The sequence below is a fragment of the Micropterus salmoides genome, unplaced genomic scaffold (genome assembly GCF_014851395.1).
Source record: "Micropterus salmoides isolate LMB-PRFRI ecotype aquatic unplaced genomic scaffold, ASM1485139v1 Ms_hic_scaffold_7, whole genome shotgun sequence".
NCBI lineage: Eukaryota > Metazoa > Chordata > Actinopteri > Centrarchiformes > Centrarchidae > Micropterus > Micropterus salmoides.
The window spans coordinates 1337417-1409505 of NW_024044459.1; the positions used below are offsets into that span (position 1 = coordinate 1337417).

The window sequence follows — 72089 nt, forward strand, 5'->3', positions numbered from 1 at the left end:
GAAACAGCTGTAGAACCAGAAATATGTTTAGACTGTTTTGCTTCCCTCAATCTTTACCAACTAACTTCAATAATTTCTTCATCTAAACCATCAACCTGCCTCTTGGACCCCATCCCGACTAGGCTGCTTAAAGAAGTTTTACCCCTAGTTACCATTTCTATGCTAGATATGATCAATCTATCTCTATCAACAGGCTATGTACCACAGTACTTTAAAGTAGCCGTAATTAAACCTCTTCTGAAAAAGCCCAAACTTGATCCAGATGTTTTAGCCAACTATAGACCTATATCTAACCTTCCATTTCTCTCTAAGGTCCTGGAGAAAGCAGTTGCTAAACAGCTGTGTGACTTTCTACAGAGCAATAGTTTATTTGAGGATTTTCAGTCAGGATTTTGAGCTCATCATAGCACAGAGACAGCACTGGGGAAAATTACTAACGACCTCCTTATTGCATCAGACAAAGGACTTGTCTCTGTACTGGTTTTATTAGATCTTAGTGCTGCATTTGATACCATTGACCATCAGATCCTATTGCAGAGACTGGAACATTTCATTGGCATTAAAGGAACCGCTCTAAGCTGGTTTAAGTCCTATTTATCAGATCGATTTCAGTTTTTACATGTTAACGATGAGTCCTCCATGAACGCCAAGGTTAGTCATGGAGTTCCTCAAGGATCTGTCCTCAGACCAATCCTGTTCTCTTTATATATGGCAATATTATCAGGAAATATTCATAAACTTTCATTGCTTTGTTGCTACATTGGCACGTTAAGTGCTAAGTAGAATAGGCTCAAATCAATATGCTATATTTAAGGAATTAGCCTGCTAGTTTCCCGTTACAATGTTGACTAAATAATTAAATATAAATCAATGATAAAAACCCTCCCCCTATGTCTACATGATTAAACTTTTTGAATGCGTTTCCTGTCAAATCGCACACTTTTATTTTGTAGTTTTTGCGTGTGTTTCCTGTCCTGACCGGCCTGACGGTGGAGGTGGCCTGACAGAGGAGGTCTGCAGGTGGACCCTCTTGGACACTTTGCTAACCTAGATTGACATTAAAGAAAGTCGTGAGCGCTCACGTTCCGCATGCCAGTAGGCTTAGTTGTCAAAGGAACACTCTCAGAATTTTGCGGTTTGTTGGAAAACGGCGCACATTGGTCCGACTATCTACGACTCCAGCCGACCCAACTACACATCTCAAACTCTAAAGACTCCATCCGACTGACACTGACGAACGACGAACACCGAATGACAGCACACTCTGATCCAACAGTTGGTGTTGGTTGGAGTCAGTCGTCGGGGCAGTGTGCAAGCAGCATAAGGTTAATTTTGGATTTATTAACACACTGGTAGTTCCAGCCATGACAAGATGTATTACGTGACGTTAATAATGTTTTGATTCATAGTAGTCTCAACAAAATCTAGTGTTGCAAATTAATGTTTCCACATTTATTTCTTTAAAAACGTTGAATATTTTAAACCTTGTGTAGTCAATAATGTCAATAACAGATCAATAGTTTAACTATACAAGTGTTGTTGTATAGTTTAAGGTAACTTACCTTGAGTGTAAGCTGGCAACGACCATAGACTAGTAACGGCCATAGGCTACCAACCTCCACCATTCAGCCCCCGGGGGTTTAGCCAAGAAGCTACCTCTGCTAAACCAGAGTAGCATATAGTATTAGCTCCTTAGCATTGCTAACTTGGTCATGTGGAACTCCGCGGCCTTGGTTTCAGCCACACCTCACTTCAGCTCCACCCACAACCCGCCTCTTTGCCCATTTTTGATTATCTGGGAGTGACGCGCGGTGACGTGCTGCCAAGATGGCGCTAACCGGCTCCAAAACGGCCCTTCAGAAACCAATGGTGACGTCACTGACACTATGATCATTTTTAAATACATTCTACGGGTATGACCCTTTAACATGTGAATCAATGGTATCTTTTCTGGTCTGGCTTTGTTAGGACTCAGTGTGAGGTCATTACGTTTCCATATGGGCTTTCGTACATTTTATACTTTTTTATAGTGTGCTGCTAACTTGTACATTATTATCACTTTCTTCTTGACATAAAACTAATTAATTAATTTGTTCTCTAATGTACTTATCAGGATTGTCAAGTACAGTCTATACTTTTGTCATCCAGATTGTCATACTGTCCATTATGGACAATCAGGATGACAAAAGTATAGACAGACTGTAAGCATGTACAAATATTATGTATCCAAGAGAACATCGAGCACTTTCAGGTGTTACCAAGCAGACCTGAGCCACCTGATTTCCTCTCTACCATAGAGACCTCATTCATGAACTTAATTGATCGTTTGATTATCATTGCAAACTGTCAGTGTCACTTTACGTGAACCGACCAATCTCAGCCTGGATGGGGCATGACATTAAAAAAGTCTGAAGTGCAAACTTTGGAATTGTTGAACTCGTTGTGCATGAATGGTTAGGATTATTGACGAGTTAACACTTAACATTAACAAATGAAAGACTGTCCACCATGTAGAGCATTTTTCTTGCACAAGGATTAAATCTAAACAACCCACAAAAATTAAACTGCTATATAGTACACACCTATCATCTGTAATTATAATGAACATTATTCATAATCAAACCTCAGCCATAGTGGTGTAATATCAGAAAACTGTTTTATTTGTGAAACAATGTAATTGTTGGATCTCAACTAATAAGTTGTTGTTGTTGTTGTTGTTGTTGTTACAAATACTCTCTAAACTACCTGTAGGCAGACTATCCAGAGAAAATGTCCATCCATCCATCCATCGTCAACCGCTTATCCTGTGTACAGGAGGGGGGCCCCAGGGGGGCTGGAGCCTATACCAGCTGACATTGGTCGAAAGGCGGGGTACACCCTGGACAGGTCGCCAGTCCATTGCAGGGCCCCAGAGAAAATGTAACCTATAAATATAATATTAATATTATACTAACATTATACTTTTTTTTAAATGTGATAATATTATACTAATAAATACACAGATTTATACTAGTTGACTCTAGTACCTTGCTCGTAGATCAAAGCAGGTCGAAGTAATCTTGATTTGAAAATGCATCAAATTAAGCAAAGTTATTAGTAAGTTCTTCACTCATTTTCACATAGCTGAGTCATAGCTGAATAAGTCACAAAGTTTGCTTGGAGCCTCCAGGGGAAACACATATCCAAATAAATATCAGGACTCACCTTTTTCAGATGGAGCTAGTGGCTTATCTGTATAAAAAAGTATGGTGGAATAATCTGGTTTGAAACTACAGCAACAGTCATATCCATCCATCGTCAACTGCTTGTCCTGCGTACAGGGTTGCGGGGCAACAGTCATAGTTGTTGCATAATATAAACTATATTGCTCAAAAGAATGAAGGGAAGACTTAAATCATACATCAGATCTTTATGCACGAAATAGTTCAAATTTCAAGATCCGAACTGTACATTGTATAATTTGTTGAGAACAAAATGACATAACAACGGTTAATGGAAACCAAAATCACCAATTGACTGAGGGCTGGATTCAAAATCACACAGAAAAACTTGTGTGATTTTCATCACAGCAACTCATAATGTGACTCAACATTGTATTCGGGCCCTCATGACTGTATGTGCTCCCGAGAATGTCTGTGCATGCTCCTGATGAGAAGGCATATGTTGTCATGGGGGATCTCCTCTCAGACATGGATCAGGGCATCAGTGAGCTCCTGGACAGTCTGTGGCTCTATTTGGTGACGGAAGCAGTGATACATAACGTCTCTGATGTCCTAAATTGGATTTAGGTCTGGGTACTGTGAGGGCCAGTCAGTGGTATCAATGCCTTTGTCATCCAGGAACTGCCTACACAATCTGGCCACTTGAGGCCAGACATTGTCCTGCCCAGAGCCCATTGCATCACACAGCCAGGTTCATCCTTGTCATAATTAAGTTTGCAGATGGCTCTGTGATTGTTAGCCTCCTGCAGGACCATGAGATGGGTGATGGACCAGTCCTGGACAATTTGATCAAATGGTGTAATGACTCATACTTGCAACTCAATGTCTTGTTCGCCGAAACCCTCCAGTCACAGCACAGACATTTATCAATGGCAGAGCCGTAGAGACAGTAAGCCAATATAGGTACTTGGGCACCCTTCTGGATGATAAATTGATTTTGATGCCAACACTGTCTCCATCTGTAAAAAGTTCAAGTTTATTTATATAGCACATTTAAAAACAACACTAGTTGACCAAAGTGCTTTCCACATTAGACAACAAATATACATGACAACAGTAGAAAAAGTAAAAAATAAAATAAATGTCACTACTCAACTCTGTTTGAAGGCCAATGAATAAAGATAGGTCTTTAGCAAGGATTTGAAAGTGTCAGGAGTTTGGGCATTTCTTATTTGAACAGGTAAAGTATTCCAAAGATTAGGAGCAGCTACTGAGAAGGCTCGGTCACCTTTAGCTTTTAAAACTTTAAAAAAGGCCAACCAGAGATTGTTTTTCTTGAGGAAGTTGATGGGTTTTGACAGATCACTTTTGAAAATGTTTTATTCATCTTTTATTGAGTCAATTTTAACTTTTGCAATGATGGTTTGGAAATCTCAGCATGGTTAACAAATACAGGCTGAGAAGGATTGTTAAAATTTGCCAAAAGACCATTGGCACTAACTTGAATGATCTTAACCATGTTTATAAAGAGAGCGCCAATCGAAAAGCGAAGGCCAACTTGGTGGACCCTCGACACCCTCTTCTTGCAGAGTTTCAACTTCTACCATCACGGAGGAGGTACACTTTCCCTAGGAGGGCCAAATCAAATAGATTTTTGACATCATTTGTTTTGTCAGCTGTTGGGTTTTTAAACAAACTGTTGGCCTAGTTGCTGTTGCACATATATTGTAAGAGTTATGGATACATAGTGCTATATATTTCATGGTAGCTTTACTGTATGTTGATAACACCTATTGTATGTTATATGTTCTTATGTCTTCTCTTATTTGGTTAATGTGTATTGACTATGTTGCAAAACAAATTGCCCCTCGGGGACAATAAAGGCTATAAAATCAAATCAAATCAAATCTCTAGGTAAGTCTGCTGTGCAGTTTGCTAATTTTGTGTTAGCTGTGGTAAGTTTGCAATACTTTAGGCTAATTCCAGTTGTAGTGTGAATGACCAGTTATTGTTAAATGCATAAAATCTCTGGTCTTGAACTTAATGATGATTGTTACGTAACGTGGGCTAACATTAACTTACACAGATGACAAGAATGAACCTGCCTGAATCACAAGTATTGAGTTAAATTAAGATTGTCTACTTTATATTTCAGCTGCTGGTTGAAACCAGGTACAGTCCTTCTCCTTCTTGTCTTCTACAGATGATGCTGGATACTGCAGTGGATATTCTGTCAACTCATGGGAGGCAATGTCGCTACCACCTCCTGCTGGTGTAGCTAGTAAACTGCTCGCACGCTTACAGATCTCTGTGGTACACTTTGGATAAAATTCCACAAATGCGTAAAAAGGAAGTTACAAATGTAACGTGACGTGCAAATTGACAGGAAATGATCCACAAATGTGCCAAAACTGTTTTGTGTGTAAAAATAGATTTATTTATTACAAAGTGTTATTTACACAAATGCGTTAATAACACTTTGTATGCGAAATTAAAATAGTGTACAGAGTAAATTGTACATATTTGCAAATGACATTGTATTTTTGTGGATATGATTTTACACAACACATATGTAAAAATACATGTTTTGGGTAGTGAGATATTTGTGTGTATTTTTTTTTACGGATCTCCGCAGTACACATTGGACGAAATTCCAGTAAAAAAGGAAGTTACAAATGTAACATGACTCACAAATTCACACAAAGCAATGCCAGTAGTGACAAGGACACAAGATACAAGGTACAAGGTTGTTTATTTGTCATTATACAGCACAAGGCTGCATAACAAAACGAAATTTGTTGTCTATCTCATATAATTAAGGGTATATTAAAATATGTCACATATAATAAAAAATAAAAGGAACACTAAAATAAAATATCCTAGAATAATCTCATTAAATACTCGTTTCTTTACATAGTTGAATGTGCTGACAACAAAATCACACAAAAATTATCAATGGAAATCAAATTTATCAACCCATGGAGGTCTGGATTTGGAGTCACACTCAAAATCAAAGTGGAAAACCAAACTACAGGCCGATCCAACTTTGATGTAATGTCCTTAAAACAAGTCACAATGAGGCTCAGTAGTGTGTGTGGTGGTGCATGAGGTGGCGGATGGTCTCCTGAGGGATCTCCTCCTAGACCTGGACTAAAGCATCCGCCAACTCCTGGACAGTCTGTGGTGCAACGTGGCGTTAGTGGATGGAGCGAGACATGATGTCCCAGATGTGCTCCATTGGATTCAGGTCTTGGGAACGGGCGGGCCGGTCCATAGCATCAATGCCTTCCTCTTGCAGGAACTGCTGACACACTCCAGCCACATGAGGTCTAGCATCATCTTGCATTAGGAGGAACCCAGGGCCAACAGCACCAGCTTATGGTCTCACAAGGGGTCTGAGGATCTCATCTCGGTACCTAATGGCAGTCAGGCTAGCTCTGGCGAGCACACGGAGGGCTGTGCGGCCCCCCAAAGAAATGCCACCCCACACCATTACCGACCCACCGCCAAACCAGTCATGCTGGAGGATGTTGCAGGCAGCAGAACGTTCTCCACGGCGTCTCCAGACTCTGTCACGTCTGTCACATGTGCTCAGTGTGAACCTGCTTTCATCTGTGAAGAGCACAGGGCGCCAGTGGCGAATTTGCCAGTCTTGGTGTTCTCTGGCAAATGCCAAACGTCCTGCACGGTGTTGGGCTGAAAGCACAACCCCCACCTGTGGACGTCGGGCCCTCATACCACCCTAATGGAGTCTGTTTCTGAACGTTTGAGCAGACACATGCACATTTGTGGCCTGCTGGAGGTCATTTTGCAGGGCTCTGGCAGTGCTCCTCCTGCTCCTCCTTGCACAAAGGCGGAGGTACTGGTCCTGCTGCTGGGTTGTTGCCCTCCTACGGCCTCCTCCACGTCTCCTGATGTACTGGCCTGTCTCCTGGTAGCGCCTCCATGCTCTGGACACTACGCTGACAGACACAGCAAACCTTCTTGCCACAGCTCGCATTGATGTGCCATCCTGGATGAGCTGCACTACCTGAACCACTTGTGTGGGTTGTAGACAGTTTTGAGCAGTGTATATAGCCTACTCTTAGTATGAAGGCTAATATAATATAAATATTATGTCAAATGATGGCAGACCTGAATAGCTCTGACTGTCCTGAAAAAAACAACATATAGCATGTATGGCTTCACACAAATCTACTGTGCAGATACTGTAGGATGATACTGGCAAAAATGGTTTTTTTTCTCCCAATAAATTAATAAAGCAACTCATTTCAAATGGTTATCATGTTTTAAATTACTTATATGCACCCTGCAAATAAACTGGTACCAAAGAGATTACGGCTTAGCCCACGGACCATATGATTCGCTAGCCCTATGTAGGAGTCCATCTGAGTTTCTCTCAGATAGGTGCTGGCGAGGCCGGGAGCATCAGAACTGGACCACAGACCAATAGAAGAAGGTGGCCTGCTCTGATGAATCACATTTTCTTTTACATCACGTGGATGGTTGTGCTGTGCGTCGCTTACCATGACAACAGGATGCACTATGGAAAGAAGGCAAGCCGGTGGAGGTTACAACCAATGTACAATGGACTGCAACCTTAGCATTGTTGCGGTAAGGAACACGAGTTCAAAATAGCTACCGCTACTAATATTGTTAAATTTAAATCATGTACAGAATGTTACACACGTGGGAAATGTTAGCATATTTGTCGTTTTAAAGGTATGATACGCAGAGATGGGGACTCTGAGTGTGAGTCGCACACACACTGACTTCAGACTCAACTTGAGACTCGTCCTCAAAAGACTTGAGACTTGACTCGAACTGCGGGACTCGTGAACAATGTTTATTTTTAGGAAACGTCTGATGAGCTTGCTGTTATTCCCCTCATTGCGTTACCAATAACCTGCCTACGTAACACGTAGTATCAGCTGCACGCGGCCACATCTAGCCCAGTTAAAAATGCATAAATACAGTAAATTGTTTTGTGTGTTACATAAATAAATAAATTAGATGTGTTTAAGAGAGTAAAAGGTTAAAAATATATTTCTCTTAGTGTGGTAAAAAGTCAAGTTCATGGGTAAAAATGTTTTAAAATATTAACTGTTAAAATGCATTTCATATGTATTTTATTTCATATATGTTGTTAAAGGGCTGTTTAATTTGATTGTGGTGTTTTGCTAGAGAAGTGTATCTAGTTACACGGGCTGTGGCTTGTGAATTGGCTAACATACGTGGGAGGAGGAGGAGGAGAAGGGACGTAAAAAAGAGAGGTGGGAGAATGAAAAGGGAGTGATCCGAGTGTTAACGAGCTAATGAGGTAGTTTTGGGTGAACTTTTGCCGTTTTGGAGAGGAGTTGCGTTAGGTGTGCCTTGGATTGTCGGCCAGATAATCGAGCGGGCCGCAAGAAGACGTTTTCGTGAGTTAGAAGACGTCTGTCCGACGTTTGCTGTGCTGTAACCAGTGAGACTGCTCGTTAACAGTGGGAGTGTCACTAGCCGTGTGGACAGACTGTGAGCCGCGCTAGCTAACCCAGCTATACAAAAGCTTCGTCTGGACTGTTTCCGACCTGGAGACGAGGCTTAACTACCAAGCTCCGTGAGTGTGCCCACGTGCGTCGTCCTGCTCAATTCATTGGCCAGCCGACTGGTTGCTTCTTCTGAAAGACACCATTATTCTCAACGAATAGGAACTGTCCTATTTAAGTTGCTTCTTGCTCCAGTGTGTGTGAAGTTTTGGTTTCAACGAACAAAAGCATCGAATCAGGCCTGCAACGATTTTCATTTGGGTTTATTATTTTGCGGCTTAGCATAGAGTGCTTAATAGTGGGTGTAAAGTGTTATGACCACTGATGTTTAATTAAGTTGGTCTGATAATAACAACGTTAGGAAAAGTGCAGTTTACTGTGTTGGAAAGAGAATTGTCATATTAAGCTGACACCTGTTGGAACTAAACAACATGTTTAGTTCATCATTGGCCATCTAACGTTAGCTTGCTTCTTGCTTTAGTTACGACCTATGGGAGGTTTACTCCGACTGTCGTTCGTTATGAAAAGATGAATGAGCGTTTGTTTGTTTGCCAAACTTGTGGTAGTCGATTAACGTAATTATTTACGTCCTGCCAGCTGCCATCACTTTAATTATTACCGTTGGCTGGAAAGAGGTTACAGGTTTATTGTTGATCATGTAACGTTACAGTTTTATTTAGTTAACTTTACACTGGGTTTGACAATCAACAGCGTTTGTTGACTTACAGTAGTTCAAGCTGTCGTTAACTGCATTGCACAGGTTGTGCTCTGTGAGTTAAAAACAGGTTACAGCTTTATTGCCGACCATGGAATTTCAGTTTAATTTAGTTAACTTTACACTGGGTTTGAGAGTCAACAGGGTTTGTTGAGTTACAGTAGTTTATAAGCTTTAATTAACTGTAGACGCATTGTACATTAGGCTGCATGGTTGTGCTCTGTAAGTTAAAAACAGACAGATTTATTGTTGATTATGCAACGTCACAGTTTTATTTAGTTAACTTTACACTGGTTTGAGAGTCTGGGGGATGTGTTGACTTACAGTAGTTTATAAGCTTTCATTAATTGTAGACGCATTGTACATTAAGCTACATGGTTGTGCTCTGTAAGTTAAAAACAGGTTACAGGTTTGTTGTTGATTATACAACGTCACAGTTTTATTTAGTTAACGTTACACTGGGTTTAAGAGTCTGGGGAGTGAGTTGACTTCCAGTAGTTAATAAGCTGTCATTAATTGCATTGCACATTACATGGTTGGGTTCTGTAAGTGAAAAACAGGTTACAGTTACAGAAGTCGTTATAGCCATGCAGTTTTATAAGCAGCCTGGATTGAACGCAGCAGGTGATACAACATTTGTAATAACCACAAGAGACTTGAGACTTGACTTGGACTCTTAAATTTACATTTACTCATTTGGCAGATGCTTTTATCCAAAGCAACTAACATTTGAGAAACAACATACTAGCAACAAATCAATGGCAAAATCACTGTGTCTACAGAACGTTTTTATTATTATTATTTTATCATTTCTGCATGTGTTCCCTGTTTTTATTTTGTATTTTTTGCATGTGTTTCCTATCCTGACAGCTGAGCCGACCTAAGAGTGGAGCCTGCCCAGGAAGCGACTACACAGTGGAGGACTGTAGGCAGGTTTTGGTTTTGGCGGCAAAAGAGAGACCTACACAATATTAAGTAGGTGGTCTTAATGGCAGAGGCTACTATGCAAGGTGCCAACTGCTAGCAGAAACCTTATTCATTCACATATGCTCACAGAACAGCAATTTGTTGTTCAGTATCTTGCTTAAGGACACTTTGACAAGCCAGCTGTCTGGAGGATCAAACCACCAACCTTCTGATTAGTGGAGAACACAGCTCACAAATCTGCCATTACAATCTGTGCTGCATACAACACTCTATCCTGTCCTTAGACCCTAGAATCTACAGGACATGTGGACAGATAATAAACCTGTAAAACAGGAGAAATGATGAAGCAGATTAAACTATGTTAAACCAAAAATGTGACCATACATTTTGTGTGGGTCGTAAATCCAATTAGGAAAAACTTCCCAAGAACCTCTTAAAAAACACAAAACCTCAGGAAGAGCAACAGAGGAGGGACAAAGAGACATGCTAGAGATGTCATGTGTATGGATTAGACATATGAGCAAATATATGTTGAGTGTTATGAATCCAGAAGAATGTCAAGCAGCTTCCAGGTGCCACTAAACAGCCACACAACCTACTCTCCACAATGGAGAGTTGGAAAGAGGACAGACAGAAACACAGAAACGTCAAATTAGCACATCATTCACAAAGAGGGAGAAGAGACAAGGACACCATTCATACAAGGGGAGAAAAAGAGACAAGAGGTGAGGCTGGGTCTCCTGGAGGACAACATCCAGATCCCAAACGTGCTAAGTTTGTCCTGGACGGTGCTATGGGAAAAGGTGCTATAAGTCAGGGGGTCTCAATAAATCGTGTTGCCTCCTAAATGTTGTAACATATGTAATGTATATGTGAACCTTGAGGTCAGTGCAGTAAAGCTTTTACAAGATTTAGTAGGGGTGTTACTCTGTAAGGTGTAGCCTATGTATTTCTTATTTAACAGAGTTAAAATGAAAATCACAAAACAATAACTGTGGAGGGACATAAAAGACCATTTGTGTAATAAAACATTAAGGTTGCAGGTTGTACTACTAATCATGTCCTTGATTAATCCAACACAAAAAATAATACATTTAAACAAGTGGATATTGATGACAATTTAACATTCAAACACTGTAATTTGAATTGACCCTGAGATAATTCACATTACATTTTTGTACTGCTTTTTATTGCTTACAACATTAGAAGGAAGCAGACTGAAACAATAACTTGTTGGTTTCTGGCCAGTGAACAGCTGATTTATTTTAATCTTATCTTCAGTGAAGAAATCAGAAAACATTGCGAAACTGGATTTCCATAGAAAAATATACTGCAGGAGGAACATTTCAGCAAAACTGCATTGTGTGAGAGAAATTATGCATTAGATAAGGTTTAGTGGTTTATTGCCTCCTCCTGAACGACAAAGAGATCAGAGGTCTGCTGTATGCAAATGACTTAGTGTTGCTCTCACCTACCAAAGAAGGTTTGCAACAGAGATTCTGTCAGACCTGGGCCCTGACAGTAAACACAGCAAAGACTAAGATAATGATCTTTCAGAAACAATACAGAAATCAGGTTACACAATTTCTATTTAGACACCACTAAATTACAACAAACAAAAAACTACACTTACCTTGGCCTCAACATTACATACACAGGGAATGTGGCTGTGAAAGATCTGAGGGACAAAGCAATAAAAAAGAAAAAGAAAAAGAAACATTAAAATATATATTTCAATCAAAATCTGGGTTAAAATTTTCCAATTTGTACTAGAACCAATAATACTATATGGCAAGCAGAAAGAAAAATATATAGATTACTGGAAAGAAACAACCAAAACACAAAGTAAATTACAATGTTATCTGACCCTAAAAAGAGAATTCACACTGGCAAATTACCTGAGTACAATAGAATGTCCTAAACTAAGAGAAATGTTGACAACATACAGACTGAGTGAACACAGCCTGGCCATAGAAAAAGGGTCGCCACAGACAGAGCTGGCTACCACAAGAGGGAAGACTCTGCTCCCAGTGTGACAGAGGACAGGTAGAGACAGAGCTGCACTTTCTAACCTCATGACCCAAATATAAAACACTAAAACAAAAACACTTTGCAAACATTTACCAAATATACCCCAAATTCGAATTCATATCAGACACACAGAAACTCCCCTATTTACTGGGAGAAATGCCCAAATGTGAAATAATTGCTGCAAAATATGTCTCCTCATGCCATGAAGTGAGGACAACCAGTGGAACCTCAGACTGATAAATAATTGTACAGATTTTCAAATTATTATTTTGATCGTTTGATATTTTATTAGTTGTTTTGTTTTTACATTTGATACTGATTTCTTTTTTTTAATCAATTAATTCTTTTAAAAAAAATGTATCTATTAATATACACACACACATTACTGTTTCATTTATTTATTTTATTTTAATTTTATAATATATTTTAATTTTTTAAAAACACACTGTTTTATTTATTTATTTATTTTTAATATATTTTTATTTTTTTAACACACACACACACACACACACACATATACAGTGGGTACGGAAAGTATTCAGACCCCTTTAAATTTTTCACTCTTTGTTTCATTGCAGCCATTTTCCAAAAATCAAAAAAGTTCATTTTATTTCTCAGTAATGTACACTCAGCACCCCATCTTGACAGAAAAAAAACAGAAATGTAGAAATTTTTGCAAATTTATTAAAAAAGAAAAACTGAAATATCACATGGTCATAAGTATTCAGACCCTTTGCTCAGTATTTAGTAGAAGCACCCTTTTGATCTAATACAGCCATGAGTCGTTTTGGGAAAGATGCAAAAAGTTTTTCACATCTGGATTTGGGTATCCTCTGCCATTCCTCCTTGCAGATCCTCTCCAGTTCTGTCAGGTTGGATGGTAAACGTTGGTGGACAGCCATTTTCAGGTCTCTCCAGAGATGCTCAATTGGGTTTAAGTCAGGGCTCTGGCTGGGCCATTCAAGAACAGCCACGGAGTTGTTGTGAAGCCACTCCTTCGTTATTTTAGCGGTGTGCTTAGGGTCATTGTCTTGATGGAAGGTAAACCTTCGGCCCAGTCTGAGGTCCAGAGCACTCTGGAAAAGGTTTTCGTCCAGGATATCCCTGTTCTTGGCCGCATTCATCTTTCCCTCGATTGCAACCAGTCGTCCTGTCCCTGCAGCTGAAAAAACCCCCACAGCATGATGCTGCCACCACCATGCTTCACTGTTGAGACTGTATTGGACAGGTGATGAGCAGTGCCTGGTTTTCTCCACACATACCGCTTAGAATTAAGGCCAAAAAGTTCTATCTTGGTCTCATCAGACCAGAGGATCTTATTTATCACCATCTTGGAGTCCTTCAGGTTTTTTTTAGCAAACTCCATGTGGGCTTTCATGTGTCTTGCACTGAGGAGAGGCTTCCGTCGGGCCACTCTGCCATAAAGCCCCGACTGGTGGATTGCTGCAGTGATGTTTCACTTACTACAACTTTCTCCCATCTCCCGACTGCATCTCTGGAGCTCAGCCACAGTGACCTTTGGGTTCTTCTTTACCTCTCTCACCAAGGCTCTTCTCCCCCGATAGCTCAGTTTCAGCTCTAGGAAGGGTTCTGGTCGTCCCAAACGTCTTCCATTTGAGGATTATGGAGGCCACTGTGCTCTTAGGAACCTTAAGTGCGGCAGTAACCTTAGCCAGATCTGTGCCTTGCCACAATTCTGTCTCTGAGCTCTTCAGGCAGTTCCTTTGACCTCATGATTCTCATTTGCTCTGACATGCACTGTGAGCTGTAAGGTCTTATATAGACAGGTGTGTGGTTTTCCTAATCAAGTCCAATCAGTATAATCAAACACAGCTGGACTCAAATGAAGGTGTAGAACCATCTCAAGGATGATCAGAAGAAATAGACAGCACCTGAGTTAAATATGAGTGTCACGGCAAAGGGTCTGAATACTTATGACCATGTGATATTTCAGTTTTTCTTTTTTAATAAATTTGCAAAAATTTCTACATTTCTGTTTTTTTTCTGTCAAGATGGGGTGCTGAGTGTACATTACTGAGAAATAAAATGAACTTTTTTGATTTTTGGAAAATGGCTGCAATGAAACAAAGAGTGAAAAATTTAAAGGGGTCTGAATACTTTCCATACCCATTGTATATATATTTTTTTAACACAAACACACATACGCTTTGATTACTTGTTTAATGAAATGTATTGGGTTGATTTTTCTTATGTAGTTTGTATGATGCTTTGGCAATATTGTTGTTAGACATTCATGCCAATAAAGCTAATTTGAATTTGAATTTAGTGCTACAATAGCCAAATTTCCCCCCCCTTCTGGATGGTCTGTTACGTGCTTTTGACATGTTTTTCCAGTTGAATGAGAACACATACAGAGGCAGGTGAATTGTCACCACTTCATGTAAATTAACACACTCAACACTTGAATAATTACAAATACTGCTACAATGATGGGTTACATTATATTAGAGAGTAAGCTCCATTTCTCAGATTTAAAAGAGATATGGCTATCAGCACTTTGATGTGTGATCAGGCAACTGCCCAACCTATTGCATGTACTCGTGAGGCCCTGTCTTCTTCTTCTGTGTATTTCAGATGATATCGTGATATGCATATTCCAAAATAACTATATTTCATCAAATTATCACAAACTCACTGACACATAGCAAACCTGGGTTGCAGGAGAACTGTTTGGCTTCTGGGGCTTTGGGCAAAGTATAGCTTCCATGTGTAGTCTGCTGCGTGCACTGTACTTCATGGGTAGTAAAGACAAGTAGTGGCGGCAACCAGGGACTCACTAGGCACAGTGAATTTTGCCCCAGGACAACAGATAACAGGGCTCCAAAGATGCCATTTGATCTACAGGATGCTCTAAATTCAGGATCATTGGTGAAACAGGGAAGTCTGAAACTAGCATCATACAACATATACCATATAACATAAAACAAACACAACAGTAGCGACAAACAAGAACAGCAGTCACAGAATGCCCAAAAGTGCAAACAGCTAAATAATAAATATTCATGCACTAAAAATATTTTAAATATAATTTTAATTTGATGATAACAAAATTATTACATTATTATTATCACATTTTATACATAAAGATTTATTTTATAGATTACATCCCAAGACAAAATATTATAAAATAATATAAAACATGGCCCTTCACTACATCCTACAGCACCTGGACTCCCCAGGAACCTATGCCAGGATGCTGTTTGTGGATTTCAGCTCTTTTACACCTTCATCCTGGCCCTGCTGCGGGACAAGCTCTCCCAGCTGAACGTGCCTGACTCCACCTGCAGGTGGATCACTGAATTCCTGACGGACAGGAAGCAGCATGTGAAGCTGGGAAAACATCTCTCTGATTACAGTCCAGAACCATCAGCATCGGTTCCCCCCAAGGCTGCATTCTTCCCCCCTTCTCTTCTCCCTGTACACCAACAGCTGCACCTCCAGTCACCAGTCTGTCAAGCTCCTGAAGTTTGCGGACGACACCACCCTTATTGGGCTCATCTCAGGTGGGGATGAGTTGCACATATTTGTTGTTGATTGTTGATTTTTGTTGTTGTATATTTTTATGTTGTCAGTTTATATATTTATATGTACACAATATTCTCTTCCGTTGCGTTACTTCTGCACGGCACAGACCCAGAATAATGCACATGTAAATATCTGCAACGTTCTTCCATTCCATATTTATATATACATTTATTTATGTTGACTGTATGTTTGTCTACGTGTAGCACCTTATCACCACGGCAAATTCCGCGTATGTGTGAAACACTACTTGGCAATAAAGCTCCTTCTGATTCTGATTCTGATATTACAGCTTTCCAATGAGCCCTGCAGGCTCTTTGCCGATGGCCTCTCCCGGCTTCCGTTTTTTTTTTTTTACCCGGAAAAAGATCTTGCTCGTGTGACGTTCTAAGGTGCCATAGAAATGGCGGAGTCGGAGGAGGAGGTGGACGTCTTAGTCCAGAGAGTTGTCAAAGACATCACTAACGCCTTCAAGAGAAACCCCAACATGTAAGTATAGCTGACTGCGAACATGCCGCTAAACTGGAGTGGGGTCTGACGCATCCAGTAGACCCTGAACCAACCCACAGATGGAACCAGCTTTTCAACTGTTTGGGCTTGGACTATTACCTGGAGTCAGAGCGGTCCAGGGAATGTTGACAGTTTAGCCAGCTAACGTTAGCTTAGCTAGCTGTTTGTTCTGTTAATAGCTTAGTTACGTGAAAGGGTTTCTTACTTGTCCTGTAACAAAATACAGTAAACTGTGTGTTATTTCTTGTAGTTCGCTCGCTCTTTGACGTTGTAAGGCTGCTGTCAAAACTGCACATTCTACACGGGCCAGTAATGTTAGCTCATTACTGGTGTGACTAATTCCTTTAGTATTTCATAAGTGTCTAATATGTGTTATTTTAACCTTTTCTACTGTTTCCCCATGCTCCCGTGTTATGGGGCTGCCTCAGTGTCTTTAGAGGTACACCGGTTCAGGCTGTCAGGGTTAGCAAATGCTATGTTATGCTTTTACCGACTGACGTAAGTTAACGTCCTCATTAGCTGTTCAGCTATAAAGCAAGTAACACATGAAGTAGTACTTTTAGCTAGTGTCAAAATGCTCTTATTAATATTATACAATATATAACGTTACATATTATATAAAATATAATTATTTTTATTTTAACTTGCATAACAAAATGTTTAGGGGGGGAAGCAGAATTTAGTATGTCAGTCAACCAAGTGGACAGTTAAGGGTCATGAAAATGTATATGATGATGATAACTCTGATAAATGTACTATTTTTTTTTTTTTTTTAGTTTAGAAAAATCTTACATGGAGGCAGGTTAGTGTTTTCGACAGGACATGTCCCTGTCGTGTTTTCTTTTTGACAGCTGGCTAAGGGAAATGTTACATTAACGTTAGATTACATTTACTAATTTAGCTGAGGCTTTTATCCAAAGCGACTTACAATTGCTATATATGTCTCTGGAGCAAATAGGGGTTGTCTTCGTCATATCAAACATTCACTTCGATAATAATAAAAGCGGGTTTAATAAGCATTATGGCTTTGTTATGAGTAGTAGGACAAATGAAGCTAGCTATAACATTAAAGCTAGAAGTCCCAGCATTCTAAGGAAACAAAGCTCTGTTCTGAGTGACTGACATGCAGAGATGTGGAAATTGTTGTCCATGCTTTTTTCCTCACGTTTGGTTGCCTTTTCTCTTGTCTTAATCATAAAACCTTAAAACGTCTACACTGTACAAAATTCAGTTGCTCGGCTTTTAGCTAGAACCAAAAGATACAATCACATCACTCCTGTTTTAGCCTCTTTACATTGTCTCCCTGTTTGTTTTAGGATTGATTTTTAAAATTTTATTGATTACTTTTAAGGCTCTCCATGGCTTGGCTTCTGCTCATAAATTAGACCTTTATATCCTTATGAACCTCTGCAAAATTTGAGATATTCCAGCAGGGGTCTTCTGTCTCTTCCTGTGTCTAGGCTTAGACCTAAAGGGGACAGAGCCTTTGCTGTCAGGGCCATCAATGTCTTTTTTTCTTTTAAATCCCTTTTAAAAACATAATTTTCTTGCAAGGCATATCATGATTTTATTACGGTTTTTATTTTAGTCATTTGAAGGTGCTATTTATTCTAGTCTTATGTTTATAGTCAATCTGTCTTACCAACTTGTGATTTCCATTTCTTTTCCATTTGTATTTCGTATCTTGCATTGTCCTCCATGTATTTTGTCTTTAGTGGTGTTACGTGCCCTGTGTTTGTCTTTTGTAAAGCACTTTGTACATTTGTTTGATAAGTACTATATAAATAAATTTTTTTTTTTTTTTAACATTACCCTGAGCAAGTCAAGCTATATTCTGGAGTACAGAGCCAGTTGAAATGGCTTAGAAGCTAAGCACCCTCAGCCCTCATTCTCAGTGTGTGCTCCCTCAGTGATGAAATTGGTGTTATCCCATGTCCGGAGGCCCGCTACAACCGAAGTCCCATTGTGTTGGTGGAGAACAAGCTGGGTGTCGAGAGCTGGTGTGTCAAGTTCCTTCTGCCATACGTCCACAACAAGCTGCTGCTTTACCGCCAGCGCAAACACTGGCTGGACAGGGAAGGTAACGTCTACCTCTACTAAGTTATTTGTCATTTAACCTCATAACTGTAGCATGAGTACAATGCAGGGACAGGACGGGCCAACTATGGAAGGTTGTATCTGGTGAAAACAAAGCGAAGCCCTCATCTGTGTGGGAGCACTTTAAACTGAGTGGTGACAATGGCAGTGTGGCAGATAAGGGGTTTATTAATTTTACTCCTGCTCGGCAGAACTGCCACCAACCCGGTTCTGCAGCATCCAATCTTCTACTCTGCCACGCTCTTCCCCGGCTCAATATCCGATCTCTTCAACCCTGCAATAAATATTCCTCTTTTGTCTATCTGCTCCCCCTCTTAGTCCTGCACTTAGGTCTGCTAGCTTTAACAAAGTTTTGGTTATAATAATGTGCTGTTTTAGTTAGCCTAAGCTATGAGTATAAAGAAACCTGAGTGCACTCTCTCTTTTTCTCTCTTGCACACACACACACACACACACGCAGACAGCAACTAACCCATGCCCGCAGTTATCTCTCTCACTCATGTCATTGCCAGAACTTTATTAATCATAATTCTGCTATTCTGCTTCTATCTGTCAAATACATAGCTGTAGCTCATGAAATGACAGCCTGCTGCATCAAAAGATGTCTAACCAATTGAAGTAACACAACCGCTTGATTTTTTGCTGTTAATTACTATCGAAGCTTCGAAGCTCAAAAAATGACATTCAGGACAGCCCTAGTTCAAAGCCCAGCAGGTGGTGGTGTGTTTTTTGTTTGTCTGTTTTTTTTTTGTGCTTTGTCATTGCATATAGTCCAGTACAGCCCAGGACTACAGCACTGACGGCTGCAAAATTTTATAAACCTAGTCTTACTTTAAGTAAAATACGGAAGTCGTTTTTTTGTTGAGTAGTCCACTGTGGCATAATGTAGAAAGTCAGATAAGCTAACTGTTCATGTTTGTGTGTCCCTCAGCTTTAGTGGATATCACCTGCACTCTGTTGCTGCTTAACCCGGATTTCACCACCGCATGGAATGTAAGGTACGGCACAGATACACCCAGTCACAGCAGCCAGCTGCAACAAAACTACAGGAGGATTTGTACTAAGGAAGGTCAGATGTTCATTGGCAGTGCTCTTGAAAGACCCTCCTTCCGGTCAGGTTAAACTATTTGTTATGGTCAGAACGTGCCAAACACTTGTTGCCAAACAGTGGAACACTTCACAAGTCGGAGGTATAACATTCAAAACAATTTTGATAAAATCTTTAAAAAATATATGATTATTAAATCTTCTTGCAATAAATATCTTAATAGAAAAATTAAGTTCTTATTCACTCATGATTTAAATTAATAAATCAATATTTATTGACGATATATTGAAAATTTGTTAATGAGGAACATCATATTGCCATAATAATCGTCACATTCGGGTGATGCTGGTTTAAAGGATGTTTGAAGTGTTCCCACCGGGAACTCGACACTGCATGAATTTGGCTCACCAGGCTAAGCTGACTAGCATGCTGCAGATGCTGCATATCATCACAGCTCAAAACGCCACAGTGTGGTTAAAACATGCTATATTTGTGGAAAATGGCCATACTCTCTCTATGTAGATCTGTTGGAATGCTTGGCTGATTTTTGTTATTTATTTTTTTTTGTTGTTGCAGGAAGGAGCTACTGCAGTGCGGAGTTCTAAACCCAGAGAAGGACCTCTACTTGGGCAAGCTGGCCCTCACCAAATTCCCCAAGAGCCCAGAGACATGGATACACCGGTAAAACCTGTTTGCAGTTCCTCTACATCTGAAGATTAGGGACATAAGTTTAAAAAAATATTTTACACATGACGGCAGCACTTGAGACGATGACTCTGAAGTTTGAATGGATGCCAAGGAGTTAGGTCTGGGCGTTATGGACCAAAAGTCATATTCTGTTACTTTTAGGCTGAATTCCGATACACAATATATATCGGTTTCAACAAAGTGGGCTTAATGTTCAGTTGCAAGTCAAACCCAAGAGATGTAGGATCACAAATCTGATCTTTTAAATCCAGAATATGTCAAATAACTGAACCGTAGTTTTTCTTTCTACAAACCAGGTCTTCAGCTGTGAGGTAAAGGGGAGCTGCGCGCAGACGCAGAGGGAGGCTACATCCACACTACCACATTTTTGTTTTAAAGGTTTAAAACAAAACACAGATTTTTAAACAGAAAAGATCTCACCAGTGTTTTAGCTGCATTTCAGAATGGATCTACGTTTATATGAAAATGAATGAAAACACACACGAAGTGGCCGTTCATGTACACTGGGTATGCAAGTGCTGGTGTAAACAGGAAGTAGATTGTCTATTCTGCAGTTGCAGAAGATTTGACAAAAGAAGACAGTAGCTGCAGACAAACGAAGAACAGCAATGGCAAAGAACCACACCAGATAGTTTCTTGCATGGACTGACAACGAGGTGGAACTTTTACTGAAAGTAACATAGGAGTACAAAGAAGAATGGTGACAGAAAACAGACTGGGAGTGGTCACAAAGCACAGTGTCGTGGAAATTATATTCCTGGTGAGGGGTTGAGCAAATAATTGAGTTACAACCAACCGTTGTCTTTAAAGAATTTATTTAACAAAAGATGTTACATGATACATCATCATTTACACAGTCTAGGTTTCTATGTTTTGGGGAACAGAGATACTCTCTCAGCCTTGAATGAACATTCCAGGAGAGGACAGGAACAAGACAACAATCTCACAGCTCTGACCTAAACCCTAGTAAATGTGGACGGACTAACATAAGGAGTATAGGAGAAGGAAAGGGTAAGGATAAAAAACACAATACATATATCTATAAGACATAACAATAATAGTAATTATAGAACATGCATAAAAGATTAAATGTAAGAGGACACAATTTTCTGCCATAACACATAGTACAAAATATTTTAATAAAAATACTAAAACAAAAACTGTATTAGCACAAAGGTGCAAATATAGCAAAAGTGCTTTGTTTTAAAATTAAAACGTAGTAGTGTGAATGTAGAGTGGGGACCAAGGATATTATAGTTTTGGATTTTTCATTAGTTTTTATTTCGTTTTGACCTTTTGTTTTCAGTTTAGTTTTAATTAGGTTTTTTTTAACGTGGGTTTGCTTGTTTAGTTTTTATTTATTGAAAATGCTTAGTTTTAGTTTTAATTAGTTTCTGTGTTAGTTTTAGTCTTTGTCATTGCAGGATGCCAAGCTCAGTTTAGTTTAGTTTTTTCATAAAGCATTAAAATACAGGTACAATAATTAGAAATGATGCAGATTAGTGAAAAGGGACACCCTTTTATAAGCTATCTGAAGCTTGTACATAAGGGCTCAAATACTAAGCATGTGTGTATGTATGATTATTTTATTTGAAGTACTAACACAGATTGTACAAATAAATGAAGCACATGCAATCTACAGTATAATTTCTTACCTACATCAGAATCAGCTTTATTGCCAGGTATGTGTACACATACGAGGAATTTGACTCAGGATTGTACATTGCTTACGATGTGCTTACTTATACAATAAGACAATAAAATAAATTAGACACAGGCTACAGTGTAGACGACACAAATATATACACTATGAACAAAAAAACAATAGACATATTGACAAATAATGCAGTGAGCAGAGTGCATTATTATGTATGATGTGATTCAGGTACACATGCATGCATAGATGTACACTGTGCGATTGGAGCATAGTGCAAAGGATGTATATACGATATAACAGTATGAACAGCACTGAAATAGAGAATAGTGAATAAATGATAAGTGGTAACCAGTAAACAGGTGGCTGATTAGAGACAGAGTTACTGGGTTATTGCACAGCAATTGTTCCTGTTTGGAATTGGAAGAAACTGTTCTTGTGTACATACAGAAAACCCTAAGAGCAAACCACCCTAATCCAGCTACTCAGTAGTCCCAAGAAGTTCATTACATCAGTCTCTAGCTCTATCATTCTTGGTTAAATAGATGGAAATACAATAAATGGAGGTGAAATACAATTGATGGGCAGCTAAGAAATTGGAATATAGAAGAAGTTATGTTAAAATCAAACCCTTTATTAATCAAAAAATAAGTATTTAAACGATGTGAAACACAAAGAGACAGGTTGGCTGAGATATCAGTGAGCCCATAAAACACATACTAGCTGACATGCAGTAAATATAGTGACCAGCCGACACGTTAACCCAGTGCAAGGGGAGCTCACAAGCAAAGGGCAAGTTCACACGCAGGATGAGCAGCAAGCCAGACCATCAGGTCTTCATTCGGAGGACAAACGCATAACACACCCGCGGCTCACCAACAGGTGCCTATCGGCTAATCGCCGCGCATATCGCTTAACTGCCGGTCCGGCCAGACCAACTGCCCCACAACGTCAGTTCCCCCGACTTCATATCAACTCGAAATGTAGGCTTATTTAGGTCCTATGAAATAAATAAATAAACAATTTACTCTTTTAATTTAGTTTATTTTAGTTAGTTTTGCAAACCTACTATACAGTTTTAGTTTATCGTCTTTTTGTAAAGCCTCGTATTTATTTTTATTTCAGTTAACGACAATTTTTTTTCACATCTATTTTTCGTTTCGTTCTTTTGTTTTGTGGGGACAGGGTGAGAGAGGACCAAATGTTGTCAGGACTTTAAAATTAACTAACGCTAAATCAAACTATCTTGGTATAAACAGTATTGTCTAATTTTATATCTCTTGAAAATATAGTAAAAGTGAGTACAACTAACATTTTTGTAAATATTTGATTATATCTTTTCATGTGACAACACAAGTGTTGGGCAAGTTACTCAGAAATTGTAACATATTGCTAGTTACTTATTACTCAAAGTAATATTACTTATTACTGGGTGATAAAAGTATTTTTACGTTACTGTAGTACTTTGTAGTGTTTCCCACAGAATGACAGCGGGGGTTATTCTAACATTGGACAGGTTTGTGCAGCGGTGTTTGTGAGAGCGAGGGAGGGGGAGAGAGGGAAAGAAAGAGGGAGCGAGCCAGGAAATGCTGCACGAATATATGCTCCCCAATACAGCTCCTTTAATCAAAAAAAATTTTAAGCCTAGTAAAAATTTGGAAAATCAATATGTGGCGGTCAGCGTTGATAATTATCCAAATTATAGGCTAATTTTGGGAAACACTGCTTTCCCTACCAACCCCCTTCACCCCCAAACAAAGTAGTCTCCCCCGACCTTTTAACTAACATCATATCCATAACAGCAGCAGGTAGTGTGGTTGTTACAAAGCATTTAGTGTAGGCCTAACGTTTCTTAACACAAGCGGCTGAAATAAAAAATAAAGAAGTAAATCCGACTTTTAAACAGCTGTTTTACTGCACATGTAGCCTATTTATAAGAGCAGTATTCAGTAGTCACAAAACGTTATGTTAATGCCACTCTCTCCCGACGAGTCCAAGCATCAGCAACAGCAGCTGCCCGAGTTTCTTTCTGTAAGTTTCACGTCGCTGTGCTGCTTCAGCAGATACTTCAATAAATAAGATGTAGAATTTTTCGCGGCTGAGAGCTATTTGCTGCTCCCACAATAGACGACAATGTTCTTTGCATCTTAGACTGTGACACAATAATGGCAGCAGCTACTTACAGCTGTGGAAGGAACACCTCTCTCCCGTTCTCCGTTCTTCCTTTAGTGTTTGGCTATCAGCGGACATGAACAACAAAGTCCAGTCCAACTGCGCTGCCGCATAGTCGTGGATTTACGTCAAGGATGGTGCGTTCGGTAATGAGTACCGCAGCGTTACTTGCCTTAGTAACTAGTAATGATATTACCGTTTTAGAAAATTAGTTACACTACTTAGTTACTGGGAAAAGTAATATTATTACAGTAACGCGTTACTGCCCAACACTGGACAACACTGAAGAAATGACACTTTGCTACAATGGAAAGTAGTGAGACAGCTGGTATAACACTATAAATTTGCTGTCCCCTCAAAATAAAACATCACACATCCATAAATGTCTAAACTGCTGGCAACAAAAGTGAGTAGATGTAAATGAGTGAAAATTTAGACTTTATTTTCTCTGTGAGAGGGAAGAATTTAGAAAGTTGCGTGCTGCTGTGGGGAGCCCCCAGCTGCAGTAGTAGGCCTACATGCGTAATATTCAGCCATCCAGAGGGTATGATCACAAACCGTTCACAGCGTGTCGGTTGTACTAGCGACACAACCCGTAGAGGAGAGGGAGTAGGGCGGACCAGGCACAGGAGATTGCAGAGCGACCGGCCTGCTGCGTACAGTCGGGTGATAGTTCCCTCCATAAAGTCTGACGTTCCGCATGATCCATGATAATAGAGACAAATCATGCTTTTAGGGGAACTGAGATCTATGCGCCACTTTCTCCTGAGCATGTTCATCACCAGAGTTCACACCCTCCACAGTAACGTTTTACTCACGCACCGGGCGTCGCCCTGGTCGCCAGCATTCAAAGCACAACAGAAAATACGGCTGAATGAACACTGTTCAAGTGAAAATTTAGAGGGAGAATATGGCCTGTAATTAGGGCTGCAGCTAACGATGATTTTAGTATTCGAAGCTTCGATAGATTATTTCAACGATTCATCGATGCGTCGTTTAAGAAGTACTTTTGCTTGGCGGCGGCGGCACCCCCCCCCCCCCCCCCCGTAACGGGATCAGCTGTGCACGTTTATAGGTGATAGTATGAATTTACGAAAGGACTAATAAATATAATATATATAATAAATATATATAATAACATCAGACCAACTACTAGACAGCCGCTTGACAAACACACAAATCACCCCAGTGCTATACAAATTATACTACAGGCTCGTGCAGAATACACGACTTTAAGCGTCGGCCGATGGCCGTGCCGTTCACACAACCTACCGTCATCACGACAGTCTTGAGGTCTTGTGGTGTTCACACTACGTGACTGATCGGTGACAGGGACACACACACACACACACACTACAGGAGCTGACAGCAGCTGTGTCACCCGATGCTGGTCTCCAAACCACGTTTTGTCAAGAAAACACACGGTATATGTGAAACGGGAAATGAGCGATCCTGCACACGAAACAGCTGTTTGTTATTATAAAGATAACAGTTATAAAGACAAAGAATATGGGTGGAAGCATAGATTAGCACACGCAGGTAGCAGGGATTGTCTGAGCTACAGAGAGAGGGAGGGGAGTTAAAAGGTGCAGCTCCCGACACGCAGTTAACTCCTGACTGTGTCACGGCTCACGGCCCAAAAAGGAGAACAACAAACGCACTTGTTCACATTTTCAGCTGAGGACTGCGGCTTACTTTGGCTAGCCTTCAACTCAATCAAGATTTCAGTTAAATGCTAAAGTTGCTGTTAATGTTACCTTGTCTGTTGTCCGCTGGCAGAACACCTTTTTGTTCAGCTGCCGTTGTGCTGTTGCCAAGGCGACATAAGTTTCGTTTTATGGTGGACGGACGGTAACATTACAGAGTTGTTGTTTTCTTTAGCATGAAATAATAACATACTTTGGACACTTTCTTCTTTGTCCCTCGCCATTTTCTTTCTCTTCCTCCACTTTGCAAACAGCTACATTATAATCCTGTCGTGTTCACAGCGTAAGCGCGATGTGCGACAGTAATGTCCCTGCGAAACACTGTGCTGTATAGTTACATGGATTAAACGAAGCATCGATGCAAAGAATTTGTGTCGAAACATTTTATTAATCGATTTAGTCGATAAATCGTTTCAGCCCTACCTGTAATATTTTGTCTCCTCATTATACTGACGAAAAGAGATTTTATTGTTAGAAGTTTTATTTTATGAATTACATTACATTACATTTTAGTCATTTTTCGTTAACAATATTGCATGTTAATATAGTCACAGTCAGTTTTTAAGGACATTGTCACAGCTGATGGCAGAATCTAATCTTCCCTTTTGACTGGAGCGAGCAAGTTGGGCTTCACACCTTCAGTGGCAAGAGTGACAGAGAGGTTTCTCTCTGTCATTCTTGCCACTGTGTGGTTGTCTTGTAAAAAGCCATTTAGCATTAACTGTACACCAGCTTAATGGAGTTATCTAACCTTATACTTGTCTCCCTACAGACGCTGGGTGCTGCAGCAGATCCTGCGTCAGTTCTCTGCTGTGGGCTGCAGCAGGAAGCAGCAGCAGGCCGAAGCAGAGCAGGCCGATGCAGAGAGGCGCCAGCAGCTCAGTGACCATCTGGCCAGGGCACTCCACCAAGAGATGAAGGTGTGCTCTGATGCTGCCTGCCGCTATCCCAGTAACTACAATGCCTGGTCCCACCGCATCTGGGTGCTGCAGCACATGGCCATTGGCAACGTCAAGGTAGGATGAGGTGAAGAGAATAGATACTTTTTATTTCTTTTTGAAAGAGTAAGGGAATTTATTGTCATGAGGGGGAGGGAGGGGGAGAAGGAGAGAGGGGGAGGGGGAGAGGGCAAGAGATGAACAGGGGGGTGGGGGGTGGGGGGCAGAGAGAGAGGGATCGAAGGCAGCCTACACCGTATACACACAGAGGTATAGACAGTAAAGGTGATGTTGCTATAGACTAAATGAAAATTGGTACAGATATTTATAGTAGTATTAATGATAACAATCGTAATGTTAATGATTATAGTAACAATAATAACAATAGGACTAGTAACAATAGTTGTTGCAGCAGAGGGTGTCGAGCAGGAACACGGAGGCAGCAGGTGACCCGCAGCCACAGATCCAGACTCCACAGCTCCAGAACCAGAAACACCTGCATGAAGTGATAGGAGGAGAGAGGGACAAGAAAGCACAAGACTACCAGAAAGGGGAGAAGTTGTGTTAGTAACATACAATAATGGGATGAGGTTGCATACAGAGGGAGAGAAAGTAGAGGAGAGAGGAGCTCAGTGCATCATGGGAAATCCCCCGGCAGTCTAGCCCTATAGCAGCATAACTAAGGGATGGTTCACAAATCACCTGAGCCAGCCCTAACTATAAGCTTTATCAAAGAGGAAAGTCTTAAGCCTACTCTTAAATGTGGAGATGGTGTCTGCCTCCTGAACCCAAACTGGAACCTGGTTCCACAGGAGAGGAGCTTGATAGCTGAAGACTCTAAGAACCACAAGTAACCGCGCAGTACTCTGGTGGGGTAGTAAGGTACTATGAGCTCTTTAAGATAAGATGGTGCCTGACCATTAAGAGCTTTGTAGGTGAGAAGAAGGATTTTAAATTCTATTCAGGATTTTACAGGAAGCCAATGCAGAGAAGCTAAGACAGGAGAAATATGATCTCTTTTCCTGGTTCCTGTCAGAACACGTGCTGCAGCATTCTGGATCAGCTGAAGAGTCTTTATGGACTTTTTCGAGCAGCCTGATAAGAAGGAATTGCAGTAATCCAGCCTAGAAGTAACAAATGCATGGATTAGTTTTTCTGCATCATTTTTAGACAGGATGTTGCTGATTTTTGCAATATTACGTAGGTGAAAAAAGGCGGTCCTTGAAATTTGCTTAATGTGAGACTTAAACAACATGTCCTGATCAAAGATAACTCCAAGATTCCTCACAGTGGTGCTGGAGGCCAGGGCGATGCCATCAAGGGAAACTATATCTTTAGATAATGCGTCACGGAGGTGCTTAGGCCCCAGAACAATAACTTCAGTTTTATCTGAGTTTAACATTAGAAAATTACAGGTCATCCAGAAGATGAAGAAGAACATCCTGAAGGCACATTTAAAGTTCAGCTAACTGATTAGTTTCATCTGGCTTGATCGATAGATATAAGTGAGTATCATCTGCATAACAATGAAATTTTATGGAATATTTCCTGATAATATTGCCTAAAGGAAGCATATATAAAGTGAAGAGGATTGGTCTGAGGACAGATCCTTGAGGAACTCCATGACTAACTTTGGCATGCATGGAGGACTCATCGTTAACATGTACAAACTGAAATCGATCTGATAAATAGGACTTAAACCAGCTTAGAGCGGTTCCTTTAATGCCAATGAAATGTTCCAGTCTCTGTAATAGGATCTGATGGTCAATGGTATCGAATGCAGCACTAAGATCTAATAAAACCAGTACAGAGACAAGTCCTTAGTCTGATGCAATAAGGAGGTCATTAGTAATTTTCACCAGTGCTGTCTCTGTGCTATGATGAGCTCTAAATCCTGACTGAAAATCCTCAAATAAACTATTGCTCTGTAGAAAGTCACACAGCTGTTTAGCAACTGCTTTCTCCAGAACCTTAGAGAGAAATGGAAGGTTAGATATAGGTCTATAGTTGGCTAAAACATCTGGATCAAGTTTGGGCTTTTTCAGAAGAGGTTTAATTACAGCTACTTTAAAGTACTGTGGTACATAGCATGTTGATAGAGATAGATTGATCATATCTATTATAGAAGTGCTGACTAAGGGTAAAACATCTTTAAGCAACCTAGTCGGGATGGGGTCTAAGAGGCAGGTTGATGGTTTAGATGAAGAAATTATTGAAGTTAGTTGGTAAAGATTGAGGAAAGCAAAGCAGTCTAAACATATTTCTGGTTCTACAGCTGTTTCTAAGGTTCCTGAGTTTAGAGATAAGTTGGTGCCAGTTGAGGGCAGGTCTTAGTGAATTTTGTTTCTAATAGTTAGAATTTTATCATTAAAGAAGCTCATGAAGTCGTAACTACTGAGAGCTATGGGAATACTTGGCTCAATAGAGCTGTGACTCTCTGTCAGCCTGGCTACAGTGCTGAAAAGAAACCTGGGGTTGTTCCTATTTTCCTCTATTAATGACGAGTAGTACGCAGCTCTGGCATTACGGAGGGCCTTCCTATAAGTTTTAAGACTATCTTGCCAAATTAAACGAGAATTTTCCAGTTTGGTGGAACGCCAATTCCTCAAGTTTCTGCGATATTTGCTTTAATTTGCGAGTTTCAGTATTATACCATGGAGCTAACCGTCTTTGTTTTAGTATTTTCTTTTTTAGAGGGGCTACAGAGTTGAGTGGGAGGGACTGAAATTAGCATGGGAGTCCTCTGTTACTTTGTGACTTGATAATGAATTTAGAGCTGATGGAATCGCATCCTTAAATTTAGCTACAGCAGTAGTTCAGCAATACAAACTCAAAAGTTATCAAACAGTGGTCGGACAAAGAGGGATTCTGTGGGAACACTATTAAATGTTCGATTTCAATACCATACCAAAACAAGGTCAGGGGTGTGGTTAAAACAGTGAGTCGGTTCATGAACACTCTGAGAGAAGCCAATGGAATCTAACAGAGAGATAAACGCAGTACTAAAGCTGTCATTCTCAACGTCCACATGAATATTAAAATCCCCTCCAATAATAACTTTGTCCGTTTTAAGGACTAAAGTTGACAAAAACTCTGCAAATTCAGATAAGAATTCAAACGGACCAAGTGCTCGGTACACTATAACAAAAAGAATTGGTTGCAGTGATTTCCAACTTGGGTGTGAAAGACTAAGAACAAGGCTTTCAAATGAGTTATAATTTAGTTTAGGTTTAGAGCTGATTAGTAGGCTAGAGTCGAAGATAGCTGCAACTCCACCTCCTCGGCCTGTGCCTCGAGGAATGTGAGTATTAATATGACTGGGAGGGGTGGATTCCTTTAGGCTAACATATTCTCCATCACCCAGACAGGTTTCAGTAAGACAAAATAAATCAATATCATAATCTGATATTAGTTCATTTACTAGGCAAGGCAAGTTTATTTGTATAGCACAATTTAACAACAAGGTAATTCAAAGTGCTTTATATAAAACATAAAAGCAACAGGGATATATGTAAAAGTTTAAAAGCAACATAAAATATAATAAAAGTTACAGTGTTACAATCAGGGTTAAAAGAGTTAAATGGAAAATAATAAAGAGCTAAAAACAAAGAAAAAAAACAGGACAGTAAAAGTTACAGTGCAAGTTATCAGTAAAAAGAAAAATCTTAAATATTTAATTAAAAGCAATGGTAAAAAGAAAAGTCTTGAGTCTTAATTTAAAAGAGCTGACTGTTTCAGCAGACCTGCAGTTATTTGGGAGTTTGTTCCAAATATACGGAGCGTAATAACTGAACGCTGCTTCTCCTTGTTTAGTTTTGACTCTGGGGACAGAAAGCAGACCTGCCCCAGACGACCTGAGAGGTCTGGATGGTTCAGAAGAACAAAGCAGAAGATCAGAAATGTATTTTGGCCCTAAACCATTTAGTGCTTTATAAACAACAGCGGGATTTGAAATCAATTCTTTGACATACAGGAAGCCAAAGTAAAGACCTCAGAACTGGAGTGATGTGATCCACCTTTTTGGTCTTAGTGAGGACTCGAGCAGCAGCGTTCTGAATCAGCTGCAGCTGTCTGATGGATTTCTTAGGGAGCCCTGTAAGGAACTGTACAGTAGTCAAGTCGACTGAAGATAAATGCATGGATAAGCTTTTCCAGGTCTTGCTGAGACATAAGTCCTTTAATCCTTGATATATTCTTCAGGTGATAATATGCTGACTTTGTAATTGTCTTAATGTGGCTCCTCAAATTCAGGTCTGAGTCCATGACTACACCAAGATTTCTGGCTTGATTTGTGGTTCTTAACATTACAGATTGAAGTCGAGCACTGACTTTCAGTCGTTCCTCCCTGGCTCCAAAAACAATAACTTCAGTTTTATCTTTGTTTAATTGAAGAAAATTCTGGCACATCCAATCGTTGACCTGCTCAATACAGTTACTCAGCGCCTATATGGGATCATAGTCCCCTGGTGAAATGGTTATGTAAATCTGTGTGTCATCTGCATAATTATGGTAACATATTTTGTTGTTTTTCATAATCTGAGCCAGTGGAAGCAATGTTAAACAAAAGAGGTCCCAGAATGGAGCCTTGGGGAACTCCACGACATTTTTGTCAGCTCAGATGTGTGATTACCTATAGACACAAAGTAGTCCCTGTCCTTTAAGTAGGATTCAAACCAGTTTAGTACTGTGCCAGAAAGTCCAACCCAGTTTTCAAGTCTGTCTAGTATTATGTTGTGGTCGACCGTGTCGAATGCAGCACTGAGATCCAATAATACTAAGACTGAAATTCTCCCACTGTCAGTGTAAATGGATGTCATTGAAGACCTTAACAAGAGCCGTCTCAGTGCTGTGGTGTGGTCGAAAACCTGACTGGAAGACATCAAATCAGTTATTTAGTGCCAAGAAAGCATTAAGCTGTTCAAAAACAGCCTTTTCAATGATTTTACTTAAAAAATGGGAGATATGATATGGGCCTATAATTGCTCATTAGTGACATGTCTAGATTGCTCTTTTTTAAGAGTGGCTTAATGACTGCAGTTTTCGGGGCCTGTGGGGAAAAAACCTGAGGAGAGACACGTTGACAATTTGTAGTAAATCTGAGACCATGCATTTAGACACATTTTTGAAAAAAATGGCAGAATATCAAGGCAGCATGAGGAGGATTTCAGATGTTGTATTATGTCCTCCAGGTTTTTATGGTTAATAGAATCAAATTGTCTCATGCTATATGAATTGTTTTTAAGTGGACACAGGGACAAGACATATCCTGTTACTGAAATGGAGGCACTGATTGCTTGTCTAATTGTTTGAATTTTGTCTGTGAAGAAGGAGGCAAATTCATTGCAGGGCCTGGTGGATAGAAGGTCTACAGACACAGGAGGGTTGGTTAGCCTGTCCACAGTAGCAAACAGGGCATGTGCATTATTAGTGTTTTTGGTGATGATGTCAGAGAAGAAGGACCACCTTACTAGTACACCTTTTAGAAGAGAGAGATCTGATGTTTAAGAGTCCACATTTAATTTTCCTATTCGTTTGCACTATTGCTCTTGTGGTTTTAATTTTTATGAGGTTTTTATGCACAGCTCCACTTCTGTTTACATTTGATTTAAATAACTTCAATGGTCGGACACTATAGGATTTTCACCAAGTAACTCCTGAAATGGAGGAGCAGAGAAGTGTGTTAGACTGCGACTCTGCCTCCTGGTCTCAACTCTGGGTTGTCATAGATTTGGTCTAATAAACTTGGCCAGATTTCTAGAAATGAGTGCTGCTCCTTCCCAAGTGGGATGGATGCCGTCTCTCCGAATCAGACCAGGTCTTCCCCAGAAAGTCTGCCAATGATCTACAAAGCCCACATTGTTTTCTGGACACCACCTCGACAACCAGCGGCGGAATGACGACATGCAGCAATACATGTGATCACTGGTCAGATTTGGCAGGGGTCCAGAGAAAACTACGGTGTCCAATATTGTTTTTGTATATGTACACACCGACTCAACATTAATCTTAGTGACCTCCGATTGGCGTTACCGGGAGTCATTACCCCCGACGTGAATAACAATCTTACTGTATTTACGTTTATCTTTAGGGCGACATTGAGTCTTTTTTGAAACTGCTGGCTCTCTGGCCCCAGGGATGTTGGAGACGTCTCTCCCCTTTCAAAATCACTAAAGTATTAAACAAGGTGGCCCAGTAAACTGTTGATAAGATAGTTGTCCTGTTGTTTGCCTAACAGGCATTTATAGTTCTCAAAACTAAGCTAATCCCCCTCAGAGCTATCAGACCTGACGAATCTCCGACACGCCCTCAAAAACACCAGTGGAATAACAGTGAGCTGCAGCACACACCTCTCCTCTCCCTTCCAAACACTAGCTACCCTCCAGGCAGTCAGTGGACAGGAAATTGTTACTGTGATGTAGAGACCGAGCTCAGTTAAAACTTTATGGATGAAAATTACAAATTAATAACTCACCACTCAGAAACTCTTGTTCCAGTCCATGTTGCTAAGCTGGTAAGGGGCGCTCCTTACATGCTTGCTAATAACATTTTTTTAAGCTGGGTCTTCAACAGATTTGTGTAGCTGTGTTCATGAGGGAGATGGAGGGACGTGCAAGAGGATGTGCTGCACGAATGCGCTACGGCGCTCTGCACAGGGTGAAAAGAGGAGCTGCAGCAATGTGCAGTATGCCAAAAATATGGTGTTTTTTGAAAATGAAACCATGTAAACCTGTTCTGGTACAACCCCTAAATAGGATTTTGAACCTGAAATGCTACCGCAGCGCTTTAGAATGTTTGTTTTTTGTTTGTAGTTTTTCTTTCGCTAGTCCAAAAATAATTCACTGTTACGAATACAAAGACCAACATGCAGTCGTGTTATTGCCGCGAGTGTCTTTCGGATTGTACCACAGATATAAAACAGATTTATTCTTCAGCTATGGGGAAGTGCAACCGAAGCGACTCTTGCCTGGAAAAAAAACAGAACTTGGGGTTTGGTTAAAACCTACTGGAAAAAAAAAAAGCCTACTGTCGCTACTTCATGAATGAGCGCAGCTACTGAAATTTTACACATCGGCACCGGGTCACCATCAAGGCTGCGTGCTTTCCCCTCTGCTCTCCTCCCTGTACACCAACAGCTGCACCTCTAGTCACCAGTCTGTCAAGCTCCTGAAGTGTGCGGATGACACCACCCTCACTGGGCTCATCTCTGGTGAGAATCAGCCTGCCCACAGGTGGGAGATTGACCATCTGGGCTCCTGGTGCAGCCAGAACAATCTAGACCTTAATGCTCTGCAGACAGTGGGCATTTTCGTGGATTTTAGGAAGAGCCCAGCCCCACACACCCCCATCACCCTGTGTGACTCTACAGTCAACACTGTTGAGTCATTCCGCTTCCTGGGCACAATCATCACCCAGGATCTCCAGTGGCAGTTGAAATGCTTATGTCACATACATACTAATTACACCATTTCAAACTTTTCCAAGTCTCCATACTCCCAAAGTTTTTCAGGTCATATCTTCATTACATTAGAAGTTTTCATAGTCCTTCAGCTACCTCATACAAATTAAAGCCAGCAATTCAGTTTAGCGCAAGACCTTCAACAATCCTTAAAATATTCCACATCTTTCATCCCTTTGTACTATTCAGCTTTTTTTCAAGCTAGAAATTCAGTTTAGTGCAAGCCCTTCAACAGCCAGCATTCACACTGCAGTTTCTTCAGAAATTGCTTTTCTAGTTTTGATTATTACTTTAACTTTGGCTTAAATTGTCTGTTTAATGAAATGTTTGTTTAGCTGCACGCTGCTATGTTTGAATTTGCACAAGTCTCACGAGATCACACAAACACTCCCCCTTGTCATCTCCTCCTGGGACCCGCGTTTGTAGCGTACAGGTTCAGGGAGAGGAGGTTGTGGAGCAACCTGGCTCACTGTGGGCAATTGGTGATTGTTCCCTCTGGTGGCCTGAAGATAAACACTACTGATTGTGCGCATGATCCATGATGATACAGAAGAATGGAAATAACTGGCAAAAATGGCATATTGTCAATATAAAGAGCTTGTGTTTGTGAGAGAGAGAGAGAGAGAGAGATAGAGCATGCAGAGGTGCTGAGGGAATCTTTGCGCAGTACGCAGCTCCGCAATGAATTATGATTGATATTGTCAGCGTTGATATTGTGGCGTGTTGCCACAAATAAATCAATGAATGGGAAACATTGCAGTGGGTTTGAGATTTGAGAGACCACCTCTGGTTAAAGTAAGTCATAATGCAGTCTGAAAATCTGTCAGGATGGTTCGCACAACAATTATTGACCTTATTGTACTCAGTGGGACATCACCCAATGGCTAAATTGACATTCTACCAAATATGTGGTGTATTGCCTTTTAAAGTTAGCATTTGGTTTGTGCTAACTGCCATGTTTCTTCACAGGTTTTCCATGATGAGCTGTCCTCTATGCGCCTTTGGGTGTCCATGCATGTGTCGGACCACAGTGGCTTTCACTACCGCCAGTTCCTGCTCAAGGAGCTGATCGCTGAGCTCGCTCAGACTCCAGATTCCACTACCACCAGTTCACCCCAGCACATGTCCAGCACAGCCCCCAGCAACAGTTCCGACCATCACAGCCATGCACAGGCTAACGGGGAGCTATCGGGAGCAGAGGTTGAGGAGGAGCAGCTCAGCTTCACTAAAGTCCTTCAGCTCTTCCGCCAGGAGATGGAGCTCTGCTCAGACCTGATCCAGTCTTTCCCTGGACATGAGACACTCTGGAGTCACAGGTGAGGCCACATTAATTTAATGAATTAATGGACAAACCAGGGCTCCAGACTAACCTTTTTTTACTAGGAGCACTGTAGCCCCTATCTGAAAATTTTAGGTGCGCAGTAGGGTGACAAGATGTCCTGAAAAATTCGGGACAGTCCCGAATTATAAGTGGTTGTCCCGACTCCTGTGCATTTTGTCCCGAAAATTAGACTAAACATGAGTTTTGATTATAGCCTAATAAAAACATTAAATACTGGTTCTCAGGCTACAGCAGGGCTGCAGCACATGGTGCATATTGTGTCAACAGCATTGTTTTAGCCACAAAGTAACAGGCATCTTCTTTTCTTGTTTTGTTTTCTAGTGTAAAAAAAAACAAACAAAAAAAATAGATCTTGGAAGCTGCACAGGCAGATGTGACAGGCACTACACTGATAAAATCAATGAAATTAAATTAATTGTATACCAGATCATCATGATTTACTCACTGTTACATTCCCACTGTCGTCGTTCCCGCATAATCTGTCCAGAATTTTACCTATTGTCATCTGGTCACCCTAGGGCCCACGCCTTAAATTGACCTGCAATGCAATTTTTTTACATTTTACCCATTTAATTGTATTACTAATTAATAGAGAAACTACAATGTGCTATTTTATTTTAGTTCATAGTCACATTTTAATTGAATGCTTAACAAATGTAAATACTGGCAAGTATAAAAGTGGCAATGTCATTTGTGTATCTCTCTCTGTATATTTTATGTTTTAAGCTGCTTCATTAGTGTCATGTTCAGTCCAGGAAGTTAACTACAAACCAAAGCCTGTTCGCACAAACCACTAGACCGCTAATTTTGTAGACTAACCCTAGTTTTTCGTGTAACGGGTACCAAACTAGGTAGGCTATAGATTTTGTCATGATGTTCATCATGGAAGAAAGTTAACCACATTACCAACTACAAATATTTGCGACTGAGCAAGCCTATTTAAACACATACATCTTTCAATAATTTTTAATGTTTTCTTTAGCCTATAAATAAAATACAGTAGCTACTGGCACAGAAGCTGTTGCCATGGTTACTAGTAAAGCCCAGCTGATTTGGGTTTTTGGGTGGCGATGCCAGTATTAAAATGAAAAAGAGCCGATTTATAAGCCGATATTTTGATTTGGAAATAATTTGAATAGTAGATCCCTTTCCTGGATAAACTACAGTTAGAACAGGCCGATATTGAAAGCTGTTCTGTATGTGGGCTCTTAATACCTTTTCCTGAATGGATTATGTTTAAAAAAAAAAAATGCCTTAGATTACAGTCCCAACAACTTAACATGTAAACAATTGCGCATCAATAAATATTTGCTGCTGGAAGGTGCAGAGAGACCGAGAGGGCAAGAGAGAAAACTATAGTGTATTTTACCTCACACACCATCTGCCATAATAACTACTTTCAATGTAGCATATTCACATCTAGTTTATCCCTTTACCAGCACTCTTTAAATTCTATCCAAAGCTACGAGTAACCATTTCTCAACCACCATCTGGCTCTAAAATGTGCCGTCTGATACAATGGCACAGAGGAAACGCTGCTGTTGAATACATCTAATACTACATGACTGTCTACAATATAAACCTGCAACTTTGAGATTTCACACTAACATTGCACATTTGAAAGAAGAGGTTGATAACTTTTTCTGGCTGGAAGCCATGTTAGATACTCGTTCAGCTCATTTTTATCTCCCCTCTGGTTTATTCATTTCGACTGTAACTGCAGACAAACGGCTTGCTGATATATGTAGAATGAATATGTGGGGTGGTGATGGGCAGTGGATAAGACACATACCTTTGGTGTGAGACTCTGGTCGAATCCACTGTGAGACACCAATTTGTCCCTGAGCAAGACACTTAACCCTTAGTTGCTCCAGAGACATATATAGCAATTGTAAGTCGCTTTGGATAAAAGCCTCAACTAAATGAGTAAATGTAATGTAGAATACATTAAACACTATAGTTTAACCACTCATTAACATTAGACTGTGTATGTGAACTCACCGCTCCGAACGCTTGCTTCACTTTTGGTCTGAAAGCACAGTTAGGATGAGTGAAGGATCGACTCTCAATTTCTTTTTTTAATCATCATTAATTGGCTGTGAATTGGCTCATATCAGCCGATAAATCGGTCGGGCTCTAGTTACTACCCATAGAGCGGTGTTTACTCGCAGAGCACTCATCTGCCTGCCTGTTCGGGTTGGTTCAGCTCCTAAAAAGGACATCCTGCAGCCAAGTATAAAAATATAGGGCTGCACGATTAATCGCAATTGGGGCGGCTGTGGCTATTCCGCCAGTGAATGCAGATGTAGTGTAAAAGCGCTTTGAGTGGTCAAAAAGACTAGAAAGGCGCTATACAAGTACGGAGCATTTACATTTACAATTGCGATGTCGTCATTTGTGATTACATAACTGCAAAAATGGTGCAATTTAATAAAATAGAAAAATTCTCTGTGTGTGCTGCAGTCTGCTCATTATCTCCACCCACACTGGGCTCTAAAGACAGATACGTGCAATCAGAAAAATGATTAATGAGCAGTGTGTGAGTAATGTTTAAGACAACAACCTACCCTAACTACCCTCTCCACCGCTAATCGTTCAAAAATAGTTGGACTGGCCACCGGAGCACCGAGAGAAATGTGACATAGAAAAATGATTTACAAATACAACCTACTGTCATTTTTGTGCATGAATGGTTTATGATTTTTTGTTAGTAGCATAAATAAATTACAAACCAATGTAGACAGTTTTTCTTGCACAAAGATTTAATAAATGAAAACAACCTACAATTAATATTAAGTAGTGATACACTTTATAAGAAAGTTTAATGAATATATAAATAATATATAGATATATAATAATTACATAATAATAATAATAATAATAATAATAATAATAACATTAATTAATGAGGAGGTTTAAGTTGAATGATTAATAAGCATCTTGTAAGTTTATAAAACAATTTACTGTTATGTTTGAAGTACATTTATAGCAATGAATTAATTTTGCTTCAAAGACCCTGGAACTAAATTTAGACCCTAGTCCCTGGGTTCCTCTAAAGGTTCCTAGTTCTGGGGTTGTTCCTGCGGTGGAAACATGGCTTAAGTACATTTATCCAAGTACAATTGAGGTACTTGTATTTGAGTATTTCCATTTTATACTACTTTCTACTTTCATTCCACTCCATTGTCTGACACCAGAAAATCCACCAGTGCAGTAAGAATATTCCATCCTGTTTTTAATGCAAATCAACTTTTCAGATATTTTCTATACTTCAACTTTATTTAAATGAAAGAGGTTCAAATCCTATATGCACAGATGGATAGAAATTAAGGTTTGTTAGGACTAGGGTTGGGTACCGAAACTCGTTACCAAAACTGGTTCCTATACGACTTTTACGTAACGGACCAAATTAAAACACAAATTTTGGTACCTCATTTCGGTGCCACTTTAATGTGTCGATTGAACTATTTTTTGCCTCTGGTGCTCCGAAACAGTCCTAAGAAGTGGCGCCCCTATTCAGCGCAGTACCAAATGTAGCTTCCCTCAGTGAAAGGCTACAAAATGACAGCCTGTATTGCTTCTGTCTTTATTAATGCTCAAACAATCCTGGCCACCGTGAGCCGCAGCCTACACAAAAAAAACAAACTTGGCTCAACAGAGAGCTACATGTGTTAACTTCTCTTGCTCTTCACTCTCCCCCTCTTGAGGCTAACGCACACACTCCCTCAGGCAAGCACGAACAACAACAACCGCCCACTTAACTTTCTGCCAATCACAGGTAGGAAAATAAATGATTGACAGATTCACTGACCTCTTAGAAACACTGGAGAACACAGTAACTACAATAAACAGCCCTTACTGCGTCAGCCTAACGCAACAGTCTTAACAGTGAAGTTTAAATAAGAATACCAACTCAAAATAGATTTTGCCGTCAGGACTGGAACTGTTATTTAGTGTAAAATTACTGTAGTTGGGTTAGGTAGCTTAGGTTTTATATATTGTGAATTTGTTTTGTAATTATATTTATGTACACTTTTCATACATTGTTCAATTAAAGGATTTAAACATCCTCTCGTCGTTTGTTTTTCTGTTTTATGCACCAGAATCATTATAAAAGTATTGATTGGCACCAGAATCGTAAAAAACCCAAACGATACCCAACACTAGTTGGGACTTGATGACAGAGAGAATTGTCTTTATAAGATTGGGGTTTTAAAGGACCATTGATTGACCAGCCAACAGTATATCAAGTATTTAGCTCTACCTCAACCAGCTGCAATAGTAAACTTCTACTTAGACGTAGATGCATCAGTAATAATAAGCACCTATAATGTAACAGTACATTGGGCAATTGTTCTTTTCCTTTTGATACTTTTGGTTAATTTAGCTGATAATATGGCTGATGGTAGTACTTTAACTAAAGTAATATTTTTTTCTTGGAATGGAATATTTTACATTGCTGTACTGTAACTTTTACTTGCGTAAAACGTCTGATTACTTCTTCCATCAAAGAAGGTACCCTGAAGCTTCCTGTGTGTTCTGCCTGTATGAAATGGTTCTATCTAGTTTCTACTTCCAATTAAAACAGATGTAACCGAGGGCCAGTGTTTCCTTCCAATCAATATTTAAGAAAAATCTGAAGGACAACTTACACCTAGCCGCTAGGGCTGCAGCTAACAATGATTTTAGTACTCAAAGCTCCTACGGATTATTTCATTGATTCATGAATGTATCGTTTAAGAGGTACTTTTGCTGGGCGGCGCCCCGATCAGATGCTGTCGTGCTGTTGCGATAGTCGACATGAGTTTCGTTTACGGTGGACAGACTGTACCATTAGAGTTGTTGTTTTCTCGTAGCTTGAAATAATCCCATACTACTGTCTCTTTCCTCCTCCACAGCGCCACCATAATCACGTGTTCACACAGCATAAGCACAAATTGTGACGTAATAAATGTCTGTGCAGTACAGTGCGCTATATACTTACATGGATTAAACGAAGCATTGATGTAAAGAATTTGCGTCAATGCATTTTAGTAATTGAATTAATCAATGAATCGTTTCAACCCTAATGGCTGCACACTTTTACCTTGTATCTCCAATGCATTTATTTCAATTAATGAATATCTGTGTCATGCACAGTAAAGCTGTTAGGAATGTGTTATGTGTTCATTTGCTTTGTCCTTAATGACAGGTAAACGGATAATAGTAAGAGTTGAGGTCGTCCTCTCGCTCTTCAGGTTAAAGTGAGTGATGTGATTAGAAGAGAACATTTATGGTCATATGAATGCTAACTATCTATTTGGCCACCACTATTGCAACTCAATGTGACTTTTGAACACGTCATTCCAAGACAGTGCTTAGCCCAATCCATGAGACAGCGCCAGACCAAAAGTACACCGCAGTATGTGGACCATGTGCCCACATACTATAATGTTGGAGTGTGTGTGTGTGGACAGTACATTTCAATAACAAAGTGTTTTTGTATCTGCCACCCTTCTAGACGGCACGTCCTATACTTGTGGCATCATTGGAGGAGGGAACATCAGCACCACTGCAGCAGCAATGGCGGCAGTGAGTCCGTCCACCTTCATGACAGCAACCCAGGCCTGCCGACAGTCAGCGCTCAGAGCTGTGCAGAGAGTGTGAACGGACAGAGGCATGCTAGTGAAGTTATGGAGGTAGAAGGGGTGTCCTTGCCAGACCCACGTGACAGTAAGCGACTGAAGAGAGGCGTCCTGCTGCCCGGCTCGCCCACCCTGCCCTCTGAGCACAGCTTTGTGAGTGGTATTCTGGACAGCTGCTTTAACCCTGAGCAGAGACATTTCGCCCTGGCATACAAGAAGTGGTTAGACACGGTCATTGGTCAGCAGCCTTGAGAGAGGGAGAGAGAGAGGGGGAGAGGGAACCGTCAGCCCCATCCTTTCTCAACATTGAAGTTGCCTTTAGACACAGATTTAAGATCAGTTTGCCTCCCTGTAGTGCTGACTTTAACTAATAGAACTTGAGATGCAGTGAAACCACTGAAACCAGTCATGGAACAGCTGGTTACTGTCCTGTCCTCCTGACAATGAGAAGAGAGGATGGGGTCTTAGAGTAAGGAAGTTTTGGCGCCACCCACTCTGTTCTTCTTCAGAAACTTCTGGATTCCCTCAAGCTTCATCTGAGCCAGTACCCCTTCAGAATGGAAATCTGCACACGGTCTATTGGCTCACTAGTTGTCTGTTAGTAGACTGTTCTTATTTCAAGTGTCAGTGCCTCAGGTCAGATTTTCACTGCTTTTTTATTGCCAGTTTGGCATTAATCTCCACATCTTACTTCATTTCTGCTCAAATATTTCAGCAAACATACTAAATGAAGCTCCACAGGAGGAGGAACAATGCCACTTCAGGGGTGAGAGCAGGGCAAAATATCCACTCAGTTTGACACAGTATGGAATGCCAAAGGAGCCAAAATTATATAAATTGTATAAATTACCCACTAAATTGTGACATAATTCATTACAACTCTAGTTAGTATTACATCATCATTTTTTTCATAGTAAGTTTTATTAGAGTTAATTTTTAGTTCAGATTTCCTCTTCAAAAGTCTAAAAGTGAAGGTTTTTTTTTAAGTTGTATAGCTAGAATGTGGGGGAAATGAACTGGTACTATACAAGTGATGATGTATCATTTCACAGTGAGTTGAGTCTTACTAATTCCTCTGTGAAAATTCATTCAGTCCTCACATGTTGTAGTGGCAAGGTTTAAGCACATCCACACTCCTGCTTTTCTGGGAGGTTCCTTAGATTTCCAATCTGAAGGTGGTACAATGTCAGTTTTCTTTTGTTGGCCTTGTTTTCTGCTTCTGGTTGATTTCAACCCTCTAGTTGTACTGGTGAATATACAGTAGTCAGCAAGTCCTAACTATGTAGCTAAGTGCTAAGTTACAGTAGCTTGCAACAGAAAGCCAAAAAGCTAGTCGTTAGCTGAAATTTAACAAGGTTGTGTTTGCTTTGTGAAAAGTCTTATCTTCTGCCAACCTGACACGTTAATATACAAGCAGAGAAATGTTAGGTTTCCAGTTCAGACTTTGAAGGACAGAGTGCTAGGGAAGTGACTTTCCCCAACATTCACTGGTGCTACATGTTGCTGTTACTACAACTACTTCATCTGTTACAGGAAAAGGACAGCACTTTGGACCATTTGATGATAAAAGGCAATCATTGTTTTGTGGGGTATCATTGCTAAATGGCAATATTGCAATAATTTTTGAAATATTGTCTGTTACTTTGCACCAGGCTAGTTAACAGTAGGCCTCAGCGCTTTATGTCACTACCTTGTATAAAAATTGACGTATCATCAAAAAGGTAAAATTGTACATTATGTCTTTGTGTTCAGGAATAATTTATAGCATTACTTTAAAAGTTGCAACATGCTGCATTCATCCCTTCAATAATGTAGAAGGTGAAAATTGTGGCTTCTCCCACTACATTGTAATACCTATAATGATAATGGAAGAAAGGTACTCTGAAATATGAATCTAACAAATCTGAAGGCATCTGTATTGCAGGTAGAAAATGGAGGACTGCCGTTTGAACATGATCCATCTTTGTGTTGCCCAAGGATGGGTAGTTGTTGTTAATAGTTGTTTAGCTCTGTCACTGACAATATTGGTACACAAGAGAACAACTACATGAATTTACACGACATTGTTGAGTCAGTGTAGCCTTGGACACACTAGCATTCACTGTATGTACTACGTGGTCACATCTAAATGTGGAAGGAGCATTGGCGCCCCAGCATGCCCTCGATGCAGTTTGGGTGTCATCACATAGAGGTTTGATTGGATTGGCTGCAATACCTTGTTCTTCAAGACAAAATGGCGGGTTTGATGAGAAAAAGAAATGCTTTGCACAGATTGACTTGCCCAAATTGCCTAGCATCCCATTACACAGTCCCCATGTGCTGCCAAGTAACCCTTACCATGTTTTACTTGGCTTCTCTTAGAGACCACCATGTAAGAGTTGTGGAGAAAGATGCTTCATCACCTTAAATCACTGTGTACACGATCATAGATAATCTTGAAACTAGTATTTTTGAGCCATGTATTCTTTAGGTTTGTTCATCAAGAGTGGGTGCATATCGAAGCTGAATGGTGGGGGTATTTTAACATCCTTGCAGATGTAGAACACAAACTTTGAATACAAGACTATCTATGCAGAAATGTTTTTTTAAAGGTTCAACAAGCTTTTAAGAAAACAAATAACATAGCTTCTGTTTTTCTAATTTATTCCTTAGTTGTCTTGAGTGGAGGGCATGTCCATAATCCCTATAATCTCATTCATTTTATATTTATAGAGTAAGTCCAAGGAAGGTTAAAATCAAGGGCAACAATAGTGTTTTATCTTAACTTTCAGTGTTTTGTCATCTGCTCACCAAGAAAATAAAGCTCATTGGGGATAAAAAATAAAAAAAAATATTTCAATCTGCTCTTTATTTAGTGTGTGTGTGTGTGTGTGTCTGAATCACTTGATGAACTACTGCACTGATGCACAAGACTAACAAAACCTAAGAACAGAAGATTTGAGGTGTAACTTTCCAATACCAACAATCCCATGTTGACATCCACACACTTTTCTTGCCTAACCTGGCCCTTAGTGTTAATACTGGTATTAAATGAAATGGTATTTATTTGTTGTACTCAGTTCAAATCACAGCTTTAAAATCTAAATCAAATCTATATTTGGTGTGACCACCCTTTGCCTTCAAAACCGCAGTCTTCTACTTACACTTGCACAAAGTCAGGGATTTTGACATATCGTCGCGTGTATGATGAAACGGTTACACCAAAACATGTGCGAGTTATCACCAATTTAATATGTAGCTTGAAACATGATCATTAAGTCAAACAGAAACAGCTGTGTAGGAGTAGCGATGGCGAGATGAACCTTTATGAAGCTTTCCATCCAATTGGTTTACTCATGAGCTCATCAAGTGGACAACACATGTAAAACAGACAGTGATATAATGAAACCGTGTCTGTAGCTTTGAATTAAATAAATGAATGACTTGTTTGTGATGCCAATACATAAATTATGAACTTATTAAAATGGTGTCTGTCTTTGATACAGTGGCGGGGTCAAAAGGTAAAGTGGAAACAAGGGAGTGGGCTGTGATGTGAATATGCTTGTGTTACTTGGTTTTAGACTGCTTATGTTACTAGGGACAACATTTTATTCATTTTTATTTACAAGTAACTTTCCCACAGTGGTGGACTTCAGGCGGTTTGTTTTTTGGAGATGATTTAGCCAATGAGGAGGATGAGGAGGAGGAGGAAGACTCGCTGTTTCATATAACGGCAACACGTTCAGAAGTGAGCCTCTTCTCAGCATATGCTGCTGTATTGGGGCTAAAGAAGCCTATCTTTTTAAACCTGGGATCGAGCAGTGTCGCCAATGACATGATGCTCATTGATTGCTCCGTAGTTTGGACAATTCCCATTTCCTTCTCCGGTGCATGGTGTAGCATTGATAAAAGGAGAATGACTTTTGATCCAGACATTCTCTTCTCTTCTGACCGCTCAACTGTGGCATAAATGGGGACACCACTTTTAGACATTCTGTGATAATTAGGAGTTCAAGACCGCGAAGAGCAAGGGAACCCTCCTCTCCTGTAAAATTAGCCAATAAAAAGTGATTAATTCAAGTGTCACTGCAGCAGCAACAAAACAGCATCACTTAAAATACTGCAATGAAATGAAGAACTTTACCTTTGCAGTGGTGCTGCTCTTGAAATAGCCCTCTATCTTCCTGGAGTTATCCCATTTTGGTCGAGCCTTTTTTTACGAGTAAAAATTGTGTGGTGCAAACGAAGCACCCATATTTGCTGCGCCATCAGTAACAAGGCAAGTGACTTTTGTGTGTAATACCCCACTGTGGCATAAGTGCTGCTTTTACTTGTGCCACATTTTCAGGAATATGTGCCTCAGGTGAATGCAGCACCCCTTAAACAACAGAATGCAAAGAGCTGCTTGCATCTACAGTATAAAATGGCATGTCACAGCTAGACATCCAGCTGCTATTGTTATCTTTATATTCACATGAAATAGCCATATTTTCTGATTTAATGACAGAGGTGTGTAAAGCGTTTTACAGATGTCTGTTCAATAGCTAAAGTTATATAATAGTTATATAATAATATTCAAAGTAACGGAATCTATCAGGGCATATGCAAGATAAACCTGTAAATAGAGTTTTGTTGAGGGTTGCCCCCCCACCCCAAAACCATTAAATAATATAATTATATATACTTAGAATAATTGTGTAATTAGTAAAACAATACAAATGCAAACAGGGCAATAAAAGTCCGTTTTAAGTTGAGAAACATTTTGAGCCCCCCCTCCCTTGCTTCACAGGAGTCTGGTGGGAGAAAACAACTTCAAATCCTTTAGTGGTTGTGGAACTCCATGTTAATGTTAAGTAGGCTGGCAAGGCTATTTCATGCACTTGAAACATCGGATAAACTGATTCTTTAATACAGATGATGCTGAGTCATTAATAAATTAATCATGATAAAAAATTACGATAACCAATTATCTTTCCATGAGCCCACTATTTCATTGTAACATTACCTAGCTTGTTTGGTAGCTTGTTGTATAGTAATTCACCTTCTACAGCTATAGATGCGCCAATTGATCAGCTAGGAACTGAAATAGGCCGGTTTTCAGCTTAATTTGCCATGACCAGTGACCTCACAGCACAGACAATAACCTTATGTCTCACACACACACACATGCTAAACATGTCTGAGGTGTGTGGAAATATTCATTAGTGAAGAAGACGCAACGCTCACTTTTTACATCTGCAGAGAAGAGACACGTTCTGGTATCAAGTCAGAACACAAAGGATATGGTAAAGCATCAGTAAACACAGCTGTTGGTGGTGATGTCATTCAGACCACGGTGGTCTCGATTGGTAATTAACAACAAGCCTCCTCCACACGCGGCTCACCTGCTGCTGTGAAAACGGAATTGCGGATGTAAAAATGAGACTTGTCTTTATAAAACTACTGACAAAGAAAGTCAAAGCAGACAGATACAGGGAGAGAGAGAGAGAGAGAGGTGTAGGTGTGTGCCTGTGTGTAGTTTGTGATTAAACACAAACTAAGGTGGAGAATTAAGTAGAATTAAAATGGTGAGATTAGAAATAGACTAATGTATTCTTTCAAATACTTTCAATTTAAATATATTTTAAAATGGCCTACTTTATAGGTTACTGCAATTTATAGTTGGATTGTAGGTTATTTGTACAAAACAGCTCCTTCCAGTAAAAATGTGAATTTTATTTAATAATCAATGTGTCATTATGACCATACAATTGAATGGACCCCAGTGAGAATAGTCAACATTTATACTGGTGCTGATGGGGATCTTAATAAAAAAAGATTATTTCCAATGAAGAAAAGTTACAAAGAAAATCAGAAACGGCCGGTAAGACCTTTAAAAAATCAGTCATTGGAATCAGCCAGGAACAATGTAATCTATGCATCTCTTACTACAGCTAACACAGCGATAAACCTGTGTGTGAACTGATATTAGGCTAGTAGCGTAGATCTACAGTTATGTTGGGTTTTGCGTATTATGATGTTATGTGGCAGATTAGTTGGCTCGCTGCACTTAAATATCTAAGTAAGACGTCCTCTGTCCCAGAAGAAACCTAAAATACTATGTGGAGGACCCAAATTAATTAGGATAATATGACCGTGTGGTGAACCCATGAACCTAAGTATCATATTTAAACAACTATTGCTGAGTGTTGTTGGCCAGAAAAAATGACAGAGAAAAGAAAAACAACAAGTAAGCACATTGACTGAGCAGCCCCAGTGGCATCTAGTGGTGATGATTGTGAATTGCAACCATCTATCCAGTCTACCACTGCCCCCTTTCAAACCCTTTCAAAGAACGTAGGACAGCTACGGTGGCTGACACAACACAACAGGTGTCTCTTCTGAGACAGCAGCGAGTGGCCAGTCAAGAAATGAGGGTTCTTTAGGTATATTTATTAAGAAATTATATTTACTTAATTATTCAGTAAAACCATATGTTATTGTGACTTGGCCACTGACAGATAATGTGGAAAATGGAGTGGAGTGTTTAAGAATGTCACTGTTTCTGCACCACAGTCCATTATAAACCACACATTAGATAAAGTTTATACAAAAATTAACAAGGGAAACACATTCATTCTCTCCGTGATTATGGACCCTTGCCAAAACTGCCCGCCAGCAATAATATCTGGCCCACTGTCAGATTATGGTGCTTTGATAGCAGCAAAAAATTTAAATAAATAAATACTTTGATAGTGGTGCTAAAAAAGATCTCAGTCAGGGCAGCAACAGTTACTCACATAACCACTTCCTCTTTAGTGGTTTTGCCTACAAAATAAAAGCACGAGAAGCTTGTTAACTGTAATGCAGTATTGGAGTTCAACTGAGCTTTTACTTTGAAAAATTCTGAATGACATTAAAGGAGTCTGTAGCCTGCATGACACAGCTCTGAAAGATGAGGGCTCTTTCAGAGCTGTGTCAAGGTGGGGTCAAACACTCAACCCTTGGGTAGCAAGTCCTGCACCTTACAAACTGAAGTAACCAAATAGCATATTAATGCAAGTCAATACTATATACTATATTCTGCTCCACCATCTAATGGTTGAAAATATTGTTGCTGATGCAAAACTTATTCGCCGACACCTTCTGCAACTTCTTCTTCTTCTAACGTACGTATTCAACACAGTGATGAATGTCTGCACTGCCTGAATTCTACCAGAAGTAGAACAAGAAGAACGTAGTGATGAAACGTGCTCTGTAGCGCTGTTTGTCCGTTTTCAGCTACTGTAGAAACATGACAATGCAATGTGGCAGCTTCCATGTAAGGGGGACCCATGGTTATGTAGATATAAATGGCTCATTTCAAGGTAATAAAAACATAAAGGTTTATTATATAAGGTCTTTACACACCACTGAAAACATAGTTATGGATCTTATATTGCATTTCTATTAATAGATCCTCAGAAATATTACACACTGAACCTTTAAATTAAATTTATGCCCATGCACTCAGGTACAATCATCTGATCAAATATTGCTGTGGAAAAAGAAGATTTGTTAAAAATAGTTTTAATAGAAATCATCATCACACACACACAAATATTGTTCAAGCTCCACCAGCAATGCAGAGCGAGAGAGTACAAATCAGAAGACATGAACCCTCCAAACAGGAGGGGAAATTAACACCCGCCAACTGCCAAATGTTGGTTTCCAACTGTTATTGGCAGATATAATATCTATTTGACGGTAACTAACAGCAGCCCGGTGTTCCTGCTCATTCCTGTTATGAGTTCCTGTTCCTGCTCATATTTCATTTATTTAAAAAAAACACTTTTCAAAAACCACTCTTGCACAGTGTATGATATCGATGTGCTAATAAAGAGCAAACCCACACTTTAGCATGCACAATATTATGTAATTATCAGGGATGTCGCACTTAAATTGGTCCCCGCTATGCAGGGATCTAAAATTGTGTTACACACGCTAGAGAGAAAGTATACATGACATTCCATCAAACTCAAATAATTACAGTAAAATAGTATAACAGTGAGTTAAAATTAAACAGATTTTTTAATTACCTTCAAAATCTTTGCTAAAGCTTTGTGTGACAAACTTACCATCATTAAAGAACTAAAGAATAAAATGAAATAATTACAGTAAAATAGTATAACAGTGAGTTAAAATTAAACAGATTTTTTAATTACCTTCAAAATCTTTGCTAAAGCTTTGTGTGACAAACTTACCATCAGTAAACAAGTGAAGAATAAATTGAAATAATGACAGTAAAGCAGTAAAATGGTATAACGGTGAGTAAAAATTAAACAGCATTATAAATTACCTTCAACAGCATGCAGCAAAATAAGAGTGAGTTCCAAAATTAAACTGAAGTTAAACTAAAGTAAAATCTTTGCTAAAGCTTTGTGTGACAAACTTACCATCATTAAAGAACTAAAGAATAAAATGAAATAATTACAGTAAAATAGTATAACAGTGAGTTAAAATTAAACAGCATTTTAAATTACCTTCAACAGCATGCAGCAAAATAAGAGTTAATATAAGAGAGTTCCAAAATTAAACTTTGTAAAATCTTTGCTAGTGCTTTGTCTTACAAACTTGCCATCATTATCACTCCAAAGCTGTAGCCTAGTCTTAAACTTGTGAGTCTTAAAACTTTAATCCTTCTAGAGTCTGTGTCTCCTCTTCTCTGTCCTCTCTCTTTCTGGTGTAGCATAGGCTGTGGGGTGAATTGAGGAATGTGCTCCACCCCCCGGACCTCCTTCCATCCCTCCCCTCCCTCTGTTTTCTCAATGAGCCACATCAAGTTATGTGTTTTAACTGTCATTAGCATCTTCAGGTAATCTTGTAGACCAGTTATGGAATAGAGTTATCTATAACCCCAGACTCCGGTTGTTAAAAACGGTCTGGGTTTATCAGACAGAGTTCGTTTTCGAAACAGGAACCTATTTTTATCAGCCAGAGACAAGAGTTTGGAACTGCAGACTATCTAATAATCTGGTTGTACCAGAAGTAACGGCCCCCAACCCCTCACCAGTTATTTCCCACATGCTGTCACATACAAAATGAGAGGGTGGGCAGAGTTACCGTGAGCCAATGATAAGAGACTAGGAGGGGTTACCATAGGCCAATGATGGGGTCTGTGAAAATAAAAAGAGAACATTGTCTTCAAGAAATTGCCAAGAGGGCACTTGGATCCTTGAGCAGTATCTACCTACCAAAGAGGGGACCTCTATGCGGTTAATTTTTTTCAGCTAATGAGTGTTTGTATCTCTTAAAGACTTCTTGTTTCTTTCAAAAATGGAAATTTTAACATCAGTGTTAGTAATATTTAAACATTTCTCTGTGATCCAAAAATATTCAGGGCCACTTTATTGAGAATTCAGAAATAACTTGGATGCATGCACAAATATCAATGATTGCAGTATTAGCAGCAAAAGGTACTTTATCCAGGGTTCAATTATATAAAATGTCTTATTACACTAGTGCAGTCATTTAAACTTTCTCTTCAGGTTTGTCTGTGGTGCTTGGTCATTTGGTGAAGTAGGCCTTTTTAAAGGGCCTTCATCTTTATCTTATTTTGTATTTGCTCTTCATAATTATAAATTAGGACTAAAATGCTCAGCAGCATGATCCTATTTTTTTAAGTAATCACTAAAACAGGTTTATCAACTTTTACTAAACCTTTGGAATAATTCTGTCCCCAAATATTGTGAAATGAAATTGACCAGTTATAGACAAGATTTATATCAATTTTGCAATGTACTTGTTTCTTCAATCTAAATTTTATAGGATTGCATTTTATTTATTGACTGCATTACAGAAACGTCCATTGTTGGCTGGCATGTAATGACACGGAGTTCCCTCTTAGTTCTTTCCTAGCTAGCATGGAGTGACACTCCAGCATGGATGAATAAAAGAATGGGGTATTTCTATTAAGAGAATATTGTAATCTAAACTAAATATTTAATTTGTAGTTACACTTACAAAATAAGGACAATTCTTATGTAGCAAAAAAAAAAAACTACAAGTGTTAACAGCGTCCAAATAACTCTAAATGTAGTCTTTCAGTAACATATAGACTATGTCCCTCATTCTAAACTAAAGCCTTACTCATAACTAAGTCACTAGTCATGCTAATAGGCCTCCTCTTTCCCTTTAGTAAAAAAAAAGCTAGAATTATAAAAAAAATATAGTTTACAACTTCATCAACTGGAAACTTCAAGAGCTAAAGTTTGATCCTTCTACTGAGAACCAGCTGCCTTTTGCTAATTAGGGTTTATTAGACTATTACAGAGGTCATGAAATCCAGAACCCTTCCCTTGGGGATGAAGTATTCAAATGCTAGTTAGCTACTTTGTTGTTGTAAAACAGAAGGTTATAATAAATCTCCTACAGGTAAAAGAATAAAAATCAGCTTCTGTATTTTGGCTCAACCGTGATCTGTGCTAATAACACTTATTGCACGTTCCAAAGCTCAACAGGAACCAGCAGCTTCAACAACAAAAGTCTGTAACAATATCTATCATATGGCTTTATATTTTTATGTAATGCCCAGATTTACCATGGGGTTCTTGACTAGCCAGAACGTCTCGGGTTACGTATGTAACCCTGGTTCCCCGAGAAGGGGAATGAGAGACTGCGTCGGTTACGACACTATGGGAACGCCTCTAGGCGAAGCAGGTCTGAACGTGAATGAAATCACTCCAATCCTATTGGCCTGTTGCTAGAACGGTAAGGTGTGACGGAATAACCGGAGGAGTATAAAGCACACCTGTACACACTCATCATTAGCTTAAACTATGAAGCAGGCGCTTCAGGCGGGGAGAGAGGTGCGGCGGGCCGACGCAGTCTCTCGTTCCCCTTCTCGGGGAACCAGGGTTACATACGTAACCCGAGACGTTCCCCTTCGAGGGAACTCGAACTGCGTCGGTTACGACACTATGGGAACGAGATACCCACTAAACCGTGCCGAAAACCCCGCCTGCCCCTGTGTGCAATAAAGTGGCACTACTAAGAGGAGAGCGCACGAGTGCCAGGTGCCGAAGGAAGGTCAAGACTGTAAAACCGAATGAATGTGTGCTGAGTGGCCCAGCCAGCCGCTAAACAACATCCTGCAAGAGGCCCCGGAAAGGAGGGCTCGAGAGGCCGCCTTGCCTCTGGTAGAATGAGCCCTCACAGCCACAGGTGAAGGCAAACCGCGCACCTGATAGGCCAGGGAAATAGTCTGAACAATCCAGTTGCTAATAGTATGTTTGGATGCAGGGAGCCCGGCCCTGGGAGACCCAAAAAACACTAGCAGCTGGTCAGCCTTCCTCCAACGGGAGGACCTCAGAGTGTAAATACTCAGTGCTCTGACAGGGCAGAGCAGATGAAGTCTCCCGTCCTCCGCCGTCACATGAGGTGGAGGATGAAATGCCTGCAGCACTGTGGATCCTGTCGCACAAGAAGGCACTTTAGGGATGTATCCTGAACGAGGGTGCAGGATAGCCCTAATATTCCCCGGGGCAAACTCCAGGCTTTGCGGGGAAACCGAAAGCGCTTGGAGCTCCCCCACCCTCCTCAGAGAGGTGATAGCAAGGAGAAAGGTCATCTTGAGGGTCAAGTGCTTAGCCTCAGCTGACTCCAGGGGTTTGAAGGGGGCCTCAGCCAACGCCCCAAGAACCACTGCCAGATCCCAAGTGGGAACCTTGGACCGAGTCGCAGGTCTCATCCTCCGGGCACCACGGAGGAAAAGTACAACCAAGGGAAGTTTCCCCAAGAACCCCTCCCTCAGAGGGGTGTGGAAAGATGAAATAGCTGCCACGTACACCTTGAGGGTGGAAGGGGAAAGACCAGCAGAGAACCGGTCCTGGAGGAACTCAAGTACCTGAACCACCGGGCAGGTAATAGGGTCCACCGACCGCTCCCTACACCAAGTGGAGAAAACACTCCACTTCAGGCCGTACATCCTCCGTGTGGACGGGGCCCTGGAGCTCAGGAGGGTCTCGACTGCTCCGGCTGTTAGACCCGCCTCTAGGTACTGTGCCCCCTCAGGGGCCAGACCCACAGTCGCCATATGGCGGGGCAAGGGTGAAGAACCCGGCCCTGCGCCTGGGACAGCAGGTCTCTCCTCAGAGGGACCCGCCACGGCGGGCCGTCCAGGAGCGACATGATGTCCGAGAACCACACCCGGGTTGGCCAGAACGGGGCTACGAGCAGTAGGCCGACATAGTCCTGGCGGACCCGCTCCAGAACCCCGGGAGCAGAGCGACTGGGGGAAAAGCGTACAGACGTAGCCTCGGCCACGAATGTACCATGGCGTCCAGACCCAACGGGGCTGGAGGAACGAGAGAAACCATAGCGGGCAGTGCGTAGTCTCTTGAGACGCAAACAGATCCACGTCTATGGGGCCGAACTCTTCGCACAAGAGCTCCACCACTTCGGGGTGAAGTCTCCATTCCCCGGGCCTCAGCCCCTGCCTCAACAGCAGGTCTGCTCCCTGATTCTGCGTCCCCAGGAGATACATCGCCCTGAGCGATAGTAACCTCTGCTGGGACCACAGGAGGATCTGACGCACCAGTCTGTCCAGAGGGCGCGAGCGCAGACCGCCCTGGTGATTCAGATAGGCCACCACCGCTGTGTTGTTCTCCTCGGAACGAACCAGGACGTGGTGGCCTTGGAGATCGGGCAGGAAACTCCTTAGAGCCTGGAACACCGCCAACATCTCGAGACAGTTGATATGCCACTCGGATCGATGCACCTGCCAGGATCCCCTTGCAAAGCGGCCGTCCATGACCGCGCCCCAGCCCGTGAGGGAGGCGTCTGTCGAAATAACCAGCCGGCGACAAGACCCTCCCAGCAGTTTCCTTCCAAACTGATAGGGAACGAAGACACTTGCGCGTAACCCAAACCAGACGGAGAGGATTCCCCTCGGGGAAAAACCCTTGTTCCTTAGCCACCACTGCAGGGGTCTCATGTGCAGCAGTCCAGATGGTATTACGCTGGACGCAGCCGCCAGGAGACCCAACATCGTTGAAAGTGTTTCATAGTGATGGCGTGGCCTAACTTCACCCCTTTCACGGCAGCCAATATGGTGTCGACACGTGCCGGAGACAATTGTGCCCGCATCGTTGTCGAATCCCATGCAACCCCTAGGAACGTAGCCCGTTGGGTGGGCGCCAGCACGCTCTTCTTTGCGTTGAGCCTCAGCCCTAAACGCCGCAGACGAGCCAGAACGACATCTCGATGCCGAACCGCCAACTCTCGAGACTGGGCTAGGATGAGCCAGTCGTCGATGAAGTTGAAATCCGGATGCCCGGAGCCTCAGCGGGGCCAGTGCTGCATCCATACACTTGGTGAATGTGCTAGGGGAAGTGCCAGGCCGAATGGAAGAACCCGATACTGGTAAGCCACACCCCCGAAGGCAAACCTCAGGAACTTCCTGTGAGAAGGACGGATGGAGACCTGGAAATAGGCGTCCTTTAGATCTATCGTGACGAACCAATCCTCAGATTGGATGTGCGTCACGGTGGCGGGGATGATGAGCATCTTTAACCTGAATCTCCTCAGAGACCGGTTAGAACCCGCAGATCCAAAATAGGGCACGCAGCCCTCCGTCCTTCTTGGGGACTATGAGTACCGGCTGTAGAACCGGCATCTCTGTCTGGGGGGGAGACACGTTCCACGGCCCCTTTCCTCAGCAGAGTACAAACTTCCTGTCCCAACACCGGACCTTGCTCCGGGCGGACCACAGTCCAAACCACCCCCTCTCTTCTGTTGAATTTGGAGGGCGGGTTTTGAACTGTAGTCGATACCCATCTATGGCAGTGCGCAGGACCCGCGGAGAAATGTTCGTCAGGCTCCGCCAAGCGTCTGCAAAGTCTGCCAACGGAACCAGCCCCTCGGGGCTGGTGGTCGGTGTCTCGTGTGATCTTCTGGTGGACCCCTGAAGCCCCAGAACGGCAGGGGGGAGCCGCCAAGATCCACGGTGAGTGAGTCGGGATGCCGTCCGCCTGCAGACCCTCGGGGCAGGCAGTACGGCGCGGACTCGATGGTGGCAGGTGCGTCCTGAACGTGTAAACGGCGGGATAACATCACCTATTGCCACGGCGGAGGGGACCTCGGTCGGCCTCCGGGGGGGGTGGGGGGGGTGCGGGAGGGGAGAAAGACTCCCCTACCCCGGTCTTCCCTGAGCTCCGTCGGGACTGGATGACGGTCCTCAGATCGCGTCTCTCAGACGGCTGAGGGTGAGAGCGCCGTCTCGCTGCCCCAGCTCCTCGGGGGGCCCCCAAGAAGCGACACTCTGCTTCCCTCCTCTCCGTAGGAGCTCGTAGAGGGAAGGGACCTACGCCTGGCAGCCTCAGCTGCCTTGGGTCCAGACCGGCGAGGGAGGTACTGGCGGAACGCTTCGCACTGCGTCTAACGCTTCGTGGTTCTGCGAAGCTCCGCCAGATCTTCCTCGGAGGGACCCCCCCTCTGAACCATCTCCTGTAGCAGGTTGGCTTGGTAGGCTTGAAGCACCGTGGTGTGCAAGCTCGCACCTGCCTGGCCCGCTGCCATGTACGCCTTCCCCACAAGCGTGGATGTGGTGCGACATGGTTTGGATGGTAACGCCGGCTTCTCCAGGGAGGACGCAAGTCGAGGGGAGAGATAGCTCGCAAGCTCATCCTCCACCCGAGGCATCCTCCCATAACCACGGTCCCTAACCCCCACCCATCGGGGTGTGGAAAGCCATGTAGAGAAGGGTCTGCCCCATGATTTACTCAGTTCATCATGTAAATCAGGAAAGAATGGCAGAGACCGGCGTGGAGGTGGCGTGTGGTGCTTAAGAAACCTTTCATCAAGCTACCACTAGCCTGTGGTGTCTGCTCCTCCCGTGGCCAGTTGATGTTGAGCTTAGCCACGGCTCTAGTCACCACCTCCAGCAGTACGTCATAGTCGGGCGCGGCCAGATGACGCCGCCCCGACACCCGGAAGTCATCGCCCACTGCGCTGAGCACGTCCGCCTCCTCGGAGTCGGATTGCTGCAGCGTCTCCGGATCCAAAACCGCGAGCGGGAGAAGCCGAGAACGGGCTCCCGAACGAGGAAAGGAAGCGTCGGAGCCAGCGGATGAAGGTCGAAAAGCCTCAGCCGTCCCGAAATCCTCCGACAGATCACGCTGTGAACCCATGAGTGAAGCCGCCGGGCCGCCTCAGCGGCCGCAGGGCCCGCGCCACGGGGAAAACACATCCGGCCATCCTCGGAAAAGAGAGCCATGCTGTACCTCAGTACCCGCACGGAAAGGGCTTCGCAATGGGCGCAGGCAGCCCCCTCGAGAGCTGCCCGGGCGTGCTCCATCCCCAAACATGAGACACACATCTCATGAGAATCTCCATCCGTGATGTACCGAGGGCAAGAAAAAAAAAACACACCTTCTGTACATCTGGTTGCCGGACATGCTGGTAGACTTCTTCTTCAGGTAAGACACACTGCTTGTAGGACTGGAGTTTTCTTCAAACAACATACAGAGCGCCTGCTTCATAGTTTAAGCTAATGATGAGTGTGTACAGGTGTGCTTTATACTCCTCCGGTTATTCCGTCTCACCTTACCGTTCTAGCAACAGGCCAATAGGATTGGAGTGATTTCATTCACGTTCAGACCTGCTTCGCCTAGAGGCGTTCCCATAGTGTCGTAACCGACGCAGTTCGAGTTCCCTCGAAGGAGAACAGGATGTTCAGCAGTCTTACACTGTTTCATTGCAGGTCTTGCATTCAACCATAGTGGCTAGTTTGCCCTTGACAATAAGGTTTTAGTAAAAAGTCTCATCACTGCTGCGACCTCTTTTTTGAGACCATGCTGTTTCTATTTTTTTTTCTAGTGTCCCCTTCCATAGCATTTTTCAGAGACACTACAAAAGAGGAAAACAGATTGCCATCGATAACCCAAACTCTAGGGTTAACTCGTAATTTTCATTACATTTGTTATGTAGTAAATCTACAACTGCAAAGCAATTTAGTGATCCCTACCATGTAGTGATCAAATGCCAATGCTCTCTCTCTCTTCCCCATATTTAAAATGTGTAAATCTAATACCGCAAAACTCATCAGGATCAATCTTCTATGTGTAAGTTAACATGTTGCAAATTTTACCCTTGCTACTAAGAGTTAGTACAGGACACGCAACAATAGTCCTCATTTTCCGAGCTGCTTTCTGAGCTGCTTTTGTCAAGCTTTGTGAGACGTGAAAACATTAATTTCACCCCCACAATGTTTCTACATCACTGAAAAGAGCATGTGAAAATCTAGTTTTGGGGAGAAGTCTGTTTTTGCTTGTGATAAGCTAGCCCAAATCGCACCATCAAAACTTCTAGTTTCACATTTAAAAAATCCTGCCCCCGCCTTCATACTATTTACTTGTTTTGTGAAGCACATGCAGGAAGGATTGAATTACAATCAGCAGTGGTTTTACATGTCAACATTAGGTTATTGCAGAACAACAAAGAAGCCCCCTGCTGTGAAGAAGCATTTTGAGTAACAGAATTACATAACATGACAAATACATTAGTATGTACCACCGGTTGTTGTGGCACTAAAAACTGAGTTGATGGCTCACTATGACTCTGAACTGATAGTAAAACACATACTTTTGCATTTGTATTGTGTATTTACCATGGGGTTCATGCCCTTCCCTTTTCATGTTCGCCTGTTTGTCCCTCTTGTCTGTGTTCTTGTTACACGGTGCAAAAGAAAAAATCTTATCCATTCTAACCAAAACAATACATATGTATAAATATTTACAACTTTACTACAAGTGTTATGTCAGTTACAGGATATTATAAATCTAAAACTTCAAAGCAATGTTAATTACATTTTCATTAGCTTCAGAGTTTTCTACAGCAACTGGCTAGGAGGTGTATCAAGTCATCTGGAAAGGGACATCATGAAAGTGATGGCAATTTTTAGTGAAGTTATATGTTATGGGCACTTATCTGACCAAATACCAGTCTAAAGTGAAAAGGGCAAATGCTTGAGTGACAAAAACAATGCAAAGCAGGAGAGCAAGAGTCAGAGAGACCAAACTGACATAGGTTTATATGGGGACAAGCAGCTGTACTGTCCAACAAAATACTAATGAAGACACTAATTTTAAATTTAAAGTTTGGTGATGTTGACACTGACTTGCATTAAAATAGCTTTAAAAGCGGCTTGCTAGTTAAACATTTCTATTGGGGCATACCTGTAGAGATGTGCCGTTTTAATATCTTGGGGTGGAAAATAAAAACATGTATTAAGAATATATTTAACATAATAATTTAATAGAAATACGGTAGCTTTGCTTAGCCTAAATGCAATGAATCAATCGCCTGACTCTCTCCATCCCTGCAGAATGTACAGGCTAGTATACCACCATATAGTTGATCATGTGTTATACGCTAATTCCAACGTTTCTTTTCTTGATTCCCATGTGGAGAGACAAAACGTTTTAAATGACGTGTACATTTTGACTGGTTTTCCACAAATGTAGCAGTAGGTTATATTACTTACTAAAGGGGATGTCTTTAAAGACTGGATGTACTGATCGTCACCAGTTTCAGCACTATCCTTAACAGACGTGTCTTCAGTATTTCCATTAAGAGCTTTAGCCCAAACTCCTGATACTTGTACTTGCTTCATTTCCCTAAATGTGTTGTGTTGACTGCAGTCTTAGGGTTGGACATTTTAATATTAAGTTCTTCTGAGGGTTGCAAATATTTTGAACGTCCTGCTGTGCTTTCCCATGAACTAGTCTGATTGACTGTAAGAATCAGGTACATATTCCTCCTCTGATAAATTCTATTCACTTGGACTTGGTTCTTAAAAAAAGCTTAAAAAGGTCTTAGTGAGTACATAACTTTGAGAATATTCCGCAATGACACTTACGAGCCTACCTAACTATTAACATGTTTAAGCTTAAATATAGATTTTTGCTGTTGAAAGTAAATAACAAAACTCATTGTATCACGCATAATCTATACTGATAATCATTTAGATGCTTAATTTGGTTGTTTCTTTTGAAGCGTGCAATTCATCGGTTGGGTTGATTTTTTCACTTCACTTTAATTGAGGTGCAAATTGATGTTTATGTGTCTCTTTGTTATTTATCAAGAAAATTAGTACTAAAACTTTGCAAAGAGGTACAAACATAAGATTCTAAAATGGGAGACTGTATAGTTTTTACATGGAAGCCAATTTGACTTTTTATATGGATGTATGTGTTTAAAGTAATTCAGATTGTTTGTGAAGAAAATGGTTGCTGCAAACTTGTTGGATTGCAACCTGCAAGACTTAAGATAGTTGAATAGACTGCTGAAAGTGTTAAATATTTGTCTAGATACCGTTTGGTCCACACTGTCTTTGGTGTGCATTTTGGTGCATCCATGTTGAGTTCAATGTTCATGTGCACTAGAGTAGCTCTAAGTTCTTCACCAAATTAGAAGTGTAATTTGCTAATGAAAATGTAATTTCATAATCAATACTGTTGTCAGCACAACGGTCAACTTGAGGAGGGCTCCTCAGCAGTACCAGCCTTGGAAAATGTGCCAGATGAAGTGAACCCTTTTCCCCTCTTATGTGGCGTGGTGTGAGATGTAAAGGTGAGTATTTTAATAAATAAATGTTGCATTCATGAATGCTTAACTTTAAACATAATAAGTAATAGTCTTTTCTCTTCTGTTAGAATGCTATTTCAGTGAAGGTGGTAGTTAAGTGTTTTAATTTGGTTCACCAATATACAGTCTATTGGAACTTGATACGTGCAAAGCAGCAAATAACACATTTAGGGAAATGAAGCAAGTACAAGTACCAGGAGTTTGGGCTAAAGCTCTTAATGGAAATACTGAAGACACGTCTGTTAAGGATAGTGCTGAAACTGGTGACGATCAGTACATCCAGTCTTTAAAGACATCCCCTTTAGTAAGTAAAATAACCTACTGCTACATTTGTGGAAAACCAGTCAAAATGTACACGTCATTTAAAAGTTTTGTCTCTCCACATGGGAATCAAGAAAAGAAACGTTGGAATTAGCGTATAACACATGATCAACTATATGGTGGTATACTAGCCTGTACATTCTGCAGGGATGGAGAGAGTCAGGCGATTGATTCATTGCATTTAGGCTAAGCAAAGCTACCGTATTTCTATTAAATTATTATGTTTGCATTGTTTTTGTCACTCAAGCATTTGCCCTTTTCACTTTAGACTGGTATTTGGTCAGATAAGTGCCCATAACATATAACTTCACTAAAAATTGCCATCACTTTCATGATGTCCCTTTCCAGATGACTTAATACACCTCCTAGCCAGTTGCTGTAGAAAACTCTGAAGCTAATGAAAATGTAATTAACATTGCTTTGAAGTTTTAGATTTATAATATCCTGTAACTGACATAACACTTGTAGTAAAGTTGTAAATATTTATACATATGTATTGTTTTGGTTAGAATGGATAAGATTTTTTCTTTTGCACCGTGTAACAAGAACACAGACAAGAGGGACAAACAGGCGAACATGAGAAGGGAAGGGCATGAACCCCATGGTAAATACACAATACAAATGCAAAAGTATGTGTTTTACTATCAGTTCAGAGTCATAGTGAGCCATCAACTCAGTTTTTAGTGCCACAACAACCGGTGGTACATACTAATGTATTTGTCATGATATGTAATTCTGTTACTCAAAATGCTTCTTCACAGCAGGGGGCTTCTTTGTTGTTCTGCAATAACCTAATGTTGACATGTAAAACCACTGCTGATTGTAATTCAATCCTTCCTGCATGTGCTTCACAAAACAAGTAGTATGAAGGCGGGGGCAGGATTTTTTTAAATGTGAAACTAGAAGTTTTGATGGTGCGATTTGGGCTAGCTTATCACAAGCAAAAACAGACTTCTCCCCAAAACTAGATTTTCACATGCTCTTTTCAGTGATGTAGAAACATTGTGGGGGTGAAATTAATGTTTTCACGTCTCACAAAGCTTGACAAAAGCAGCTCAGAAAGCAGCTCGGAAAATGAGGACTATTGTTGCGTGTCCTGTACTAACTCTTAGTAGCAAGGGTAAAATTTGCAACATGTTAACTTACACATAGAAGATTGATCCTGATGAGTATTGCGGTATTAGTTTTACACATTTTAAATATGGGGAAGAGAGAGAGAGCATTGACATTTGATCACTACATGGTAGGGATCACTAAATTGCTTTGCAGTTGTAGATTTACTACATAACAAATGTAATGAAAATTACGAGTTAACCCTAGAGTTTGGGTTATCGATGGCAATCTGTTTTCCTCTTTTGTAGTGTCTCTGAAAAATGCTATGGAAGGGGACACTAGAAAAAAAAATAGAAACAGCATGGTCTCAAAAAAGAGGTCGCAGCAGTGATGAGACTTTTTACTAAAACCTTATTGTCAAGGGCAAACTAGCCACTATGGTTGAATGCAAGACCTGCAATGAAACAGTGTAAGACTGCTGAACATCCTGTTCTGGCTAGTCAAGAACCCCGTGGTAAATCTGGGCATTACATAAAAATAAAAAGCCATATGATAGATATTGTTACAGACTTTTGTTGTTGAAGCTGCTGGTTCCTGTTGAGCTTTGGAACGTGCAATAAGTGTTATTAGCACAGATCACGGTTGAGCCAAAATAAAGAAGCTGATTTTTATTCTTTTACCTGTAGGAGATTTATTATAACCTTCTGTTTTATTTCAACAGAAAACTACTGTCCTGTTATGTCAACAAAGTAGCTAACTAGCATTTGAATACTTCATCCCCAAGGGAAGGGTTCTGGATTTCATGACCTCTGTAATAGTCTAATAAACCCTAATTAGCAAAAGGCAGCTGGTTCTCAGTAGAAGGATCAAACTTTAGCTCTTGAAGTTTCCAGTTGATGAAGTTGTAAACTATATTTTTTTATAATTCTAGCTTTTTTTACTAAAGGGAAAGAGGAGGCCTGTTAGCATGACTAGTGACTTAGTTATGAGTAAGGCTTCAGTTTAGAATGAGGGACATAGTCTATATGTTACTGAAAGACTACATTTAGAGTTATTTGGACGCTGTTAACACTTGTAGTTTTTTTTTTGCTACATAAGAATTGTCCTTATTTTGTAAGTGTAACTACAAATTAAATATTTAGTTTAGATTACAATATTCTCTTAATAGAAATACCCCATTCTTTTATTCATCCATGCTGGAGTGTCACTCCATGCTAGCTAGGAAGGAACTAAGAGGGAACTCCGTGTCATTACATGCCAGCCAACAATGGACGTTTCTGTAATGCAGTCAATAAATAAAATGCAATCCTATAAAATTTAGATTGAAGAAACAAGTACATTGCAAAATTGATAGAAATCTTGTCTATAACTGGTCAATTTCATTTCACAATATTTGGGGACAGAATTATACCAAAGGTTTAGTAAAAGTTGATAAACCTGTTTTAGTGATTACTTAAAAAATAGGATCATGCTGCTGAGCATTTTAGTCCTAATTTATAATTATGAAGAGCAAATACAAAATAAGATAAAGATGAAGGCCCTTTAAAAAGGCCTACTTCACCAAATGACCAAGCACCACAGACAAACCTGAAGAGAAAGTTTAAATGACTGCACTAGTGTAATAAGACATTTTATATAATGGATAAAGTACCTTTTGCTGCTAATACTGCAATCCTTGATATTTGTGCATGCATCCAAGTTATTTCTGAATAACAGGTAAAACTGTAAATTCTCAATAAAGTGGCCCTGAATATTTTTGGATCACAGAGAAATGTTTAAATATTACTAACACTGATGTTAAAATTTCCATTTTTGAAAGAAACAAGAAGTCTTTAAGAGATACAAACACTCATTAGCTGAAAAAAATTTGGTAGGTAGATACTGCTCAAGGATCCAAGTGCCCTCTTGGCAATTTCTTGAAGACAATGTTCTCTTTTTATTTTCACAGACCCCATCATTGGCCTATGGTACCCCTCCTAGTCTCTTATCATTGGCTCACGGTAACTCTGCCCACCCTCTTATTTTGTATGTGACAGCATGTGGGAAATAACTGGTGAGGGGTTGGGGGCCGTTACTTCTGGTACAACCAGATTATTAGATAGTCTGCAGTTCCAAACTCTTGTCTCCGGCTGATAAAAATAGGTTCCTGTTTCGAAAACGAACTCTGTCTGATAAACCCAGACCGTTTTTAACAACCGGAGTCTGGGGTTATAGATAACTCTATTCCATAACTGGTCTACAAGATTACCTGAAGATGCTAATGACAGTTAAAACACACAACTTGATGTGGCTCATTGAGAAAACAGAGGGAGGGGAGGGATGGAAGGAGGTCCGGGGGGTGGAGCACATTCCTCAATTCACCCCACAGCCTATGCTACACCAGAAAGAGAGAGGACAGAGAAGAGGAGACACAGACTCTAGAAGGATTAAAGTTTTAAGACTCACAAGTTTAAGACTAGGCTACAGCTTTGGAGTGATAATGATGGCAAGTTTGTAAGACAAAGCACTAGCAAAGATTTTACAAAGTTTAATTTTGGAACTCTCTTATATTAACTCTTATTTTGCTGCATGCTGTTGAAGGTAATTTAAAATGCTGTTTAATTTTAACTCACTGTTATACTATTTTACTGTAATTATTTCATTTTATTCTTTAGTTCTTTAATGATGGTAAGTTTGTCACACAAAGCTTTAGCAAAGATTTTACAAAGTTTAATTTTGGAACTCACTCTTATTTTTATATTTATAATGCTGTTTAATTTTTACTCACCGTTATACCATTTTACTGCTTTACTGTCATTATTTCAATTTATTCTTCACTTGTTTAATAATAAAGACTGACTTGATTCCAAAGAAACCTCCTACTGATCCTTTGCTGGCCCCGGAGATTCCTCCTTTACTTATAACTCACTGCTATACTTTTTAATGATAAATTTATTGTCACAAACACCTCCTAGTTAATTCATTCAAGTTGTATTACTTAATAAAGTCTTTAAATCAATGAAAAACACACAATGGAAGGATGTACGCAACCCTCTTATCAGTTACACACAGACATATTTCCGTTTGGGCGGGACAGGATGCACCCCCTCTTATCAGTTACACACAGACATATTTCCGGCTGGGGCGGGACCGGATGCACCCCCTCTTATCAGTTACACACATACATATTTCCGTTTGGGCGGGACAGGATGCACCCCCTCTTATCAGTTACATACAGACATATTTCCGGCTGGGGCGGGACCGGATGCACCCCCTCTTATCAGTTACATACAGACATCCGGTGGGGTGGGGGGGGGGGGGACCGGAAATAGCTGTCAAAAATGAGTTTGATGGAATGTCATGTATACTTTCTCTCTCACGCTTATGGAGATTCATTGGTTGTTGTTTAATTTTGTTTCATGTTACTTGTGTTTGATTGGTGTAGATTTGTAAAGGGATGGATGTTGGGAGTCGGAAGGGAAAGAGGGGAGAGTGTAGCTGCTTTCATACAGAGATCCTGCAATAAACACAGAAAGAATATCTGCCAATATGCCGCATTCACTCATTCATACTGAACAAACATTTGCGGCATAATCCCAGCGTAGAAAAATATGTTGCATGTCAATACAACAACGGCATGCTGACTGTGGCTTTTCATACACACATCGTTCCGTCTCTATTACTACCAACGTTCCCAGGTCAGAGGCAGATCAAATTGGACCCCTTCTCCACCTCCCCACCTTTCATACAGCACAATGAGCCGGCATATTGGCATAATACTTCTGGAAAATAACACTGTGTGAAAGCCGCTTGTGTTTGGAGTTACGGAAGTTGTGCTTGGAGTGTTTTTAGCATTTAGCTATCTAGCTACCACCGTAATGTGGTCACATTTACCAGATGTAGGAACCAAACCAACACAATGAAAAAACGTTGACGAAAAGGAGGCTGAAGAAGAACATAAAAAAATAAAGTTGTCAAAACCAGGAGGCCAGACTTCCTGGACCATGCAAATAGGGTGACTGTAGAAAGTAATGAGGTTTAAGTTGAACAATTATTAAGCATCTTGTAAGTCCATTTAATAGAAAGAAAGGTGAGCCAATCCACCCCTGCCTCCAACCTACTGATGTCTCTGTATATTCAGACCCTGCAGCTTCACCGTCAGCAGACTGGCCACATCCACAAGAGAAAGTTGTGGGAGATCATGAGTCTGGAGCACCACCTGCCTCACCTCATAATATGTCAAATTTTGTTGCTTCATTTTCTGAGTTTCATGAATAGTTACTTGTTTTTTGTGCTCATATTTCATTTATTTAAAAAAAACACTTCAAAAACCACTCTTGCACAGTGTATGATATCGATGTGCTAATAAAGAGCAAACCCACACTTTAGCATGCACAATATTATGTAATTATCAGGGAACAAGTTGTAACTTTGTAATTAATCCTTTTGAATGTAATTTAAATTACATTCTTGCTTCTATGACATGCCTTATAAAATGATGTGACAATGCATTGATACTTTGCACCTGTTAGCCTCACAGTGATGGATTGATTTTGATTATTATTTGCAGTCAAGAGCAGCAGGTCCAACACAGCCTCATCTGAAAGTGTTTCCTCGGCACTGCAAGGTAACAGGAAGAGGTGCTTCCAGAGTGGCTGGTATAAGCAGGATCCATGGCTTGAATATTCCCACTGCCAAGACTACTTTTAGATTGCCTCATCTCACTTAACAGTAAATACTTATTTCCAAGTAAGGTGTGTTAGGTTTATGTTACAATTGTTTGCAGTAAATAATCATCATTAATTTATTGATAAAATTAAACAATTTAACCCTTGAGAATGGCTCATAAAAATGTGTAACTGACTTTTCCTAAACAATTACTGATTTAAAAATGGATGTTATGCTAAAATTACCGGAGGTTCCTAGAAACTATAATAGGTTGAAATAGAATAGGAATAGAAAACTGTCACAAATCAAAACAACAGTCTGATATTAAATGGTGAATGCTAACATCAGTTTTTAATTCACTTACTGGAGCTAATTAGCAGAGTTTCAGGAGCAGGACCACACATAAACCACGTCATCACCAGCATTACCATAAATACCCACAAATCCCAGCTCTTCTTCTTCACTCTCACATTCTGCTAGCTCAGTGCCCCATCTTGGTTACCTTAGTAAAAATGTTCTGTAGTTTGTGCCCCACAGAGCCCTGATCTCAAACTAATCCAGTCTGTCTGGAATAACATGGAGAGAGAAGCAACTGGGGCTGCCTAAATCCACAGAAGGGGGAGTCTCAAGATGTTTGGGCCAACCTGCCTGCTGAGTTCCTTCAAAAACTATGTGCAAGTGTACCTAGATGAACTGATACTGTTTTGAATGGTAATCCTAAAACTTTTGTACAGAACTTGACATTTCCTCCTGATACCAAGTAGTAATGTAATAAAAGTAACAGGCTAATTTAATGAATTGAATCACTCACACATTCATATGAAATGTCACGTCAACCATGAAATCTAAAAACATGAGCCCACAGTGGCACTCAGTCTGAACTTTCCACACCTGCACAGTACATGTACATCACCATATTTCTATAACTGTCAAACTGATAAACGCTTTTCAAAGCACCAGTGGCATTGGATGCTTGGAATGTCATGTGATGTGGTATTCTTCTTTTGACACAATGTACTGAAACCGCGCGATCCACAGGAGTGAAACACGCTTTGGATGTTTGGTAGCATCTGCTTATCTCTACTAGTTTGCAGCTTTAATTTGCGTTTCCTGTTTTTATTCATTTTTAGATGAATTGCTTTAGCAAGCAAGGAAATAAGCCAAATCCATGCTTGACAAACATGTGTTTTTCCTTCTATAATGCAGCATCTAGCCTTCCTCTCATGTTTATGTGGCTTACAGCAGCTTTAATGACATGACAAGTACACACATTGCACATGTTGGGGCTTGAGGGCTGATTCTAGCATGTTTCAGACTAAATATCTTGAAATGTTAAGGTTTTTAAAGCAAAACAGACAATGAATTGAAAATGAAAATAAGTGGTTTAGCGTTTCATGAACTAAAAAAAAAAACAGCCCTAGAATAGTGAAGCCTTACGTTTTGGGGAATATAAACATTTATGAAATATAACGCCTATATCCCTTATTTCATTTTTATACAGATTAAGAAACAGTTATTTCATACTTTTCTCTGGTTTAAATGATTATTTCATAAGGTCTGATTTTGAATGAATATGGATTTCCATTAACCCTGACACGGATGAGAAATACTCCAAACTGCTCCAGCAGCCTACTACCCGTCTGGACAGGCCCACAGAGGACAGGCTTGTTGTGTCCTATAATGATGTGGCGGTGGCGGTGGCGGTGGCGGGGTGGGAAGGAGGGGCCTGGAGGCTGGCGCGCGCACGCACGCACGCACACACACACACACACACACACACACACACACTTCCAGACGGCAGCCGCTACAGGGAAGATGGAGGACGGTGTGGCAGCGGCGGAGCGGACCTCCAGTCTGCAGCACCATCACCGCTGAAAACAGGTTAGTGGTCCGGTCGTCGGGCTCAGATAGAGGTACCGCTCGTTGGTTGATGCAGCAACACGCAGATCAGCGCCGGGGCTGGTGCTGGGCTGTGGGGACGGTGAACTGTCGCCGCTCGGTTTGTTGACTGTCTGAGGAATGGTTACAGGAAAAGATAACGCCGCGTTTCAGAGGAAATAACCGGGATTTGGATGGAAAGAAACGCACCGGCTGCACGAGACTTTGTGCCGGGCTGAAGCGCGACCGCCCTCTGGGTTTACATGAATGAAACGGCCCATGGAGGCCCTGTTATTGGCAGGTGCAGAGTCCAAGCAGGGCTAACCACAATGCAGTCAACACTCTGAGCCGGTTGAATCTGTTCTTGATGCTTCCCGGGTTGTTTCTGCCAAACCAGGACTCTGGTCCGGCTTCCCTCGCCTCATGTGATGCAGAAACTGGGACTCTGCAGATGCGGGCTGCGTGGCCTGCTGCTGTTTAGAAAGATGCTGCAGGTTGGTTACTGGTTGTGCAGACCATCCATAAACTTGGTAAACCAGGTTCATCATGTCCTGATAGAAACCATAGGCTATAGACTGGTAAACAATGAGGGTGGGGGCAAGTCCACATATGTTTTCTATATGGACTGTTAAAAGATTTTTGTTCATTAAATATTAAAAAATAAGGTATGGTAAATAAGGTGAAACATCAGAAATGCTCTGTGTGTGATTGAGAGCAGCTGGCAGGCTGAGCCCCAGCAGTGACCTGGACCCAGTGAACTGGGCTCCGAGCTTAACGTCACAATTCACATTGCGTTTTAAGTTGGCCTTTATTGATCCCTGTTGTTAGTAGTGCTGTTGGAGAGTAAGCATTTGTACGGCAGTGATATTTGCAGGTATGCCACGATCACTGGTCGCTGCCACACAGACCACTGCAGTGGCGGCTCCTGCCAAATCTGTCAGGGGGGGGAATTTTTGCGATGATTGCTAGGGTGACCAGTTCCATGGTCTAAGCCAGCTACACAAGGATTATTCGTTAGGCTACATACTGTACAGTATTTGTGAACAGCTACATCCTGAAGTTCATTGTCAGTGTCTACAATGAATGAACTTTCAGTAGTGATCAACTATTCTGCTCCTCTTCTGACAAAGATGCAAGTGATGGCCATCATGCTACCTCCTCTTTCTTCTGCGGTTTATGGCAATAAAAGACAGAAACATAAAATAATTGTTACTGGTTAAGTGCTGTAAAGGTAATTTTAAATTGACCACTTCCACACATGAAGCACATTTAACATAAGGTTAAAAGTCGGCTTAATAATAACTATCAATATTTTTTTTTTTGTTTTTTTATATATTTATTGGCTTCTATGGCATTTTACACTGCATAAATTAGCCTAGAGGCTGGCAGACTTTTCCTCTCCTCATAGCTTAACAAGATTAAATTTCATGTCTTATTTATACTACTGTATGTCTTACTCACCGCTGGTTCAGTCACTGCATCTCTCAAAAAAGCACCACGGTTGAATTTTCAACCTGAATGTTTTGTTGAAACAGCAGCTGCTTTTAGCAGCTGGAGGACTGCCAAGTCGTTTTCAGGTGGCAGAAGCGTAGCTCTGCTGCTGGGCGCATGACGTAAACACATAAGTGCAAACCCTCCCGGAACCCATAGAGATTGCATTGTAGCGGCCGCAGCTCGAAAAAAACTGCCTTAACATGAAAGTCTATGAGAGAGATCTGGGCGATTTTCAACCAGACTGAAATCGCCCGAAATGGGCTCCACGGAACGCGACTTGACGCTGATTGGATAACGATATTCAGAGGCAAACTGTGTCAAAAACACAAAAACTAGTCACAACCAATCAAACAGTGTGGTAGAAAGTGTTAGAAAAATCCCCTACCTTTCCCGGTTTGGTGGTTCGTTGCCCGATTGCCCTAATGAACAAAACCGCCCTGGACCACTGGTCGCTACCACAGTCTCTGGGGAAGGCCCCATTCTGGCCCCATTCTGGCCCCATTCTGTTCACACAAATTGTGACTGTATACATTAAAAAGGTCAGTTTCAAATTTTTATACAGTCTATGGTTCCAAAGAATAGTGACCTTAGATAATTTAAATTATCTCAACTGGCAGATTATACAACATTTTTTTTGTCTAATAGAGGGGAATGGATCAAAGCAATTCGATGTGTTGAGTATTTCTACTGTCTCAGGCTTAAGAATGAACTTGAACAAATCAGTTTTTAAGGGTACCACTTAAGGAATGTGAACTATCAGAGATTAATGGTATCCCTGAGAAGAACCCAGTTATATACCTGGGTGTGATAAGAATGAAAAACTCTGCAATGATCTAAACTTCAGCCCTGTGATTGAACAAATAATGAAAAGGTTCAACATGTGGTGGATGAGGGATCTTTCACTGAATGGTAGTGTTCTACTATCTAATAGGGTTGGGCGATGTCTACAAAATTTCCATCGGACGATGTCTGAAATGAAACACAGACAACATGGACGATGTCATCGGGTTCGCGGGAGGCAGCAGTCGTCTTATGTGCATGTGTTCTCGCACAAACTTCACACAGTAAAACAAATTGTGACAATATTGAAATGGGATTTTTATTGTGGTGGATTGTATTATTCTTTTGTAGTACCTTTTTGATATCTGTATTGTATTGACCTGCCAGGGACTACAGATGAAAACTAGCTTTCTGGCTACAGCTGACATTTTCACTACAAAGTTCACTAATATGCTCTGTCCCTTTTAAATAAATAAATAACATTGATGTCCAGGGACTGTCCTGTAGGACATTTATGTCTGTGATGTATCTCTGAATAACTACTTGTACTGTATAACTGCAAAAAACAAGTTCAAAAAAATCTGCACATGTAACACAAACTTCAGAATACTGTACAGCAAAAACATTATAACTGTAGATATAACCACACAAAACTGCAATATACTGTGCAAAAATAAGAATATAGGTATAATCAATAAAATAGTATATTTAACAAAGAACAACGATAAAGATGTATTACTGTATAGGATATAACCATATGTGGCAGCAACCCCAGACTGTATGGCTGCAGCCTGGAGCCTCCCGTCTCATGCCCTCCCGCCTGGTTCCAAATTAAAAGATTAAGTCTGGTTCGCTATGTCTTCTTCATACTTTGGTGTTTTTAAACTGAACAGTAACGGCAATCATGCGCTTGAATAAAATACTTTCAAAAATATCTTTCTATAAGATAAATGCAGACTACCATGCTAATGAATAAAAATACTAACAATATTCTTGTTGTTCCAAATGCTGTAATTTGTATGTTAAACTTATGTTTGTAAATTAATTTCCAGGCCAGTAGAGCTATGATAACTTAACAGGTAATTTATCGATTTTATAGTTGACATTTTAGTAGAAATTTACTTCCTCCTATTAAATTAAATACTCTACTTAATTATGGAAGGTTATCAACCTAGTTAACCATTTAACTTGTGTGTTATTTAAGGTTTCAAAACTTAAAATGACCAGACCTTCATTTTTTATGTTGCATAGGTTTAGGGTTAGTCCTTAAATAATGACATTTGTTTGTGCAAATGAAATTAAATAAGATCTTATCCAATTCTTTGTATATTTCAGTAGGCAGTTCCAGTGATAAGTATACATAGATCTGGATATTCCCTCAGCTTTAGATAGTATAACTCTACCATTCAGTGAAAGATCCCTCATCCACCACATGGTGAACTTGTTCATTATTTGTTCAATCACAGGGCTGAAGTTTAGATCATTGCAGAGTTTTTCATTCTTATCACACCCAGGTATATAACTGGGTTCTTCTCAGGGATACCATTAATCTCTGATAGTTCACATTCCTTAAGTGGTAGCCTAATAAACAGATTTGTTCAAGTTCATTCTTAAGCCTGAGGCAGTAGAAAATTCCTCAACACATCCATTCCCCTCTATCAGACAAAAGGAGTTCTATTATCTGCCAGTTGAGATAATTTAAATTATCTAAGGTCACTATACTATGGAAACATAGACTGTATAAAAACTTGAAACTGACCCTTTTTTAATGTGTACAGTCACAATTTGTGTGACAAGGACAAGAAAGGGGCCTTCTCCAGAAACTGTGGTCCGTGTGGCAGCTACCACAATCTGTAGCTCCCCTAGTGTTAGCGACCAGTAGTCTGCACGCCATTGACTAGTGGTCGGTGTGGCAGCGACCAGACCACAGAATTGGTTACAACCAAGCGGGAAGCTTCGGGTCTGAGAACTGAAGCGAATGCGGAAGTCCCTTAAACCTGCAATCTATTGAACGGCCAGCAGGGGATGACTCCTCTGGTTGCAAAAATAAGTCTGGCTCTATTAGAAATAATGGAAAATTAACCCTACTTCTCACCTGATTTATTACCTCAGTAAACACTTTCATAATGAGTTTATGGTCTCAATCGCTAGTTTCAAGTCTTCTTCAAAACAAC

The 72089-nt window shown here is 40.7% G+C and overlaps 2 protein-coding genes and 1 long non-coding RNA gene across 6 annotated transcripts in view; all 3 read left to right on the plus strand.

The window, feature by feature from the left end:
* The first annotated feature begins 8216 nt into the window (after positions 1-8216).
* On the plus strand, positions 8217-11381 carry LOC119891987. Its single transcript, XR_005442496.1, has 2 exons — positions 8217-8760; positions 10275-11381. It is a non-coding gene; the product is annotated as an uncharacterized LOC119891987 (long non-coding RNA).
* Positions 11382-16245: 4864 nt separating this feature from the next.
* Positions 16246-44006, plus strand: ptar1 (protein prenyltransferase alpha subunit repeat containing 1). Of its 2 annotated transcripts, XM_038703192.1 has the most exons (8): positions 16246-16394; positions 18326-18495; positions 19444-19510; positions 20137-20241; positions 20565-20579; positions 26573-26816; positions 35164-35510; positions 41037-44006. In XM_038703192.1, exons 1-8 carry the CDS (start codon positions 16309-16311, stop codon positions 41410-41412), a joined length of 1410 nt encoding a protein of 469 aa, XP_038559120.1. In that variant the 5' UTR covers positions 16246-16308; the 3' UTR covers positions 41413-44006. The 2 variants fall into 2 exon arrangements, with proteins under 2 accessions (XP_038559120.1, XP_038559121.1); XM_038703193.1 differs by lacking the exon at positions 20565-20579.
* A 23528-nt stretch (positions 44007-67534) lies between these two features.
* apba1a (amyloid beta (A4) precursor protein-binding, family A, member 1a) overlaps positions 67535-72089 on the plus strand; it is an 87957-nt gene continuing 83402 nt past the window's right edge. For all 3 annotated transcript variants that reach the window (XM_038704768.1, XM_038704770.1, XM_038704769.1), the window contains exon 1: positions 67535-67644. The gene's annotated coding sequence lies outside the window, so the exon portion shown is untranslated. The remainder of the gene's footprint in view (positions 67645-72089) is intronic.

What these genes read in the sequence shown, in the direction of transcription:
- ptar1 (XM_038703192.1), top strand. Translation starts at nt 16,309, where the DNA reads ATGGCGGAGTCGGAGGAGGAGGTGGACGTCTTAGTCCAGAGAGTTGTC. An exon ending in TGGCCATTGGCAACGTCAAG is followed by an intron (nt 26,817 to 35,163) that starts GTAGGATGAGGT and finishes GTTTCTTCACAG; the next exon opens with GTTTTCCATGATGAGCTGTC. An exon ending in GAGACACTCTGGAGTCACAG is followed by an intron (nt 35,511 to 41,036) that starts GTGAGGCCACAT and finishes CCACCCTTCTAG; the next exon opens with ACGGCACGTCCTATACTTGT.